Below are 72,089 nucleotides of genomic sequence, written 5' to 3' on the forward strand. Positions count from 1 at the left end.
AGGAGATAGAGAACTTGACAAAAGTAATCTACTTCAAACAGCCTCTTTTCTCTACTTAAGAAGTCTTGATGAAAGTAATGCTAAAACCCTTGGGAGACAATCACATCAAAACCTAGACGGAAATGTGGTGAATAAGAAACCAACGATCAGTTCATTTACTAAGAAATGTTTGTCCTCTGTCACTGTCATTAGTAACTCTTTCTGACACTTAAACCTCTGCCTTGACATTCTTGAAAAAAGGGTCAACAGTATGCTTTCTGTATTGCAAGATGAACAATCCATTTTCAGTAAGTCTATACTGTCACAAAAGATAACTAAATTTGTACTGTAGCGACTTCCGGGTAAGATGGCGGAAGAGTAAGACGCGGAGATCACCTTCCTCCCCACGGATACACCAGAAATACAGCTACACGTGGAACAACTCCTACAGAACACCTACTGAACGCTGGCAGAAGACCCCAGACATCCCAAAAGGCAAGAAACTCCCCACATACCTGGGTAGGGCAAAGCGGAGAGATCCGCACACAGAGGATCGGTGCCGAGCGGCACTCACCAGCCCGAGAGGCTTGTCTGCTCGCCCGCCGGGGCACGCAGCGCTGGAAGCTGAGGCTCGGGCTTCGGTCAGAGCGCAGGGAGAGGACTGGGGCTGGTGGCGAGAACTCAGCCTGAAGGGGGCTAATGTGACACAGCTAGCCGGGAGGGAGTCCAGGAAAACTCTGGAGCTGCCGAAGAGGCAAGAGACTTTTTCTTCCCTCTTGGTTTCCTGGTGCGCGAGGAGAGGGGATTAAGAGCGCTGCTTAAAGGGGCTCCACGGACGGGCGCGAGTCGCGACTGAAAGCGCGGAGCCCATTGACAGGCGTGGGACGCTGGGGCTGCTGCTGCCGCCGCCAAGAAGCCTGTGTGCGAGCGCAGGTCACTGCCCACACCGCCCTTCCGGGAGCCTGTGCAGCCCGCCACTGCCGGGGTCCCGGGATCCAGGGGCGGCTTCCCTGGGAGAACGCACGGCGCGCCTCGGGCTGGTGCAACGTCACGCCGACCTCTGCCGCTGCAGGCTCGCCCCGCACTCCCTGCCCCTCCCTCCCTCCCGGCCTGAGTGAGCCAGAGTCCCCGAAGAGGCTGCTCCTTTAACCCTGTCCTATCTGAGCGAAGAACAGACGCCCTCCGGCGACCTACACGCAGAGGCGGGGCCAAATCCAAAGCTGAGACCTAGGAGCTGTGAGAACAAAGAAGAGAAAGGGAAACCTCTCCCAGCAGCCTCAGAAGCAGCGGATTAAAGCTCCACAATCAACTTGATGTACCCTGCATCTGTGGAATACATGAATAGACAACACATCATCCCAAATTGAGGAGCCCGGAGTCAGTGCTGTGCCTCTGAGGTGGGAGAGCCAACTTCAGGACACTGGTCCACAAGAGACCTCCCAGCTCCACATAATATCAAACGGCGAAAATCTTCCAGAGATCTCCATCTCAACACCAGCACCCAGCTTCACTCAACGACCAGCAGGCTACAGTGCTGGACACCCTAAGCCAAACAACTAGCAAGACAGGAACACAACGCCACCCATTAGCAGAGAGGTGGCCTAAAATCATAAAAAGTCCACAGACACCCCAAAACACACCACCAGACGTGGACCTGCCCACCAGAAAGACAAGATCCAGCCTCATCCACCAGAACACAGGCACTAGTCCCCTCCACCAGGAAGCCTACACAACCCACTAAACCAACCTTAGCCACTGGGGACAGACACCAAAAACAACAGGAACTACGAACCTGCAGCCTGCAAAAAGGAGACCCCAAACACAGTAACATAAGCAAAATGAGAAGACAGAAAAACACACAGCAGGAGAAGGAGCAAGATAAAAACCCACCAGACCTAACAAATGAAGAGGTAATAGGCACTCTACCTGAAAAAGAATTCAGAATAATGATGGTAAAGATGATCCAAGATTCTATTTCCCAGATCCAAAATCTTGGAAATAGAATAGACAAAATGCAAGAAACAGTTAACAAGGACCTAGAAGAACTAAAGATGAATCAAGCATCGATTAAAAACACAATACATGAAATAAAAAATACTCTAGATGGGATCAATAGCAGAATAACTGAGGCAGAAGAACGGATAAGTGAGGTGGAAGATAAAATAGTGGAAATAACTGCTGCAGAGCAAAATAAAGAAAAAAGAATGAAAAGAACAGAGGACAGTCTCAGAGACCTCTGGGACAACATTAAACGCACCAACATTCGAATTATAGGGGTTCCAGAAGAAGAAGAGAAAAAGAAAGGGACTGAGAAAATATTTGAAGAGATTATAGTTGAAAACTTCCCTAATATGGGAAAGGAAATAGTTAATCAAGTCCAGGAGGCACAGAGAGTCCCATACAGAATAAATCCAAGGAGAAATACGCCAAGACACATATTAATCAAACTGTCAAAAATTAAACACAAAGAAATCATATTAAAAGCAGCAAGGCAAAAACAACAAATAACACACAAGGGAATCCCCATCAGGATAACAGCTGATCTCTCAGCAGAAACTCTACAAGCCAGAAGGGAGTGGCAGGACATACTTAAAGTGATGAAGGAGAAAAACCTGCAACCAAGATTACTCTACCCAGCAAGGATCTCATTCAGATTTGATGGAGAAATTAAAACGTTTACAGACAAGCAAAAGCTGAGAGAGTTCAGCACCACCAAACCAGCTTTACAACAAATGCTAAAGGAACTTCTCTAGGCAAGAAACACAACAGAAGTAAAAGACCTACAATAATGAACCCAAAACAATTAAGAAAATGGGAATAGGAACATACATATCGATAATTACCTTAAACGTAAATGGACTAAATGCTCCCACCAAAAGACACAGAGTGGCTGAATGGATACAAAAACAAGACCCATCTATATGCTGTCTACAAGAGACCCACTTCAGACCTAGAGACACATACAGACTGAAAGTAAGGGGATGGAAAAAGATATTCCATGCAAATGGAAACCAAAAGAAAGCTGGAGTAGCAATTCTCATATCAGACAAAATAGACTTTAAAATAAGGACTACTAGAAGAGACAAAGAAGGACACTACATAATGATCAAGGGATCGATCCAAGAAGAAGATATAACAATTGTAAATATTTATGCACCCAACATAGGAGCACCTCAATACATAAGGCAAATACTAACAGCCATAAAAGGAGAAATCGACAGTAACACACTCATAGTAGGGGACTTTAACACGCCACTTTCACCAATGGACAGATCATCCAAAATGAAAATAAATAAGGAAACACAAGCTTTAAATGATACATTAAACAAGATGGACTTAATTGATATTTATAGGACATTCCATCCAAAAACAACAGAATACACATTTTTCTCAAGTGCTCATGGAACATTCTCCAGGATAGATCATATCTTGGGTCACAAATCAAGCCTTGGTAAATTTAAGAAAATTGAAATTGTATCAAGTATCTTTTCCGACCACAATGCTATGAGACTAGATATCAATTACAGGAAAAGAGCTGTAAAAAATACAAACACATGGAGGCTAAACAATACACTACTTAATAACGAAGTGATCACTGAAGAAATCAAAGAGGAAATTAAAAAATACCTAGAAACAAATGACAATGGAGACACGACGACCCAAAACCTATGGGATGCAGCAAAGGCAGTTCTAAGAGGGAAGTTTATAGCAATACAATCCCACCTTAAGAAACAGGAAACATCTCGAATAAACAACCTAACCTTGCACCTAAAGCAATTAGAGAAAGAAGAACAAAAACATCCCAAAGTTAGCAGAAGGAAAGAAATCATAAAAATCAGATCAGAAATAAATGAAAAAGAAATGAAGGAAACGATAGCAAAGATCAATAAAACTAAAAGCTGGTTCTTTGAGAAGATAAACAAAATTGATAAACCATTAGCCAGACTCATCAAGAAAAGAAGGGAGAAGACTCAAATCAATAGAATTAGAAATGAAAAAGGAGAAGTAACAACTGACACTACAGAAATACAAAAGATCATGAGAGATTACTATAAGCAACTCTATGCCAATAAAATGGACAACCTGGAAGAAATGGACAAATTCTTAGAAATGCACAACCTGCCAAGACTGAATCAGGAAGAAATAGAAAATATGAACAGACCAATCACAAGCACTGAAATTGAAACTGTGATAAAAAATCTTCCAACAAACAAAAGCCCAGGACCAGATGGCTTCACAGGCGAATTCTATCAAGCATTTAGAGAAGAGCTAACACCTATCCTTCTGAAACTCTTCCAAAATATAGCAGAGGGAGGAACACTCCCAAACTCATTCTACGAGGCCACCATCACCTTGATACCAAAACCAGGCAAGGATGTCACAAAGAAAGAAAACTACAGGCCAATATCACTGATGAACATAGATGCAAAAATCCTCAACAAAATACTAGCAAACAGAATCCAACAGCACATTAAAAGGATCATACACCATGATCAAGTGGGGTTTATTCCAGGAATGCAAGGATTCTTCAATATACGCAAATCAATCAACGTGATACACCATATTAACAAACTGAAGGAGAAAAACCATATGATCATCTCAATAGATGCAGAGAAAGCTTTCGACAAAATTCAACACCCATTTATGATAAAAACCCTGCAGAAAGTAGGCATAGAGGGAACTTTCCTCAACATAATAAAGGCCATATATGACAAACCCACAGCCAGCATCGTCCTCAATGGTGAAAAACTGAAACCATTTCCACTAAGATCAGGAACTAGACAAGGTTGCCCACTTTCACCACTCTTATTCAACCTAGTTTTGGAAGTTTTAGCCACAGCAATCAGAGAAGAAAAGGAAATAAAAGGAATCCAAATTGGAAAAGAAGAAGTAAAGCTGTCACTGTTTGCAGATGACATGATACTATACATAGAGAATCCTAAAGATGCTACCAGAAAACTACTAGAGTTAATCAATGACTTTGGTAAAGTTGCAGGATACAAAATTAATGCACAGAAATCTCTGGCATTCCTATATACTGATGATGAAAAATCTGAAAGTGAAATCAAGGAAACACTCCCATTTACCATTGCAACAAAAAGAATAAAATATCTTGGAATAAACCTACCTAAGGAGACAAAAGACCTGTATGCAGAAAATTATAAGACACTGATGAAAGAAATTAAAGATGATACAAATAGATGGAGAGATGTACCATGTTCTTGGATTGGAAGAATCAACATTGTGAAAATGACTCTACTACCCAAAGCAATCTACAGATTCAATGCAATCCCTATCAAACTACCACTGGCATTTTTCACAGAACTAGAACAAAAAATTTCACAATTTGTATGGAAACACAAAAGACCCCGAATAGCCAAAACAATCTTGAGAACGAAAAATGGAGCTGGAGGAATCAGGCTCCCTGACTTCAGACTATACTACAAAGCTACAGTAATCAAGACAGTATGGTACTGGCACAAAAACAGAAAGATAGATCAATGGAACAGGATAGAAAGCCCAGAGATAAACCCACGGACATATGGTCACCTTATCTTTGATAAAGGAGGCAGGAATGTACAGTGGAGAAAGGACAGTCTCTTCAATAAGTGGTGCTGGGAAAACTGGATAGGGACATGTAAAAGTATGAGATTAGATCATTCCCTAACACCATACACAAAAATAAGCTCAAAATGGATTAAAGACCTAAATGTAAGGCCAGACACTATCAAACTCTTAGAGGAAAACATAGGCAGAACACTCTATGACATAAATCACAGCAAGATCCTTTTTGACCCACCTCCTAGAGAAATGGAAATAAAGACAAAAATAAACACATGGGACCTAATGAAACTTCAAAGCTTTTGCACAGCAAAGGAAACCATAAACAAGACCAAAAGACAACCCTCAGAATGGGAGAAAATATTTGCAAATGAAGCAACTGACAAAGGATTAATCTCCAAAATTTATAAGCAGCTCATGCAACTCAATAACAAAAAAACAAACAACCCAATCCAAAAATGGGCAGAAGACCTAAATAGACATTTCTCCACAGAAGATATACAGACTGCCAACAAACACATGAAAGGATGCTCAACATCTTTACTCATTAGAGAAATGCAAATCAAAACTACAATGAGATATCATCTCACACCAGTCAGAATGGCCATCATCAAAAAATCTAGAAACAATAAATGCTGGAGAGGGTGTGGAAAAAAGGGAACACTCTTGCACTGCTGGTGGGAATGTGAATTGGTACAGCCGCTATGGAGAACGGTATGGAGGTTCCTTAAAAAACTACAAATAGAACTACCATATGACCCAGCAATCCCACTACTGGGCATATACCCTGAGGAAACCATAATTCAAAAAGAGACATGTACCAAAATGTTCATAGCAGCCCTATTTACAATAGCCCAGAGATGGAAACAACCTAAGTGTCCATCATCGGATGAATGGATAAAGAAGATGTGGCACATATATACAATGGAATATTACTCAGCCATAAAAAGAAATGAAATTGAGCTATTTGTAATGAGGTGGATAGACCTAGAGTCTGTCATACAGAGTGAAGTCAGAAAGAGAAAGACAAATACTGTATGCTAACACATATATATGGAATTTAATAAAAAAAAATGTCATGAAGAACATAGGGGTAAGACAGGAATAAAGACACAGACCTACTAGAGAATGGACTTGAGGATATGGGGAGGGGGAAGGGTAAGCTGTGACAAAGTGAAAGAGCGGCATGGACATATATACACTACCAAACGTGAGGTAGATAGCTAGTGGGAAGCAGCCGTATAGCACAGGGAGATCAGCTCGGTACTTTGTGACCGCCTGGAGGGGTGGGATAGGGAGGGTGGGAGGGAGACGCAAAAGGGAGGGGATATGGAAACATATGTATATGTATAACTGATTAAATTTGTTATAAAGCAAAAAAATAAAATAAAATAAAATTAAAAAAAATAAAAATAAAAAAAAATAAATTTGTACTGTATAAGATTCACAGAATATTAGATAGACAAAGTCCAAGATAAGATCCAACTTGAAGCGAGGCTGGGGGGAGACAAATGGAGCTCATCGTAACAGGACGATGCCACATTAATATTACAAATTGCAATACTGAGTGCTTTTCTAACACTTCAAATTTTTGTCTCCCTGAATTACTTTTAAGGCCAGATTTAGGTTAACTGCTCTGAATACAAATTTTTATGAAATTTTGGAGGGGATTGCAACATAATTTTCAAAAAGTTTTTCCTCATTCATTAACTGAACAAATATCGAGCACCTACAAAGTAGCTGACAATGTTCAGACTGTAGATTCAGAACAAACGTCGCTGCATTCGTGGAATTTACGTTGTAATGGGCATACATTTTGGCATGTTCATCATACTTTTGTACAAGGCCTGCTAAAACTCACACTAAGGCTTCTCCCCTAATATTTAATAGACGTCAAGGTTCAAACTTACTACACCATTTACCAGAGTTCTCTGCCGTGTGGCCTCCTGACTACTGGGACATGTTGAGCTATGGCTGAAACACCGACTTTAATGAAACAAATGATTTTTTTTTCTTTTGAACTTGATGACTGGAAGAATTCACATGACACCTGAGTTGTTTCTGTTTTTGTTTTAATCATTTTATGGAACTTTTCTCGTGTGTGGGCTCTCTGATGGTCTTACCACTCCTATCACTTTTATAGGATTTATCAGCAGCATGGATTCTGTGATGAACTGTTAGACTGGAGCGCCAACTGAAGCTCTTACCACAGGTCTCACACTTGTAAGGCTTCTCCCCTGTGTGCACTCTTTGATGAGACTGTAGCTGTGAAGGCCGACTGAAGACCTTACTGCATCTGTCACATCTGTACGGCTTCTCTCCAGTGTGGACGCTTTGATGAAGCTGAAGACTTGAGGCCTGAATGAAGTGCTTCCCACACTCCCCACACTTATATGGTTTCTCTCCTGTGTGGACCCTCTGATGCACGTCGAGGTTCAGGCTCCACTTGAAGCCCTTCCCACACTCCTCACATTTGTATGGCTTTTCTCCAGTGTGGACTTTTTGATGGGCTTGAAGGTGTGAACTCCGACCAAAGCTCTTCCCACACTCTTCACATTTGAATGGTTTTTCTCTGCTGTGGACTCTCTCATGGGCCAGAAGATTTGAGGCCTGCCTGAAGACTTTCCCACACTCCTCACAATTATACGGTTTCTCTCCGGTGTGGATTCTGCAATGAATTTTAAGATCTGCTCTACGACTGAATCCCTTCCCACACTCTTCACATTTGTATGGCTTCTCACCGGTATGGATCAGCTGGTGGATCTGAAGTCGTGAACTCTGATTGAAGCCCTGCCCACACTCCTCACACTTGTAAGGTTTCTCTACACTGTGGGCCTTCTGATGGATTTGAAGATATGAACTCTGACGGAAGCCCTTCCCACATACCTCACATTTATAGGGCTTCTCCCCTGTGTGGACAACCAGATGAACTTGATAATGGGAGTTCCTCCTGAAGCTCTTCCCACACTCATTACATTTGTATGGTTTCTCTCCTGTATGGACTCTTTGATGTGCCTGAAGGTTTGAACTCAGAGTAAAGCCTTTACCACACACATTACGTATGTATGATTTCTCTCCAGTGTGGACTCCCTGATGGGCCTGAAGACTTGAAGGCCGACTAAAGCCTTTCCCACATTCCTCACATTTGTAGGGTTTTTCTCCTGTGTGGACCCTCTGATGAATGTATAGATTTGAGCTACAAATGAAGCCCTTCCCACACTCCTCACATTTGTACGGTTTCTCTCCCGTATGGACTCTCTGATGGGACTGAAGGTGTGAATTCTGACTGAAGCTCTTATCACATGTGGCACATTTGAATGGTTTCTCCCCAGTGTGGACTCTCTGATGGTCCTGAAAGTGAGAGGCCTGACTGAAGGCCCTCCCACACTCCTCACAATTATAAGGTTTCTCTCCCGTGTGGACTTTACAATGAATAGTTAAGTGCTGACCTACGACTGAAGCCTTTCCCACATTCCCCACATTTGAATGGTTGCTCTACAGTGTGGACTTTCTGAGGAGTCTGCAGCTGTGAGCTCTGACTGAACTCCTTGCCACACTCATCACACTCACTCTGTTTTCCTCCCACGTGAACTCTCTGATGAATATGAAGAACCGAGCTGTAACGGAAGCCTTTTCCACACTCACTGCACGTATGAGACTTCTCTTTTGAGTGCAATTGCTGGTGAAGATCAAAGGTGGAGAGATCGGTGAAGGTTTCTTTACATTCATTACACTGGTAAGGTTTTTGTCCTGTGTGAATCATAGTATTCTGATCCAGTGTTGAAACCCTCGTGCTATCTTTTCTATAATCACTGTAGCCGTAAGATTTTTGACCCTTGTGTACTCCATGAGCATCAAGGTGATGTGAAATCCAACTGATGGTGTCAACATCCTCTTTACACTGACACAGTTTATTTTTCATGGAAATTTGCTGGTGTCTATTCTGATAATTCTGTGACTCAGCCAATGAAGTTTTCCTCCAAGAATCCTGGGCTCTCAAAGTTGCAAACCTTGCATTTCCAGTACTACTGGGATCACCTGCTTTATCATTTAATATACGGTTCTCATCTTCAGAAATTTGAATAGAGTCCTGCCCCAATCTGGCAGGGGGAATCACCTTGTTTGTGGAACTGACACCTAGTTATCATGGAGTCTTGGCATCTGGTTAAGTCATGTGCAATTTGTTGCCAGATTTGCCAGCAGGAAAGCTCTTCACGTGATCCTCTGTCTTGAACGGCCCTCAACTCACTTTGATTGTTTTCTTCTAGAAGGACAGAGAATTCAGAGATGTGGACACGTGAAAGCTTTGTTCAAAGATTCAAGGTTTTACACTTAAGACACAGTATGAGACTTTAATGAGCCTCAGGATGGTTCAGCTTATCTTTCGCATGACAAATGAAGTTCTCTGGTTTATATACTAACAGAAACCAAGAGATGGTCTGTTAAACTCCCAAATACTTAGCATTAATGAAACCCATTTAAAACCAAATGACTACTCTGACATACTATTTAAATCATCTTTCAAAAATTACATGTCATTCCTACCATAACACAGTATCAATAAAGACAAGCATTTTGCTGTGCTCACAGCTTTAACAGTGCCTAGCAGTTAGTCAGGGCTCAAGAAATGCATGCACAGGTGAACTCAGTTTGATTTCTAGGATTCTCTACAATTCTGAATCCCAGGTTAAGTTTGAACCAAGTCAGAGAAGCGAAACAGCTTTTACAAGTCAGGTATCAGATACAGGAAAAGGACTGGAAAGTACAGTTTTGCTTAAGTTGAAAGGCTGCACCCGAGGCGGCAGCACACCAAGGGGGTTAGTGCTGAGGAGGATATGAAAGGGGCAAAAAACCGGGACTGCCCCGGTGGCACAGTGGTTAATAATCTGCCTGCCAGTGCAGGGGACACAGGTTCGAGCCCTGGTCCGGGAAGATCCCACATGCTGCAGAGCAACTAAGCCCGTGAGCCACAACTACTGAGCCCACGTGCCACAACTACTGAAGCCCGCGTTCCTAGAGACCGTGCTCTGAAACAAGAGAAGCCACTGCAATGAGAAGCCTGCGCACCACAACGAAGAGCTGCTCCCACTCACCACAACTAGAGAAAAGCCCATATGCAGCAACGAAGACCCAATGCAACCAACAATTAATTAATTTTAAAAAAGGGTCTAAGAATCAGTGGGGTTAAAAAAAAGCATGAAGACCTATGCATTGGATCCTTCTCAGGCATTTGTGCTGCCTAATATGTTCCTCCACTCCCCCTGCCAAGCAGGAGTCAAAATTTAGAGGCTAGGGAAGAATGCTGTCTCTTTAAAGACAGCATGGAAAATTTCTGGACACAGATACATTGGTCTTTAACAAGAATGAGTTCCAAAGTGAAGAATGGGCTTTATGAGTGAGCTGGGAATAAATTCCATAGCCTGTGATAAGTATTGAGAAGAAACAGACTAGGAACTATTAAAGAATGATCAAGGCACTCAAGGTGACATTATCTAAAATGCCTTCTACAAGATACATACAAATGCACACACACACACACAAAATGTTTGTAGAGCTAACAAAGATCGATTTCTTATTAGTGAGGTGGGCTTTGGAGGAGGCAAATGGGACGCAGCGGGGCAAATCTTTTAAGGGAAAGGCTAACTCACCAGCTGGCTGTTTTCTGAGACCTGTTCTCCCCTGGTATAAGGGATAAGGAAATAGAAATTTCTTTCCTTCTATGGGAGGGTTACCTAAGAAGTAGACATAAGAATCCTCATTCAGAACAGTATTTCCTCCCCCAAATGAATTTGCTCTGCTACTGAGAGCTCAAGGAAAGTCACAGGGAAAGCATTTTACTCAGTTTGGTTATAATTACAGGTTCTATACATATTTTTTGTGCAAGTTGATGAGGGCCAACTTGTACAGAAAGGCAAACACACACATACACACATCATGGGCACCTGAGAAGTTAGAATTAGGCTAGGAATTCATTTGAAGACAAAAAAACATTTAGCAATATCCCTTATTCACTCGGATTTGTTCACCGCCTACTACCTATTTTCATGGAAGGCTAATTTCTCTATCCATTAACTCATTCGTTTATTCAAGAAATATTTAAGAGTTCCTGTCATGTACCAAGACTATGCTAAGCACTGAGGCTAGTGAGCAATAAACATATAACAGACCGAATTCCTCCTGCACTCCTGGATTACCCTCCAGTGGAAGAAAGAGAGGTGAGAAACAGGTGAACAAAATGTACATGAGTGAAACGCTTAGAGACAAAACAAGGCAGGGCAGAGAGAGTAAGAAAGAGAGGACTGTATTTTCCATAGGGTGGTCAGAGGACAGCCACCTCCTCATCTTTAAGGTGACTGACTGAAAGAAGTAGAGGCCTAAAAGATTACAGGTGAAAGAGTATTCCAGGCAGAGAGAAGGACCAGGAAAAGGCTCTGTGGCAGAAGCATCCTTTGCAGGTCTGGAAAAGATAGGGTAAGAGGGAGGAGAGGTGGTGTATTCAGGGAGGTGGTGGAGAACCAACAGCAGCCCACAGAAGGCTCTAGAAGCCACTTTAAGTGGTTTTTATTCTAAGTAAAAGAAGCCACAAGAGAATTTTGAAACAAGAACATAACCTGACTTAAAGTTACAAAAGATCACTTTGCCACCTAAAGAACAAACTGTGGGAGGAGAAGGGTGGCAACAGGTGACCAGTACAAAGACTATGCAATAATCCTGGAAAGAGATTTCCAACTGGGATCAGGTGATGGACAGCACAGGGCTGGTGAGAAGCAAAACAGATAGAGAGCTAACCACAGGAACTCACGGCTGCTTGGTTCTCACCTAAATTTCTATCTGGGTTGCTGAATTCATCAACCAAAGCCTCTCTTCTCTTTCTATATGTTTTGTATCTCGTTTGAAGAATGAGAACATGCAAAGTCACAAGTTAACATGAACGGGCTAGAGCGAAAGTTTACTAGAAATTTGAGTTCCAACTGCATATTCAAGGTATTGAAAGCTGTGTTTTTCAAACTTTGTATCACGACCCACTGAAGAAACAGCATTTATTTCACAACCTAGATACACAGGTAGAAAAGTATACATTACTAAAACGAAGCTTGAATGACCTATATCTAACCAATGTCTCTTTTCATGAAGTCTGTTCCCACTGGCTCTCACACCACTCATGCCATCGCCCAGAGTTTCTGCTGCAATGTGTTGTACTCTTCCTAAGAAACTCTGATATTTTCTATACTATTTTATTTCATTAAAAAATCACACGTAGGGCTCAATAAATTGGCTTTATGATCCACTAATGGCGGGGAGGGAAATCTGAAGAAGAATACACAAGGTACAGCAAGATACTGTCGATTTACAGTTCTTTTACAAAATAATTGAAAAGGACCTGAAACACACTGTTTGGAAAGACCAGAGACATCCTCTCGTGTCCCACAGGAATTGCAAAAGTCTGGTCCCCAAACTCAGGGAACCACCTCAAGAGGCCCAAAGCCTTGAAACACCAAGGTCACAAAGACACTCGCAGAGAAAGGCTGTCCTCACCCACTGAGACCAGGTTCCGGAAGTTTTCCACCATCACATCCTGGTACAGCTTCCTCTGGGCCGAGTCCAGCAGCCCCAGCTCCTCCTCTGTGAAGGCCACGGCCACGTCCTTGAAGGTCACCCCCTCCTACGACAAACAACACCACCTCAATCTTATACCCAGTGGCCAGTGGAAGAGGGGCAGCCCCGAGGAGACGAGGAGGATGGGAAGTTGCTCCGGCTCCTGTGAGGTGTGCAGACTGCCCAGCACCCCCTCCTTCCATCCTGCCAATGCCACACACTGACTTTCCTCAGCCTCACCGGACGTGCAGCTATGAAAGAGAAAGCTTTGTGTATTTACCTGGGGCTCTCAGACAACTCATAAGTAAACTCCCTAGAATTCTAACCACTGGATCCTGAACTAAAAAGCTTTCACTGTTTAATTATTATTGCCAAGTGCCCCAGAAACAGTTACCAATTTAGTCCTGGCAGTATTTGATGGCACCTGCTTTCTCACTGAGGTGGGAACCAGCTGAGAAGGAGTGTTGTATGTGGAAACTAACCAAAAGGCCATGCCAGGTCTCTGAATGAAAACTCTCTCTTTCCCCGTTTCTGTCTTTCGCTTGAATGCAATACTCTGACTCCAGACCCTTGGTTTTCTGGGTGAGTCGGAGTTGGTTCCTCCTTTTTTCACAACCCCGATTCTTTATATTTAAAACAAAGATGAAACCAAGCACCTCTTTATACAATTGTTCTGAGCTGTCTATGCAGTGACAAGTGCTTTAAGTACCACTGGACTTTTTAAGCTAAGGTCATGTATTACTCTGATTAGAAAAAAAATATAAGATGGAAAAAGAAACAAACCAGTAAATAAAATACACAAAGGGTCTGACTCAAGCATGGGGAAGACTGAATCGAACTCTGGTCGTGAGAAAACTTCTAACAATACATGATTTTTTCTGCGTGAAGCAGCAGTTTGATCCTGCTGTGCTCTGCCGTATTTGGATATTCTACCAAAAAACATCCAAGGCACCACATGTAAAACATACCTCTTAAATTCTGAATACCTAAACCTACTATGTTAAGGGCAAAAAGGGGCAATATTCTTCAGAACAGATATTTTGAGAAAAAGGTTAAATCAGGAACACTGTCACTGTAGTCCTCCTAAAACAGGAGAAGTCTTTAAACTAAATGTCTGTGAATAAAGAATAGTTTAAAAAATAGGTGCAGGGCTCCCCTGGTGGCGCAGTGGTTGAGAGTCCGCCTGCCGATGCAGGGGACACGGGTTCGTGCCCCGGTCCGGGAAGATCCCACATGCCGCGGAGCAGCTGGGCCCGTGAGCCATGGTCGCTGAGCCTGCGCGTCTGGAGCCTGTGCCCCGCAATGGGAGAGGCCACAACAGTGAGAGGCCCGCATACCAGGATAAAAAAAAAAATAGGTGCATAAGTTTGCAGGAACATGATAAAGCAATTAAAAGTGAATGTTAGCTAGTATTAAATGAAAAAAACAATTTAAAACTGTATCTATGTTATAAATACAAATACACATCCATGAATACATATGATGAAGAGATTACAGAAATATAAAAGCAGCTAATTTGTAAGCAGGTAAGCAGTAGACTGGAAGATGTCCTTCATTTCCCTTAATTTTTCTTTTACTTGTAAAATAAAAAAATGATGAAATAAAACAAAAATTAAAACCGAAACCAATTAAATTTAACAGGAATTTTAAAAAAAGCACACATGGCACACTCAGGTCCTCATATGCTTAGACTCTCCTTGAAAGAGAAAACCCATATGGAACTATACCCAATATTTCGTAATAACCTATAAGGGAAAAGAATCTGAAAATATATGTATATATATATGTATAACTGAATCACTTTGCTGTACACCTGAAATTAATACATTGTAAATCAACTATACTCCAATCAAAAAAAAAAAAAGAAAAAGAAAAAAAAGAGGAAAACCTGTGTCCAACCTGAGTACAAAAATGGCGTTTTTAACAGCAAGAAAGGCAAGCTCTACTCACCTGGAATGTGCTCATTTTCTCTCTCCTTCTGGGGCAGTGCAGAGTCCTAGCAAGACAGACAGGGAAAGAAGAAGTCAAACTGGAAACTGGTTTAAAGAAAAAGAAGTCACTAACCCACGTGGTGCTCATTGTGAATTACCAAGGCTCCCAGTCCTCGGGGTGGCTACAGCTGATTATGCTTGATGAGCAGAGCCCCACGCAGATACCAGATGCCCCCGTGAACCCCCTCAGTGGCTGTGTGAGGAATGACCTGCCCATCCATACACAGTGGCCCCCTCACAGTGTGCCTGCAGCTTCCACAGGGGTCATTCTTATTCTGGGTATGGTGTAAACAGAGACCATGTAAGTCAGAGTAGGTTTTGGAGTCAATATGCATGGGCTCTGATCAGGCTACGCCATTCACTAGCAGTGTCACCCTGGGCAAATTATTCACATCTCTTCGCCTCAGTTCTGTCCTCTGCCAGTAGGGGAGAACACGGGCATCCACCTCGTGAGATCGTGATAAGGTAGGAAGCTCTGAGAACACCACTGTCAGGGTTTCTTATTTCTTAGCAACTGCGGTAAAGCAGATGATATTTTAGTTAGAAATTATCCTTAGAGATGTGATTTCTACCAACAGAAGACTGTCACACATGTGGAGGTCATACGTTGTTGCCCTGTTATGTGAGAGTCTTTATAGACTTCTGAAAATCTCTGCTTGTCTTCCTAAAGATTTTGTGACTGCAACAATAGTATTTAAATTGACAAGGACAACTTTTTACAAAAGGTATAAAAAATACGTTAAGTTTCTTTTTAAACAGGAAGTACCCTTTTGACAATTATGCACAGAGGTAAAGAGAACTAATAAAAGCCAGGATTCTGCAACAACAGTAAAAAATAGTTTGACAGTCCATACCTAATTCAAATGAAAAAAAGACAGGAATCTGAATTGTAATTATATCATTATAAATATAGGAAAGTTTAAGAAATAAATGGGAGACTTCCCTGGTGGTGCAGTGGATAAGACTCCACATTCCCAATGCAGGGGGCCCGGGTTCGATCTAGTACAAAAGATGGCAATGATTCCACTCCCCAAAGCTTGGGAGAGAGATATCTTCACAACTTCTAACGACCTCCATTTTGACTCTACACTTGCTAGCTGTCTTCTGCTCAATTCAGGATTCTGAAAGGGGCCCTGACAGTTGACAATAATTAGTGGGGGAATAAAATCATTGGACTAAGTAGGCCTTTGGTGAATCCAGCTCACTTTTATCTGTGACATCCAGCAGGGTCAATTTCCTCGGCCTCAGTTTCCAGAAAAGACCCTCTCTTGAGCTTCTCGAATTTTCACGTGCATGTGAATTACTGCGGGATCTTGTTGGAACGCAGCCTCCTGGACCCCCTACGCAGAAATTATAAATCAGAAGGTCTCGAATGGGGCTCAAGGCTGGGCATTTCTATCCAAGTGATGCCAATGCCGCTGGTTTGTGGAACACAATTTGAGTAGCACTGCAGTGTAACTTCAGTCCCACAAAAAACAGCCTCCACTACACAGAAACATACACAAAGAGTAACCAGACAAAAAGGCACTAAAACATTAACAACTGTTATCTTTACATCCTAAAGTTACAGATAATTAAAATTTTTCTTTATGTATATATCTGCATTCTTCCATAATGATTATGCTACTTCTATGATATACATATTATTTGAAATAAAATAAATGACCCAGTTGAGAAAACTATCTTAAAAAACTCATAAAATAGCCTAAACCTTGCTCTCAAGGTCCCCACAATTAAGTCCCAACCTCCTTTCATGATATGATTCTAGCCAGTACCCTATGCTCAAAGAGAATATACCAAAGGGATTAGCAAACTCAGCTGCTGGACTCAAACTGCCTGGGTCCCAACCCCAGCTCTGCCTCCTACCATCTGGGTGAGGATGGGCCAACAGGGTTGTGTTCCCTGCCCCCAGCTCCTCAGCCTTAAAGTAGAGAAAACAGCAGTACCAATTCACAGAGCCACCGCCTGATGGAAATGTGTTCATTTGCATAAAGCTTTTAGAATGGAAATTAGTGACCAAGGCTCAGTTATCATCGTTACCCATGTCTCATACGTTCTACAATTTATAGGAATATCTTAAGTAGAAGAATGCCAAGTCCTACTCACGTGGGGCTCTGTGGCCTCTTCCTCCGTGCAGTGCTTTTTGAGAAGCCAGGGCTGGGGAAGGAAAGGAGACTGTGAAATACCAGGGCTGTGTTTCCATCCCCACTAATTCATACCGCACCCCCTTCCGCCCCCGTACCAGCTACAAGTCCTCTCCTCCCAAAACAGGCCAGGAGTCCAGGACAATTCAGCTTCCTGGGCTCACAGAATCCCGCTGCGAAATGGGTGCCTCCCGAATTAGCGTAGTATTAATACCAACAATGTATCAGGCAGTTGTAGACCTTTTACTTGTGCTATCTCGTTTCTTCTCACAACACTATATTAACAAGGCATTCCTTTTTCCCCCCTTTTACCGAACAGCAACGGAGGCACAGAGGAGTTAAGCAACTCACCCAGTGTGACGCCGTATGAAGCGGTAGGGCTAGCTCATAGGTGGGGGACGGGGTCAGGTTAGGGGTGAAGAAAACCGGGGAGACCCTCAAACCCCAGGAGGCACGACCTGAGCCCACCCCATCCCGGGTACGTTACCAAACGCAAAGAAGCTCCGCCCGCGGGACGTACATCACCACTCCAGGCCCTCAAACCTCCGCTTTTAGCCGCTCCTCCTCTTTCTCCCCAAATGAAAGGTCTGCAAAGGGGAAGCTTGAATGGGTCGTGAAGAGCGGACCTGAAACACCGTCATCAGGCAAAACATGGCTGCTGCGTGTCCTCCTGGGGCGGAAGTGCCTGCGACTAACCCGGAACTCCTGGACCATATTTCCCAGAATTCCGCGGGTAAACCTTTACAGCGAGGCGTTACTGTAGCTGCAGTATATGGGACTACACGAGTTTACGAGCTCTGGACTACATGTCCCAGAATGCAAGGCTGGGTGCGGGGGTGTCTACCGGCAGGAGCTCTGGACTACATGTTTTCACTCTGGTTTTCACTTTCCGGAATCCCTGAGAAGGTCTCAGGCCGTCTTGCCGTTCTACTGTGTAGGCCTCAGAAGAGTGTAGATTCTGTTCATTGAAAGGCGTACAAACTCAGTAGAATTTTGGACGTCTTCAAGAGGCTAAGCGACATAAAAGCATTACCAGCCACGAAGGCTTCCTGGTAAACCCCAAAGAGTTGCACCACTGGAATAAGGGGAGAAGGAAACTGGGCTTTCTTTGGCAGGGACTGAAGCCAAACGCCAAAACACCTCATTCCCTGAAATTGTGTACAACCCGTGCAGAAGCAAGGGAAAATCCTTTCTAGAGACAGACATCAACATCCTAGGTCTCAAGTTATTTCTGTAATTATAAAATTATAAAATCTGTGGCATTGCTATTTGACCAAGTGAACTTTAAGGGGAAGGAAAAAGCATTACTTGACATACGGAGGGACACTTCACAGTCATAAAAGTTTCAAATTCTCAGAAACTAATAACTTCAGCTGATACTTTATAAAGCAAACATTGACAGAACCATGAAGAGAAACATTCAAATTCATAATTGGATCTGGAGATTTGAACACATACATAGAGGGAGATGTTGAGCCTTAAAAGCATATATTAAAGTAGAAAGGGGGGCTTCCCTGGTGGCGCAGTGGTTGAGAGTCCGCCTGCCGATGCAGGGGACACGGGCTCGTGCCCTGGTCCGGGAAGATCCCACATACCACGGAGCGGCTGGGCCCGTGAGCCATGGCCGCTGAGCCTGGGCGTCCGGAGCCTGTGCTCCGCAACGGGAGAGGCCACAACAGTGAGAGGCCCGCGTACAGCAAGGAAAACAAAAACAAAACAAAACAAAACAAATAAAGTAGAAAGGAAGTTGAAAATTGATTTAGAAAACATCCATTTCAGGAAATTAATAAATGAATAATAAAACTGAAGAAGGCAGATGGAAAAATATAAGATCAGATGAATGAAATACAAAATAAAGTAGATCCCACACACACCCACAAAACAGAAATTAAAGAAACAAACAAAACAAACAAAAAAAGATCATCCATAGTATAAACAAAGATTTTTTCAAAAATGTGTTCCAAATTCTTTCAGGAAAATATCCTCCAAGAACTATTCCTGACTTAAGCCAACATAGCACACAGGATTTCTTTCCACTACAAGTAAAGTGAAATCTTGGATATAGCATGATGAAATACGGTAACATGATTAAGTTTTATTTATTCACCTCCTGTTCCCTATGGCACCCTCCACTCCCTTCTCTACCCCGTAAGCTACCATTCTAATTTGTTTGATGTGTTTTCTTTTGGGTGTGTTCTTGTGCAAAATGTGCACTTGTGTATATTTTCAATTCATATAAATAAGATTGTGTCATAAAATTCATTCTGGTGTTTATTTCCTTCATTCAGGAGTATATTTTTAAGATTCACCCATCCAGGCTTCCCTGGTGGCACAGTGGTTGAGAGTCTGCTTGCCGATGCAGGGGACGCGGGTTCATGCCCCAGTCTGGGAAAATCCCACATGCCGTGGAGCGGCTGGGCCCGTGAGCCATGGCTGCTGAGCCTGCACGTCCGGAGCCTGTGCTCCGCAGTGGGAGAGGCCACAACAGCGAGAGGCCCACGTACCGCAGAAAAACAAACAAACAAAAAAAACATTCACCCATCTATCTAATTTGTTTCATAGAGTTCCATTTTCTGCACCCACATTTTACCTGTACTCTTCCAACTGCCATGCCAATGATAATAAAATAAACATCTTCTTACATTTGTTTATAGACGTATCTGAGAATTTCTTTGGAATACATACCCGAGGGAAATTATTTCATAGCAAATATGTATACTTTAATAATATAGCCAGATTGACTTCCTGAACGGCTACACCAGTCCAGATTACCAAAGAGTTGCACGTCAGGTTTTTGTGCAACCACTTACCTTCATTTGGACGACTCATCACCATTTTGCTAGTGTATTAAATGTATAGTAGTATCTTGTTTTAGTTAAATTTCTCTGATTTCTAATAAGTTTGATCTTTTTTTCAAATGCTTGGTAGCTTCATCTATAAGTGTCTACTTAAAACTTTTGCCCCATTTTCTAATGTGGATGCTATCTTTTTCTTCCTCATTTCTATTACATATTCTGATTATTAATACCTTTTCAGTTTTACCAATTACAAGTATCCTTTCCTAATTGGGCACGTGTTTCTAAAATTTTTCTATTGTGCTCTTCATGGAATAGAAATCTTTAATTATAAGATAATAAACCAATAATTTCTTAATATCTGTGCTTCTGAAACTCCTCAGGTGAAAAAATATATTTCTACCTTTTAAAAATTAACTTTCTAGACTTATCTTTCACATGTAGGTCCTTTAAATATTTTGGAGTCTATTTATGTACATTTTCTAACATGGGATCCACTTTTATTTTCCTCCAAGAGAAATTCTTAAAAATAGTGATATTCATGGCTTGAAGATTCAATATTACAAAGATATCAGTAATCCTCAAAATGATCTATAGGCTCAATCAAACCCCAATAAAAACATCAGCATTTTTTCCCTTGGAAATTGATGAGATGTTTACAAATATTATGTGGGAAAGCAAAGAGCTACAAGAAGAGCTGGGGGCTTCCCTGGTGGCGCAGTGGTTGAGAATCTGCCTGCTAATGCAGGGGACACGGGTTTGAGCCCTGGTCTGGGAAGATCCCACATGCCACGGAGCAACTAGGCCCGTGAGCCACGTACTGAGCCTGCGCGTCTGGAGCCTGTGCTCCCCAACAAGAGGCCGTGATAGTGAGGCCCACGCACCACGATGAAGAGTGGCCCCCGCTTGCCACAACTAAAGAAAGCCCTCGCACAGAAACGAAGACCCAACACAGCAAAAATAAGTAAATAAACTCCTACCCCCAACATCTAAAAAAAACATAAAAATAAAAAATAAAAGAAGAGCTGGGACAATCTGAAAGAAGAATGAAAAGAAAGATATTAGTCACATTAAATCTTACTATAAATCTACAATATAAGATAGTCTGGTGTTTGCTCAAGGATAGACAAGATAATAGACATCAAAATCCATGTTGAAACAGACATTATAACAACGTGTAAAAAGAAAACACTGCAGGGAGCTCCCTGGTGGTCTAGTGGTAATGATTTGGCGCTTTCACTGTGGTGACCCTGGTTCAATCCCTGGTCAGGGAACTGAGATCCTGCAAGCCTCGCAGCACGGCCAAAAGAAAAAAGAAAGAAAAGAAAACACTGCAGCAGAGAGGGGAAAGAACTCTTGTTAATACAGTTGATCCTTGAACTAGGGTTCAAGGGGGTTAGGGGTGCCAACCCTCTGCTAAGTTGAAAATCCAAGTATAACTTATAGCCAGTCCTCTGTACGTACATGGTTCCTCCATAATCGGCAATTCTGCATCTGAGGATTGAACCAACCTTGGATCGTGTAGTAGTGCAGTATTTACTATTAAAAAAAAATCCTCGTATAAGTGCACTTGTGTAGTTTAAACCCATGTTGTCCAAGGGTCAACTATTGGTTCTCAGTCAGCTGGATATCCATATGGGAAAAATATTAATCATTACTGCATAGGATATAAAAATATAAATTCCAGAAGATCTGCAGACTTAAATTTGAAAAGTAAACAATGATGCTTTAGGACAGAAACGTAAGATAACAGCCTTTTTGCCTTGGAGTAGGAAGAATTTCTTAAGACCAAAAAAATCACCAACTGTGAAAGAAAAAATTGAAAAATTGGACTATTTCAAAGTTAAGAAACACCGTAAACCCAAACGCAGCACTCTTGGGCCAAAAGTGAGAGAGATTTTAAAAACATCTATGGAATAAAAGACTCAGATGCATCCCTCATGCCCATGCATTCTTCAAGGGTCAACTGTATCTACCAAAGTTGAACATATACCCTATAACCCTTTGGTTCCACCCATAGAAATATCCCTCAAACAAGTGCACAAGGCACATTCTAGATTGCTCACATCACCACTAACTGTGATAGCCAAGAATGGGGAAGTACCCAATACCCACCAATAATGGGATTAATAAATAGATTTTGATATGTTTACATACTGCAATAATATCCACCAATGAAAATGAATCAACGGTATCCACTCCCATCAATATGGATAAATGTCATGGATATTCTGTGGAGCAAATGAAGCCAACACAAAATAGCACCTATTACCTGACTCCATTTATATCAAGTACAAAATAGGCTAAGTGAATCTACACCATTACAAATTAGTGGCTACCATATGGAAAGGAAGGTTACTAGAAAGAGCCAAAAAGGGATGCTTCTAGGGTTTGGGGTTTGTCCTGGTCCTCCAAGAACTAGACGGCAAAGTGCTGAGAAAGACTTTAATGAACAAATATTTCATTAGGGGAAACATCGGAGAGAAAATGGCAGGGAGCTCTGGAAGGCTGGCAGAACTATCAGCGCATAGTGCAAGTCTGACCCTGAGTGAAGATTTGGAAGAAAGATTTGGTAAATCATCCGAGACTGCCTTGTCATCTACGTAAAATCCTTCAAGGCTGTCAGAGTCCTTGAAAAAAGGTCACTGGACAGAGGAATCCTGGTCTCCAAGAAATGGCCTGCCTTAGGATCCCTGCTGTGCTGGCTAGGAGCAATCAGGGGCAAGGCCGGCCTCCAGGCAAACGTGGTGATGGAGTTAAGAGCAGCAGCTGGGACCTTTGGCCAGTTATGCTCCCTGTGGTCATAACTGTGAAACAGGAGACTCTCAACGTGGATGCTTCCTTGTGATAAGATCTGGTTGTTTATTTCTGTCAGAAATAATACTGAAGCAACGTTGCGTCCTTCTCAGTATATCATACCCCAGAGATCTAAAACGTTCGTTTGTTCTGTTATTGATAATGTTCACCTCTTGGCTAAGGTAGTGTTCACCAAATTTATACCTACTGTATTTCTTGTTGTGATCAATACTTTGTGGAGAGATATTTTGGGTTTTGTAGCATCCTGCTCCTTGTAAACTTTCAACCAGTAGTTTTATAATTCATTGATTACTCTCGCCAGAACCTATCATTACTATGATGGTTGTAAATAATGATTTTTACATTACGTCATTCCTTCTATATATTTATGGTTTGGCATTCTATTATGAGAGCCCTTCCTTCCCTCCCTTCCTCTTTTTTTATTCATATTCTGTATGATAATTATTTATTTTATGGTCAAATTGCTCAGATTTACCCAGTGTGAGTCTCTTCAAGCTGGATCTTTTTACACGTCCCACCACTCTTTCCTACTTTCTGGCACAGTAAATTTTCTCCAGGATCATTCTACACTTTTCTTGCTCCAGCCCTGAAATAGAAACGTGGATATACATGCTTATATACATCACATACACATGTGTGTGTTTGTATATCCTCGCACTTCCATATCTACTTCTGTAAATACCTAGCACGTGCACTCACTCCCTCTCTCTCTCTACAGATGGGTGGACGGATGGATGGATGGGTAGACAGATCTGTATAAATAACTTATGGTCAGACTTCCATATCCGTGGTTCCTCTGTATCTGCAATTCTGCAACCATGGGTTCAACCAACCACAGATCATGTAGTACTGTAGTAATTACTATTTTAAAAAAAACCTGCATATAAGTGGACCTGCCCAGTTCAAACCCATACTGTTCAAGGGTCAACTGTAACTTGCTAAATAAAGCCCTTTAACCAACTATATTAAAAATACCACCATTGGTCTGCGTATGGAATGCCATCCAAACCTGCTTTGTCCTTACTGGTTCCACATCCAGAGGGTCCTCTGCTATTATGCTCAGTTCTCTCCTCATGTGCATCTTTTCAACAAGAGAAACTTTTTTTTTTTAAACCTCCACAATGTAGGTATATCCACTTTTGTTTCTAGCTCCAGGATTTTCCCTCTCCCTATTATGGATCTGTAGTTAAAGCACAGCATAAATAATAAAGCTTCAACTGTTGAAACTCATGAATTTTTCTGTGTATGCAAAATAATCTGAGAACTGTTTTGTTTTTGAAATTGGCTTCCAGAGTTCATACCATAATTTTGATCTTATATGCCTTATGACAATATAGAACAATCATATGAGGTCTTAACTGCAAGGGATAATTATTTAATACTTTTTCAAATTCTATTAAAATAATTTCCTGCTTTGGCAATACCCACTATTCAATGAAAAAAAATATAACATGAAGTTATAAAATGGAAAAAGATCACAAAATGCTCCTTGCCTAGGAAAACCACTCTGGAAGAGTATCCCTTTACACACGATCTTATGCATGTACACATACATGTGTGCACATGCACACATACACAAACACTAACAAAGATTTATGGTTGATTATACTATGAAGGCTACAATCTGTGACCTCTCAAAGCCCATATTGTGTATCTCCTGCGATTATGATATGTCATAAATTTTTAAAATAAATTTTTTATTTAATTAATTTATTTTTGGCTGCATTGGGTCTTCGTTGCTGCGTGCGGGCTTTCTCTAGTTGCAGTGAGTGTGGGTTACTCTTCGTTGCGGTGCGCGGGCTTCTCATTGCAGTGGCTTCTCTTGTTGCGGAGCACAGGCTCTAAGCACGTAGGCTTCAGTTGTTGTGGCACACAGCCTCAGTAGTTGTGGCACACGGGCTTAGTTGCTCCACAGCATGTGGGATCTTCTTGGACCAGGGCTCGAACCCGTGTCCCCTGCATTGGCAGGCGAATTCTTAGCCACTGTACCACCAGGGAAGTCCCTGTCATCATTTTACCGGCTTCAGATTAATATAGGAATCTATCAAAACTCAAATTCTTACAGCTGTACACTAATTTCCATTAAAAAATTTAGTGACATCATTGATGTGGTGTTCATCTTTTTGGTATTTTAATCTCATAATCCATAACTTCCAATTCTATGATTTCTAAATCAAAGAGATCTAATATATTCTGATATATATACTCCTTTCCTGAAACCATGCTTTACTGCAACCAATAGGGAAAAGCACATAAATGTCAGTCTTGTCTCAATAGTACACTGGATAATTTTATCAAATTCCTACAAGTTTTCTGGGTATTTGCCTCATGGATGTGGGGGAAGAATATGGCATAGCCCCTACCTGAGAAGTTTAGAAGAAATGCTACAATAATTAGAAGGCAAACATTTCAAAGTCTGGATGAAAATGCAGAGAATTAGAAATCAGTAAGTTCAAGGTCAACTAAAATTTTTTTTTCTAGGGACAAACAATTTTTGTGACACTTTCAAAGTGTTACAGTAAACCCTGCCTTAATATTGACAGACAAAAAATCAATTGTATACTATGCAGTTACTGTTGTTGCAAAGTTAATCATGTTTTTTCACTCTGTACCTTCAGAAAAAAAAATCACAAGGTAGTTCAATTTCTACTGAACACAGTCCTTGGAAAACTAGACGGGGTCTCAAATAACCACCCAACTTGAGAACAGAGGCTGCGGGAGGCAAGGAGCCAGTTGCAATAGGCTAATAGCATATTAATATTGAAGATTGGGGGGCTTCCCTTCCCTGGTGGCGTAGTGGTTAAGAATCTGCCTGCCAATGCAGGGGACACGGGTTTGAGCCCTGGTCCAGGAAGATCCCACATGCTGCACAGCAGCTCCGCCGCATGCCACAACTACTGAAGCCTGCACACCTAGAGCCCGTGCTCCACAAAGAGAAGCCACTGCAATGAGAAGCCCACACACTGCAATGAAAAGTAGCCCCCACTCACTGCAACTAGAGAAAGCCTGCGTGCAGCAATAAAGACCCAAGGCAGCCAAAAATAAATTTAAAAAAATATATATTGCAGATTGGTTTTCTGCAGTGGTTTTCAGTATTTCAACAAAAGTTCATGTCCTGAATTAATTTTATTTTGCAGGTTTCCCCATCTGGATACAACTTTCATATATTATACATTTCCCCCTTTTGGTTTATTTAAAACACAAGTACTGAGCACACCTAAAAGCACTAGTCAATGATAAGGTTGTGTAGATTCAGCAGCCAAGTCCCTGCCCTCATGGAGTGCACATTCTCATGGACATCAATTTTGACTAGCTCATCCTTACACTTTTGTTAAAGCCCAGACCAAACTCTTTTCCTTTCTAAGTGCTATCTCCTAAGTGACATCTGATAAATGTCAAAGTTCTGAATGCAGCCCTTACTGCACCACTCAGAAGGGATCTCTGCTGTGTGCTCTGCTGAACACTAGGATCTCTTTAGCTACTGCTTCAACACCAACTAATTTAAAATACTTTCTCTCCTATGAGACCTGACGCTTGCAAGAATTCACGTTGCACGTGAGTTTTTTGAAAACAACATTTTGTAGAACTTCTATCCTCTGACAGTTCCTTGATGTTCTTACCACTCTCGCTGCTTTCATAAAATGTATCCCCAGAATGCATTTTGTGATGACTTATAAGATTGGAGCGCCAACTGAAGCTTTTACCACACGTCTCACACTGGTAAGGTTTCTCCCCTGTATGAACTCGCCTGTGATACTGAAGCTGTGAACACCGACTAAAGACTTTACCACACACATCATATCTGTAAGGCTTCTCTCCAGTGTGGATGCTCTGATGAAGCTGAAGACTTGAGGCCTGACTGAAGTGCTTACCTCGCTCCCCACACTTATATGGTTTCTCTCCTGTGGGGACCTTCCGATGCATGTCGAGGTTCAGGCTCCACATGAAGCCCTTCCCAGTATCTTGGGCAAGTCACTTGGCCTCTGTATTTATTTGTACTTATCTACACTTATCTGTCACTTGGGGGTTATAATTGTACCTGGTCCATGGGTAAGTTGTACAAAAGATCTGTAAAGTAGTTACAAGAAACTGACACAGAGTAAGCACTCCACAGACATTGGCTATTAGCTACTGGAAATATTTCTCCATGAAACAGATGACTTTATCAGTGGATGACTCGGTGGGAGACAGTGAATCACAGAATCACAGCATGTTGAAAGTGACCTAGTTCACACTCTTATGTGAAAAAAAGAAAAGTGTGCATGGGTAGAAAATGTCTGAAAGTTTACATAACAAATAGTTCATCATGTTAACTTTGAGGATTAGAATAAATCAGGAAAGGAGGAAAGAAAAACTTGAGTGTAATTCAATTTCTCTATCATTTGTGTTTCTACACTGAGACTCTGAATACACTGGAAGTGCAATTTTTTTTACTGTGGCGGGATAAAGGTTTACAAGTTCTCCTGATACATCCATATTATTATTTCAGAATTGCTGTCATTTCTTGCCATCTTCGGATCTACCCCCATTTGAGTCAGTGGGCCATTCTGGACGGAGGAGATAATAGAGCAAAAGTGAAGTGAGAGGAAAGGAGAGAAAAGATTTTCTCTTTTCTCTTCAAAGAGGAAAGGTCTTTGGAATGGGAACAACTCACAACCAAACTTTGGGGAAAGGATGTGATGGAAAACGAGACAAACATCCTACCCCTGTGATGAGAAGGATTCCCTGGGCTGGATGGAGGGAGGTCACAGGTGGCTGGCGAGGAAACCAACTAGCGAGAAACACACACAAGTGCAGAGTAAACACCCTGAGGCCACTCAGCCTGACTCCATGCAAACATATGTCCAGCAGACAGCCCTTCACCTGTGGCTCCCCAGCAAGACAGGTACCTCGGGGGTGCCAAATCATTCTGAGTCCATTATGCCTGGCCATTCATAAACCGCTGTCTAAAGTGTGAGGAATAAACTCTCAATGTGTATGAGGAAATTGGGGAAGGAGATTGGAAGGTTACTTAAATGGAAAAAAAAAAAAAGAGTTCAGGAAGGCAGGATGGTAGAGAGACAAGAAAAAGACCTTAAAAGATAGAAAGGATTTGCCAAAGAAGAGAAAGAAAAAGAAATGATTCCGAATGGGTTAACCTGCAGCTAGGAAGTTAAGGAAGATTATTGATGGGTGAAGACTATGGAATAAAGCGAAAAAAATTTATCCGAAATTGCTGAGAATATGGTAAGCAGCATGATTATCAAATTATGAATTGGCTGCAATGGCATTCTAGGGGGGCACTAGGAAGGGGTAGCAAATGTTCCTGAGATGACAGTAGCAGGTGGAAAGTTGTTTCAGGGGAAGATCAGTCTTGCAGAGTGTGTATCAGAGGAGGGCAAGTGTGAGCAAGCAAGGAAATACTAAGTGTATACGGTTCCTTCACTGAGTGCACCCAGCCCCGTGGTCAGCCTTGAGAACAAGCAGGACTTCAGGTACTGGAGCTACATTTCAGTCATCAAGACTTGAGAAGACACCCTTAACTCAGGTCTTCTCTTCAAACTCCATCTTTCCTTCTTGACCTTCATTTGGCCTCTTCCCTTACCCTCAAGCTGTGGACTGAGGCCACAGAGCAAGATGGATCACTAGTGTCCTCCATCCCCGAGAGACTGTGCTTCACATCAGTGGAGCACCAAAGGCAGGAACCAAGTAACAGACACAAGAGTGTATGAAGAAGAAGAGATTCTGATAAGGCTTTCTGTGACAGTGTGGGCCAAGTCGGCTCTATATGGCTGGTATCACGTGAATTATGAGCAGCCTTAGGGGAGAAGTTCTCAGAAGGCAGGGCCTGGCTCTCTAGAGGCTCTGTGTCCTCAAAGCCCACTCCAAGACTTCAGTTACAGCTTCAGTCTCCAATCTCTCTCCCTCTGCCTACTAACAGTTTTTGAAGTCTTCTTTCCTCCACATTTCTCTTGAGACGTGGAGGAGGAAAATGAGCTTCAGGCAAGCTCAGACTCCCCTGGGATCCCAGCAGGATGCCTATCATTAACCTCCCACCTTCTAGGAAGCTCCTAACATCTACACATTTGGGGGAGTTTTCATTTCAGCTGTGCTTCAAATTGCTGGCTTGAGATGGCATGTTGGAAGGTGGCTAAAGGCAAGGAGCAATCTTTCGGGCAGCCTGGCCCTTCTCGACTGTCAGACATCTTCAGGGATATTCTAGGAAATGTTGTTTGTTCTAGAGAATGGAGGGAAACAATCCAATTGTCCAATAATGCTTGAATGGAAAATAAATGATGCTATATGCATGTGATCAAACAATATCAAACACTCAAATATCAAAGACCTAGATCTGTACGGATTCACGTTTATAAATCTTTAAAGCATAATATTGATTGAAAGAAAATAAGATAAAGAACGCTAGATTGTGATAACAGGTATGTAAGTATTTAAATATTTAAATCAATTCAACATATTGCTTCTATATAGAGAGATGCAAGAAAATAAACTTTATCCAAAGAACACATTATTTACATTTAATATGTTCATTTATCTAGGAGACCCAAAAGAACCCACAGATAAACTAGCAGGAACTAATAAGACGGTTCAACAAGGCACACACATACAAGATCAATAAATTTTAAAAGTCAATCAGGCTCCTCTACACTGGCGATAACAAATTAGAAACTGTAAAAGAAAATAAGAAAAAAAGAAGATCTAAAAATTGTCACAAGAGCCATAAAAATTATTTAGAGCTAAGCATACGTAGAAGGCAATATAACTAACAAACTGAGTACGAACAGATAAACTCCGCCCAACCTAAGGTTAGGAAAAGACTGTTGTTACTTTATGAGAACAGACCCTCTTCTTAAGGAGCAGATCAGTAAGTGAGAGTGAATCAAAGAAACACAGCATTTGAAAAGTCAGCTAGTCCAAGCCTCTTGATCGCACATACAGAAGCTGAAGCCCAGATAGGTTGAGTTACTTGCTAAAGGGCCCAATGTCCTGACTCAAGGACTAGCATTTTTCACTCATTCATAAGACACAATCAAATGCAGTAACTTGGAAAGAGATGGGGAAAAAATGAAGAAATCAATTATATAGTTCCTCATCTTTAAGTACAGAAATAGCCGTGACAAAATTACACGTATTGAGGGAAAATTGAAGTGCAGAGTTTAAAATGTCAATAATCCACAGGGAAACTGGAGACCATTTAAAATATTCATATTAAAGCTCTCTAGAAAAGACATTAAGAGATGTCCAATCAAAATGTGAATTTTATATTAGACATGGTATGATAAAATTTATAATAGACATGGTATGAACCTTTCCCTTTCACGGGAAGGGTTCGGCTGGGAAAAAGGAATTGTTCTTGAAAATGGGGCCTGTGCTATTGCAGACACTGTGCTCAACCTAGGTCCACCGAATGCTCTGATGTCAGCACTGACGTCACAGAATTCCACTGTGCGCCTGGCAACCTTGCAAACATAACAGCCCTGGTGAGCACTAGGCAGTACTGCTGGTTCACTAAGTGGTACAAGTTTTTCAGCCATTTAGGAGACTTGACCATTTTTGTTTGTATTGAATCATTTCAACGGATTGCCCAAGAGCCAAGAAGGGCCAACCTGTAGGGAAGAAGAGGAGTTGGACATCTCTTGAGGCATCTTCTAAGGGAGACTTCTAGTTGGTACAATGGAACGGCGACAAAAGAGGAAACATCTGGAAAATGAAGAGTCCCAGGAAACTGCCGAGAACGGAGGAGGTATGTGGGGGGAAATTTTTCTGGGGCACATGGGTTGCTGCCAAACTGAACCATCTCTAGGAAGCGGGGGACTGAGAACGTGTCACCTGTGAAGCAGGGAGCGAGAGACCTTGTCTCACTGATGCTGCCGTATCCATCCGGAGGGCCCCTGTGGTGTGAGACGGCACAGAACGGCCAGATGCCCCCTGGGAGATGGGAGGTCAGCTCCGCTGCTCTGAGGACTCTCTCCTGGGGCAGCCGGGCCTGGAGCTTTGTCGGACTCACAGCAGGCTGCATCCTGCTTGCACAGACATAGAGGTGCAGCTTTTCTCAGTCCCCGATTTCTCTCTTATGCTCTTGGATCGTTCCCTGGGGTCATGAGGTGGGGGATGTGAAGGATGCAAGGATGCTGAGAGAGACCCATGAGTTGCTTGGCCTCTTTTACCAAAGTGGAAGGAGAAGCCCCATGAGTTGAAGGCCCTGTTGAAATATATCTTGACAAGTGGAATGTACTTTGAAAGAAGATTGTTTGTCTAGGGATGGTGTCATATTGAAAGCAAGGAGGTTTTATTCCTTCAATAGGAAGAATTTCCCAAAGGAGATCAAGGGAAGGGAAGGGTTTTCCAGAGACTGAGACCACGTGAGCGGGGGTGAGAAATGTCCTCAGGGTCCTGTGGGGAGCTCTGAGAGCCACGGGCCACGTGGTGCCTGCGTGCATTAAATGTAGACGAGTAGCTTGCCCTGGGAGTTGGGTGGTCACCCCAGAGCTTCAGCTAGAGGACTCTGTACCAGATTAGAGCCCAGTAGCTCCTACCAGGCCCAGGGCCTTGGAGACTGTAGGATGGGCCCCGGGAATGGAGCTCTAGACAGCAGGCAGATTTCCAGGCAGTGGCTGGGACAGGCTGGGGAAGGCAATGTCTGCCCCTGACCATTCAGAATATTTTGCTCTATGTTCCTGTGTGTGTGTGTGTGTGTGTGTGTGTGTGTGTGTGTGTGTGGTAGTGCAGAGAAGAGCGAGATGAATGGGGGTAGAGTGCTTACCAGATATAAAGTCTGCGTGGTAAAGTTCTTGTCACCCTGCCTGAACCTGGCTGACACTCGGTGTACGTAAGAGTGTATACAGAATTCTTGTTAGGGGTGTTTTATGAGACAGTAACTCATACACCCATGTACACTCTGATACAGCAAAAATATCACACACCCCACATATAACTTCCTTAGTAAACCACACACAGCATATGGAGGTATATACACGAATCCCTCCTATACTACGTTCTCTTACAACCCACCTGTATCACAATCCTCTCCTCCAACACCAAACGCTGGTGATGAGATATGTATATAGACACACACACTATATATATAGGACACACACACACACACACAATATATATACATGTATCTCCTCAACTCTTGCACAAACACAGCTAACTTCAGCCATCTCTAAATACCTCTGTAAGAACCAGTCACGTGTCATACACACCACACTTATAACACATTCTTGAGTAATGCCAGACCCGCTTTGTACAAACCACAGTAAACCACAGTCTCAGTAACCCATGTCAGGATTGCCAGAGAAAATATGGGCTATCCAGTTCAATTTGAATTCCAGATAAACAACAAGTAATTTTTCAGTATCCATATGTCCCACATATTGTATGGGCCATACTTACACTAAAACAAAGTCAGGCCAAATACTGCATGGGAATACTTACACTAAAAAATTATTCTGGGTTTATCTGAAACTGAAATTTAACTGGGTGCCTTGTATTCTTGTTCGCTAAGTCTGGCAACCCTTATATACTTACCACCAGCTGATGTATTATATAGTTATTGTAGTTTTGTTTAGTGTGTGTCTTCCCCTACTAGAATGTGCAGCGTTACCAAAGACTACAACAATGGAAGAGTGCCGGATACACAGGAGTAGCTGCTTACTGAATCTTGGTGAATGAATGAATGAACACGCACCATAAATACAAGCCACACCATGTAATGAGGAAAAGTTACATGTCCCAGAATTCCTGACTTGTGAACAGAAACCATGCACACAAAGGCCACAGACACAGACAGACACGTCTGCACTGTGCTCCCCATGCCAACCCCACACTTACCACAGACTTAACTGATACACATTACTCACTCTTCCCACACACTCACAGTCACCACCGAGGCCTACATGACCAACTAGACAGTGAGAGAATAAGTATTGATTGGAATTAAATCCTGGAGGATCCACTGGGAACCACACTCTCAACTGTGTGTATTCACTGCACCTGACACGTGTCACACACTCAGTAAATATTTGTGGACAGAGGACTGATGAACCCACCCTGAGCCTTTCATTCCGCCCTCAGGAATCTCGAAGTCACAAGAGGATCCCCCTCGGCTTGGATCCACTGTGGTGGCCCAAGGCTGCAGCCCAGGGGCAGGGGAGGTCTCCTCTGCCTCTAAATACTTCTTCCGTACTTCTACTCTGCGCAAGCTCAGCTACGCTGGTAAGGGCGCGGGGCTCCTCAGGTGAGGGGGTGCTTGGCTGTGAGGCAGGAGGCACACAGATCCCAGGGAGGCTGAGAGGAAATCCAGGGTCATCAGAGGTGATGAGGGCTCTGTGGAGGAGCCTGGGCAGGATGGCTGAGCTGTTCCGAGGGCGTGGATGCCAGCTGAGTCTGGGTGCGTGTGTGTGAATACTGCTACTACCATGGTGGGGGAGTCAAGAAGCAGGGGCCGGAAAGGTCTGGGCTTGAGGTGGAGGGAAGAGGGACCAGATTAAGCATCTTCAGAGGAAAATGTAGGCTTTGTCTTTGCCTTTGCTTCCAGAGAAGGACAGAGTTCTGCATCATACACCTCCAGCCTGAGAGCAGGACCATCCAGCTCAGGTGCACACAGCTCACACATACACGCGCCCTCCAGGCACAGCCCTTCTCAGTGCACATCAACCCCAAGCACGTGCTCCACAGTACTCTCCTGCACCACAGCCCCATTCCACAAGGAATGCACCACCGATATTCCCAGACTCACACTCCTCGTCGTACACGCATCCAGCCGCATCCCTCACATACTACAGCCCTCACCACCATACTCCACACCCCTGTATACAAACACCACTCCAGTATCCCCCCCCACGCACATGAAAAGCCCACAGATGACACCAGATACACCACTCTGTCCTACGGCCAACAGACACCAAGCTCACGACATAGCTATGTCCTGCCAATGTCCCTCTCTCGTCTACCACACCTGCTCCCTCAGCTTCCGGCAGGGCCCATGCATGTTATTATGATTTTAATTTCCTTTTTCAGGAATCCGGAGATTTCATCGAGACACTGCCCAGCCTAGACCACCCCTAGCCCAGGATCAGGAAGAAGGAGAGACCGCTTCCCCATCACACTGTGTCTCCTCCTCACCCTCTTCACCCTGTAAGAACTATCTGCACCCAGACAAAGAGGAAAGGGGCATGAAAATATACTACATGCAGGTACAAGTGAACAAGGGTGTCGCTGTCTCCTGGAAGACAAAGAAACCCTTGGAGTTGCCTGAAAAGCAGCTGACGATAGAAGAAGTGACCCTTCCTGAGGATGTGTGCGCAGTAGCCACTGACCCCTCTTCTGATGTGTCCACCGAAAGCCTCCTGTCTGACAGTGAGCCCACTGGGGAGGAGAAAGAGTATGAGGAAAGGGCAGAGCCAGGCAGCCCATCAGGGCCCCCTGCCGTCGAGGAGAGACCCAGCGCCAAGACAGCGGACTGGATGCTGACCATGGAGACCGGCTTCAGGTGCATGGCCTGCTGCCGGGTCTTCCACACCTTGGAGATCCTCCAGCAGCACGTGAAGTTCGGCGTCCTGCAGGGCTTCAGCTGCCGTGTCTTTCATCTCAACATGGCCCAGTGGATGGGCAATGTGGAATCCGAGAGCACCCCTGAGGAGGAGGACGAGGAGGAGGAGGAGGAGAACGAGGAGGAGGAGGAGGAGGAGGAGGAAGAGGAAGAGAAGCAAGAAGAAAAGGAGAATGAGGGAGAGCAGCCCACGGGGGAAGGCCCCAGCCCAAAGAGACCCCGCAGGCAGGGTCTTTTCTCTCCTTTGAGTTCCAAACAGCAACTGAGATTCATGGGACAGAAGATCCTGGAAGACGGTGTGGCCGTCCCTTGGAAGAGGTAAGGCTTGAGGCTGGCAGTCTTCTGAGCCTATGTCACGAGGGCCCAGAGGAGTCTAAGGGAAGGGGCCGCACACATGTGCTGGTTTACCTAATGGCTCTGCAGTTGCATCAAATGGGACACACCCAGCACTAACAAAGGCATTGACCTCTGTTGACGTAAACAAGAAGGTGGAGCCTTTTCCTAGGAGTTTTCTCAGGGTCTGCACGATGGACCTCAACTCTTAGAGGACGTACTGCCAGCAGCTCCTTCTCGGCAGAGAGAGCCAGGAGTGGTCTCAAGAGAGGACAGGGGCCCTTGCAGGACCAGAACTTTGAGGTCTGAGAGCCTTGGGCCTGAGCCGAGATCTCACCCTGACCACTGTACCTAGCCTTCTGTGACAAAGGGGAATATGAAAGAGAGTCACGTGGAAATGAGGTCCCCCGAGATATGGAAATGTTCCAGAACCTTCGTTGCGTGGTAGTTGATCTGGAGCCAAGCTCACTGTGGTGTGTGTGGCTCTGAGCATTAAGGCAATGCTGGAGGGTAACCCTGACCAGCAGAGCTTGGAGTGCTTCTTGTCTCTTCCTGTTCTACCTCATTTGTTTTATCCCTTCCAGGGAGAAGAAAAGACCCTCGGGAGAGTAGCAGACAGAATGCCGTGGTCTGAAGGAGGATGAAGGGACCGGCACTCAGTCTAACATCATATGACAATAGAAGCGTCCTATGCAATAAAGGGCATTTTCCAAACCTTTCCTGGAGCTTTTATTTAATGACATTTTTAATCTATGCATCTATCTGTCATCTACATCTGTATCTTTCAAAGTTTGTGAACAAGCTTTCACATAAGCACTAGAGACGTCCACCAGCATTTTCCAGAAGAGGCCTGCAAATTGCTGGGGACTCCTCACAAATAGGGAACGGCCACAACCCCTGCCACACAGACTCTGCACGTGGCCCTCCTGACGTACTCCCACTCTCTCTCTGAATTTCCCAACGTCTGAGATGAGGGTGCTGGCTGGAGGCAATGATCACGTGCAGGCTGAATCTTCTCCAGATTCTGATTCTCTTCCTGGGCATATGGTCCTCAAGCACAGTTTCCATGTCCCTGGCCACACTGAACTCTCTCCTTCAGTCCTTCCCTCCCTCCCTCTCCTGCCTCCCGGTGCAGAGAATACTTTTTTGCATTTGAGACGACATTTATTTTTTGTTCACAGAATTCTCACCTGTTTTACTGTGGCCTCCGTTGTGAACATTCCAAAGCTGAGAATTTTCTCTTTTTCTCCCTCATTTCTGCTGAGTCTTTACCTTCATAATGCAGTGAGCTCACAGTGCCTAGCTGACTGGATGAGGAAAAAAAATCCAGGGAGCAAAGAGAAATAATAAAAGAATATATCAGTTAATTTTTCATAGTGTTATCCAACTACATATTTTTAAAATTTTGGAATAATATTAGGAATCTTCTCTTTATAAAAAACTGAATTATTGGGCTTCTCTGGTGGAGCAGTAGTTAAGAATATGCCTGCGAATGCAGGGGACATGGGTTCGAGCCCTGGTCTGGGAAGATCCCACGTGCCACGGAGTAACTAAGCCCGCGCGCCACAACTACTGAGCCTGCGCTCTAGAGCCCGTGTGCCACATCAACCGAGCCCACGTGCCACGACTACGGAAGCCTGCGTGCCTAGAGCCCATGCTCCGCAACAAGAGAAGCCACTTCAATGAGAAGCCCGTGCACCACAGCCAAGAGGAGCCCCGGCTCACTGCAACTAGAGAACGCCCGCTAGCAGCAACAAAGACCCAATGCAGCCCAAAATAAATTAATTAATTTAAAAAAATTGAATTAGTTTCAAGGGTACAATGTATAAAAGTACAATAAAAGCCCCCCTTCATAACCCCCCAACCCCACTCTCAAGATGGAATAGATATGCTGTGATACAATTTATAGTCGTAGTACTACTACTCCTCCCACCACATCCGAAATCCTCTGAGCCAGGTGCAGCAGCTTCCTTTCACAATGCTAGGACCCGCCACAAGACACATGATAATCCCTTTGGACATTTCAAGGAGCGGCACCAAGGGAACAGTACCGGGGAAATGCCACTGACAGCTCAGAATATCCATGGCATTTCTAGAGCCTCGGCACTGCTCTCGCTCTGGGAATGAAGGTCCAAAAAGCACATCGGAGAATGTTCATAGTTGTAAACAAGCTCCACCTTTGAAACACAATCTACATAGAACCACATATACAAGCCTGCACAATGGATGAAGCCAAGGTCTCCTCCATGATTTCCCTTCTGACCACCTTATTGTCTCCTCAACCATAAAAGGTGAACTTGAAACTCAGGACCTTGCCTTGTCGCCAGAAACATCCAAGCTTGGATCAGTCTTTCTAAGACCAGATACTTGCTCTCTGAACTATTAGAGACTTGTCACATACACACAGGTAGAACAGGATTATTTCTATCTACCTGGGGACCTGGAGTCTTTCACATTGCTCCTGTTAAAACTCTCACAACAGCAAAACTTTACCTACAAAGGGTTCAAGCTATGACACTCCCAATTTCCACAAACCTCCTCAGCTCTTGTGAGTCACATGCAGCCAATTCCAGGAATTGGAAACATGGTTGTGAGGATGAAACTGACTTTGGGGCTCCCCTTGGATATGGTCTTCCAGACTTACCGAAAGGCCATTAAGAGGAAGGTTTACCCCACCTCAGGGAAACCCGAGGCAGTACTTGCAGTCAAGGGCTGGCCATGGCTTCTGAGCTACATCCAAAAAGAATTTCATACTGTACCTGGATCTGCTGAAGCCATTTCTGACTGTCCGAGAGCCAGCATGTACCGCTCCTCAACTGCCTCCATTGTGGATCATCAGTAGGGCTGTCAGATTTAGTAAATAAAAGTACAGGATACCCAGTTAAACTTGAACTTCACATGAATAATAAGTCATTATTTTTAGTATAAGTAGATCCTATGAACTATTTGGGGCATACTTATCTTCAAAATGTACTCGTTGTTTTTCAAACATTCATATTTAACTAAACAGCCTATATTTTATCTGTCAACCCTACTCAGCAGAAATAATGGAGGCTCATAGAGATCCAGAAGACGCCTCAGCGCCTCCTCAGCTTTTCTTTCTACATCCTGGACAGCGAGCATGAACCTTCCACTCCGTCATTGGCTAGAATGGAGGATATTCTCTGTTTTAGAGCTTTTTCTACTTGTCATTGTTATTATCTTCCTTATTTTAAAGAGATGTTTATTTTTCCCCAAACTTAATAGCTCAATCAAAAGTCTTTCAAAGCTCATTAGACAAGGGAAAAACAACATGGTTCTGAAAAGTGAAGGAAACCGCCTGGTGTTTAGTCAAGAAGTAGTAGGGAGATTGAAAAAGCCAAACTCAATAAGCAGATCTCTCCAAGGGTATTTTCAGAGCTTGATACCCTCCCACACCCAGAAATTATTATTACATCAAGAATGTAGAACTGCTAACCAAATGTAAGGCTCCCATATGATTCTATCAAACTGAGGATGCTTCTGTACTAAGCAGTGAGCACACTTGCTGCCCCAGGGACCTTGGCAGTTGCAACGTAGGGCTCTTCCCTTTGGGATGGAAACAGCAAGTTTTCCTGTGGTCTACACGCTGGCCCCAAAAATACTACACTCCCAATACTTGTCAACTTTAAGTATTTTTCTACATATCTCCATTTTTCTGTTACTATTTGGACTACATCCTAGACTTGACATTACATAAACTGCATTCAAGAAGCTATTTTTAAAAGTTGGTAGGATACCTTAAATCTATGGCTTGCAGTCCCTGGCTTACTTTCATCCAGGTGCATAAGGGTTTTCAAAAGTAGTCAGGTTAGTTACCCGGGATCACAGCCCCACGCTTGTGTCACAGATATAAAAATGGAACATGATATTTAAGGTTTTAGTTGCCAAATCATCAAGCCTCCCAGACAGAGGCAATAGAGCAAAATGATTACAGAGGCATGGATTTTGATTTGCTCCAGTGTCTTGGGCAAGTCACTTGGCCTCTGTATTTATTTGTACTTATCTGCACTTATCTGTCACTTGGGGGTCATAATTGTACCTGGTCCATGGGTACGTTGTACAAATGATCTGTAAAGTAGTTACAAGAAACCGACACAGAGTAAGCACTCCACAGACATTGGCTATTAGCTATTGGAAATATTTCTCCATGAAAAAGATGACTTTTCAGTGGATGACTCGGTGGGAGACAGTGAATCACAGAATCACAGCATGTTGAAAGTGACCTAGTTCACACTCTTATGTGAAAAGAAGAAAAGTGTGCATGGGTAGAAAATGTCTGAAACTTTACCTAACAAATAGTTCATCATGTTAGCATGGAGGATTAGAATAAATCAGGAAAGGAGGAAAGAAAAACTTGAGTGTAATTCCATTTCTCTATCATTTGTGTTTCTACAGTGAGACTCTGAATACACTGGAAGTGCAATTTTTTTTAATGTGGCGGGATAAAGGTTTTCAAGTTTTCCTGATCCATCCGTATTATTATCTCAGAATTGCTGGCAGTTCTTGCCATCTTCGGAACTACACCCATGTGAGTCAGTGGGCCATTCTGGACGGAGGAGATAATAGAGCAGAAGTGAAGTGAGAGGAAAGGAGAGACAAGATTTTCTCTTTTCTCTTCAAAGAGGAAAGGTCTTTGGAATGGGAACAACTCACAACCAAACTTTGGGGAAAGGATGTGATGGAAAATGAGACAAACATCCTAACCCTGTGATGAGAAGGATTCCCTGGGCTGGATGGAGGGAGGTCACAGGTGGCTGGACAAGGAAACCAACTAGGGAGAAACACACACAAGTGCAGGGCAAACACCCTGAGGCCACTCAGCCTGACTCCATGCAAACATGTGTCCAGCAGACAGCCCTTCACCTGTGGTTCCCCAGCAAGACAGGTACCTCGGGGGTGCCAACTCATTCTGAGTCCATTATGCCTGGCCATTCATAAACCGCTGTCTAACGTGTGAGGAATAAACTCTCAATGTTTATGAGGAAACTGGGGAAGGAGATTGAAAGGTTACTTAAACGGAAAAAAAAGAAGTTCAGGAAGGCAGGATGGTAGAGAGACAAGAAAAAGACCTTAAAAGATAGAAAGGATTTGCCAAAGAAGAGAAAGAAAAAGAAATGATTCCGAATGGGTTAACCTGCAGCTAGGAAGTTAAGGAAGATTATTGATGGGTGAAGACTATGGAATAAAGTGAATAAAATTTATCAGAAGTTGCTGAGAATATGGTAAGCAGCATGATTATCAAATTATGAATTGGCTGCAATGGCATTCTAGGGGGACACTAGGAAGGGGAAGCAAATGTTCATGAGATGACAGTGGCAGGTGGAAAGTTGTTTCGGGGAAGATCAGTCTTGCAGAGGGTGTATCAGAGGAGGGCAAGTGTGAGCAAGCAAGGAAATACTAAGTGTATACGGTTCCTTCACTGAGTGCACCCAGCCCCGCGGTCAGCCTTCAGAACAAGCAGGACTTCAGGTACTGGAGCTACGTTTCAGTCATCAGGACTTGAGAAGACACCCTTAACTCAGGTCTTCTCTTCAAACTCCATCTTTCCTTCTTGACCTTCATTTGGCCTCTTCCCTTACCCTCAAGCTGTGGACTGAGGCCACAGAGCAAGATGGGTCACTAGTGTCCTCCATCCCCTGGCGACTGTGGTTCACATCAGTGGAGGACCAAAGGCAATAACCAAGTAACAGACACAAGAGTGTATGAAGAAGAAGAGATTCTGATAAGGCTTTCTGTGACAGTGTGGGCCAAGTCGGCTCTATATGGCTGGTATCACGTGAATTATGAGCAGCCTTAGGGGAGAAGTTCTCAGAAGGCAGAGCCTGGCTCTCTAGAGGCTCTGCGTGCTCACAGCCCACTCCAAGACCTCAGTTACAGCTTCGGCCCCCAATATCTCTCCCTCTGCCTGCTCACGGTTTTTGAAGTCTTCTTTCCTCCACATTTCTCTTGAGAGGTGGAGGAGGAAGATGAGCTTCAGGCCAGCTCAGACTCCCCTGGGATCCCAGCAGGATGCCTATCATGAACCTCCCACCTTCTAGGAAGCTCCTAAGATCCTCACATTTGGGGCAGTTCTCATTTCAGCTGTGCTTCAAATTGCTGGCTGGAGACGGCCTGTTGGAAGGTGGCTAAAAGCAAGTAGCAATCCTTCGGGCAGCCTGGCCCTTCTCGACTGTCAGACATCTTCAGGGATATTCTAGGAAATGTTGTTTGTTCTAGAGAAGGGAGGGAAACAATCCAATTGTCCAATAATGCTTGAATGGAAAATAAATGATGCTATATGCATGTGATCAAATAATATCAAACAGTCAAAAATCAAAGACCTAGATCTATATAGATTCACGTGGATAAATCTTGAAAACATAATATTGATTGAAAGAAAATAAGATAAAGAATGTTAGATTGTGATAACAGGTATGTAAGTATTTAAATATTTAAATCAATTCAACATATTGCTTCTATATAGAGAGATGCAAGAAAATAAACTTTATCCAAAGAACACATTATTTACATTTAATATGCTCATTTATCTAGGAGACACAAAAGAACCCACAGATAAACTAGCAGGAACTAATAAGACGGTTCAACAAGGCACACACATACAAGATCAATAAATTTTAAAAGTCAATCAGGCTCCTCTACACTGGCGATAACAAATTAGAAACTGTAAAAGAAAATAAGAAAAAAAGAAGATCTAAAAATTGTCACAAGAGCCATATAAATTATTTAGAGCTAAGCATACGTAGAAGGCAATATAACTAACAAACTGAGTACGAACAGATAAACTCCGCCCAACCCAAGGTTAGGAAAAGACTGTTGTTACTTTATGAGAACAGACCCTCTTCTTAAGGAGCAGATCAGTAAGTGAGAGTGAATCAAAGAAACACAGCATTTGAAAAGTCAGCTAGTCCAAGCCTCTTGATCACACATACAGAAGCTGAAGCGCAGATAGGTTGAGTTACTTGCTAAAGGGCCCAATGTCCTGACTCAAGGACTAGCATTTTTCACTCAGTCGCAAGACACAATCAATTGCAGTACCTTGGAAAGAGATGGGGAAAAAATGAAGAAATCAATTATATAGTTCCTCATCTTTAAGTACAGAAATAGCCGTGACAAAATTACACGTATTGAGGGAAAATTGAAGTGCAGAGTTTAAAATGTCAATAATCCACAGGGAAACTGGAGACCATTTAAAATATTCATATTAAAGCTCTCTAGAAAAGACATTAAAAGATCTCCAATCAAAATGTGAATTTTATAATAGACATGGTATGATACAATTTATAATAGATATGGTATGAACCTTTCCCTTTCACGGGAAAGCTTCGGCTGGGAAAAAGGAATTGTTCTTGAAAATGGGGCCTGTGCTACTGCAGACACTGTGCTCAACCTAGGTCCACCGAATGCTCTGAAGTCATCACTGAGGTCACAGAATTCCACTGTGCGCCTGGCAACCTTGCAAACATAACAGCCGTGGTGAGCACTAGGCAGTACTGGTGGTTCACCAAGTGGTACAAGTTTTTCAGCCATTTAGGAGACTTGACCATTTTTATTTGTATTGAATCATTTCAACGGATTGCCCAAGAGCCAAGAAGGGCCAACCTGTAGGGAAGAGGAGGAGTTGGACATCTCTTGAGGCATCTTCTAAGGGAGATTTCTAGTTGGTACGATGGAACGGCGACAAAAGAGGAAACATCTGGGAAATGAAGAGTCCCAGGAAACTGCCGAGAAGGGAGGAGGTATGTGGGGGGCAACTTGTCTGAGGCACATGGGTTTCTGCCAAACTGAAGCTTCTCTAGGAAGCGGGGGACTGAGAACGTGTCACCTGTGAAGCAGGGAGCGAGAGACCTTGTCTCACTGATGCTGCCGTATCTATCCGGAGGGTCCCTGTGGTGTGAGACGGCACAGAACGGCCAGATGCCCCCTGGGAGATGGGAGGTCAGCTCCGCTGGTCTGAGGACTCTCTCCTGGGGCAGCCGGGCCTGGAGCTTTGTCGGACTCATAGCAGGCTGCATCCTGCTTGCACAGACCTAGAGGTGCAGCTTTTCTCAGTCCCCGATTTCTCTCTTATTCTCTTGGATCTTTCCCTGGGGTCATGAGGTGGGGGATGTGAAGGATGCAAGGATGCTGAGAGAGACCCATGAGTTGCTTGGCCTCTTTTACCAAAGTGGAAAGAGAAGCCCCATGAGTTGAAGGCCCTGTTGAAAAATATCTTGACAAGTGGAATGCACTTTGAAAGAAGATTGTTTGTCTAGGGATGGTGTCCTATTGAAAGCAAGGAGGTTTTATTCCTTCAACAGGAAGAATTTCCCAAAGGAGATCAAGGGAAGGGAAGGGTTTTCCAGAGACTGAGACCGCGTGAGCGGGGGTAAGAAATTTCCTCAGGGTCCTGCGGGGAGCTCTGAGAGCCACGGGCCACGTGGTGCCTGCGTGCATTAAATGTAGGCGAGTAGCTTGCCCTGGGAGCGGGGTGGTCAACCCAGAGCTCCAGCTAGAGGCCTCTGCCCCAGATTAGAGCCCAGTAGCCCCTACCAGGCCCAGGGCCCTGGAGACTGTAGGATGGGCCCTGGGAATGGAGCTCTAGACAGCAGGCAGATTTCCAGGCAGTGGCTGGGACAGGCTGGGGAAGGCAATGACTGCCCCTGACCATTCAGAATATTTTGCTCTATGTTCCTGTGTGTGTGTGGGTGTGTGAGTGTGTGTGTGTGTCTGTGTCTGTGTGTGTGTGTGTGTGTGTGTGGTAGTGCAGAGAAGAGCGAGATGAATGGGGGTAGAGTGCTTACCAGATATAAAGTCTGCGTGGTAAAATTCTTGTCACCCTGCCTGGACCTGGCTGACACTCGGTGTACGTAAGAGTGTATACAGAATTCTTGTTAGGGGTGTTTTATGAGACAGTAACTCATACACCCATGTACACTCTGATGCAGCAAAAATATCACACACCCCACATATAACTTCCTTAGTAAACCACACACAGCACATGGAGGTATATACACGCATCCCTCCTATACTACGTTCTCATACAACCCACCTGTATCACAATCCTCTCCTCCAACACCAAACGCTGGAGATGAGATATGTATAAAGACACACTCACTATATATATAGGACACACACACACACACACACACACACACACTATATACATGTATCTCCTCAACTCTTGCACAAACACAGCTAACTTCAGCCATCTCTAAATACCTCTATAAGAACCAGTCACGTGTCATACACACCACACTTATAACACATTCTTGAGTAATGCCAGACCCGCTTTGTACAAACCACAGTAAACCACAGTCTCAGTAACCCATGTCAGGATTGCCAGAGAAAATATGGGCTATCCAGTTCAATTTGAATTCCAGATAAACAACAAGTAATTTTTCAGTATCCGTATGTCCCACATATTGTATGGGCCATACTTACACTAAAACTAAGTCAGGCCAAATACTGCATGGGAATACTTACACTAAAAAATTATTCTGGGTTTATCTGAAACTGAAATTTAACTGGGTGCCTTGTATTTTTCTTCGCTTAGTCTGGCAACCCTTATATACTTAGCACCAGCTGATGTATTATATATTTATTGTAGTTTTGTTTAGTGTGTGTCTTCCCCTACTAGAATGTGCAGCGTTACCAAAGACTACAACAATGGAAGAGTGCCGGATACACAGGAGTAGCTGCTTACTGAATCTTGGTGAATGAATGAATGAACACACACCATAAATACAAGCCACACCATGTAATGAGGAAAAGTTACATGTCCCAGAATTCCTGACTTGTGAACAGAAACCATGCACACAAAGGCCACAGACACAGACAGACACGTCTGCACTGTGCTCCCCATGCCAACCCCACACTTACCACAGACTTAACTGATACACATCACTCACTCTTCCCACACACTCACAGTCACCACCGAGGCCTACATGACCAACTAGACAGTGAGAGAATAAGTATTGATTGGAATTAAATCCTGGAGGATCCACTGGGAACCACACTCTCAACTGTGTGTATTCACTGCACCTGACACGTGTCACACACTCAGTAAATATTTGTGGACAGAGGACTGATGAACCCACCCTGAGCCTTTCATTCCGCCCTCAGGAATCTCGAAGTCACAAGAGGATCCCCCTCGGCTTGGATCCACTGTGGTGGCCCAAGGCTGCAGCCCAGGGGCAGGGGAGGTCTCCTCTGCCTCTAAATACTTCTTCCATACTTCTACTCTGCGCAAGCTCAGCTACGCTGGTAAGGGCGCGGGGCTCCTCAGGTGAGGGGGTGCTTGGCTGTGAGGCAGGAGGCACACAGATCCCAGGGAGGCTGAGAGGAAATCCAGGGTCATCAGAGGTGATGAGGGCTCTGTGGAGGAGCCTGGGCAGGATGGCTGAGCTGTTCCGAGGGTGTGGATGCCAGCTGAGTCTGGGTGTGTGTTTGTGAATACTGCTACTACCATGGTGGGGAAGTCAAGGAGCAGGGGCCGGAAAGGTCTGGGCTTGAGGTGGAGGGAATACGGAACAGATTAAGCATCTTCAGAGGAAACTGTAGGCTTTGTCTTTGCCTTTGCTTCCAGAGAAGGACAGAGTTCTGCATCATACACCTCCAGCCTGAGAGCAGGACCATCCAGCTCAGGTGCACACAGCTCACACATACATGCGCCCTCCAGGCACAGCCCTTCTCAGTGCACATCAACCCCAAGCACGTGCTCCACAGTACTCTCCTGCACCACAGCCCCATTCCACAAGGAATGCACCACCGATATTCCCAAACTCACACTCCTCGTCGTACACGCATCCAGCCGCATCCCTCACATACTACAGCCCTCACCACCATACTCCACACCCCTGTATACAGACACCGCTCCAGTATCCCCCCCCACGCACATGAAAAGCCCACAGATGACACCAGATACACCACTCCGTCCTACGGCCAACAGACACCAAGCTCACGACATAGCTATGTCGTGCCAATGTCCCTCTCTCGTCTACCACACCTGCTCCCTCAGCTTCCGGCAGGGCCCATGCATGTTATTATGATTTTAATTTCCTTTTTCAGGAATCCGGAGATTTCATCGAGACACTGCCCAGCCTAGACCACCCCTAGCCCAGGATCAGGAAGAAGGAGAGACCGCTTCCCCATCACACTGTGTCTCCTCCTCACCCTCTTCACCCTGTAAGAACTATCTGCACCCAGACAAAGAGGAAAGGGGCATGAAAATATACTACATGCAGGTACAAGTGAACAAGGGTGTCGCTGTCTCCTGGAAGACAAAGAAACCCTTGGAGTTGCCTGAAAAGCAGCTGAGGATAGAAGAAGTGACCCTTCCTGAGGATGTGTGCGCAGTAGCCACTGACCCCTCTTCTGATGTGTCCACCGAAAGCCTCCTGTCTGACAGTGAGCCCACTGGGGAGGAGAAAGAGTATGAGGAAAGGGCAGAGCCAGGCAGCCCATCAGGGCCCCCTGCCGTCGAGGAGAGACCCAGCGCCAAGACAGCGGACTGGATGCTGACCATGGAGACCGGCTTCAGGTGCTTGGCCTGCTGCCGGGTCTTCCACACCTTGGAGATCCTCCAGCAGCACGTGAAGTTCGGCGTCCTGCAGGGCTTCAGCTGCCGTGTCTTTCATCTCAACATGGCCCAGTGGATGGGCAATGTGGAATCCGAGAGCACCCCTGAGGAGGAGGACGAGGAGGAGGAGGAGGAGAACGAGGAGGAGGAGGAGGAGGAAGAGGAAGAGAAGCAAGAAGAAAAGGAGAATGAGGGAGAGCAGCCCACGGGGGAAGGCCCCAGCCCAAAGAGACCCCGCAGGCAGGGTCTTTTCTCTCCTTTGAGTTCCAAACAGCAACTGAGATTCATGGGACAGAAGATCCTGGAAGACGGTGTGGCCGTCCCTTGGAAGAGGTAAGGCTTGAGGCTGGCAGTCTTCTGAGCCTATGTCACGAGGGCCCAGAGGAGTCTAAGGGAAGGGGCCGCACACATGTGCTGGTTTACCTAATGGCTCTGCAGTTGCATCAAATAGGACACACCCAGCACTACCAAAGGCATTGACCTCTGTTGATGTAAACAAGAAGGTGGAGCCTTTTCCTAGGAGTTTTCTCAGGGTCTGCACGATGGACCTCAACTCTTAGAGGACGTACTGCCAGCAGCTCCTTCTCGGCAGAGAGAGCCAGGAGTGGTCTCAAGAGAGGACAGTGGCCCTTGCAGGACCAGAACTTTGAGGTCTGAGAGGCTTGGGCCTGAGCCGAGATCTCACCCTGACCACTGTACCTAGCCTTCTGTGACAAAGGGGAATATGAAAGAGAGTCACGTGGAAATGAGGTCCCCCGAGATATGGAAATGTTCCAGAACCTTCGTTGCGTGGTAGTTGATCTGGAGCCAAGCTCACTGTGGTGTGTGTGGCTCTGAGCATTAAGGCAATGCTGGAGGGTAACCCTGACCAGCAGAGCTTGGAGTGCTTCTTGTCTCTTCCTGTTCTACCTCATTTGTTTTATCCCTTCCAGGGAGAAGAAAGGACCCTCGGGAGAGTAGCAGACAGAAGTGGTCTGAAGGAGGATGAAGGGACCGGCACTCAGTCTAACATCATATGACAATAGAAGCGTCCTATGCAATAAAGGGCATTTTCCAAACCTTTCCTGGAGCTTTTATTTAATGACATTTTTAATCTATGCATCTATCTGTCATCTACATCTGTATCTTTCAAAGTTTGTGAACAAGCTTTCACATAAGCACTAGAGACGTCCGCCAGCATTTTCCAGAAGAGGCCTGCAAATTGCTGGGGACTCCTCACAAATAGGGAACGGCCACAACCCCTGCCACACAGACTCTGCACGTGGCCCTCCTGACGTACTCCCACTCTCTCTCTGAATTTCCCAACGTCTGAGATGAGGGTGCTGGCTGGAGGCAATGATCACGTGCAGGCTGAATCTTCTCCAGATTCTGATTCTCTTCCTGGGCATATCGTCCTCAAGCACAGTTTCCATGTCCCTGGCCACACTGAACTCTCTCCTTCAGTCCTTCCCTCCCTCCCTCTCCTGCCTCCCGGTGCAGAGAATACTTTTTTGCATTTGAGACGACATTTATTTTTTGTTCACAGAATTCTCACCTGTTTTACTGTGGCCTCCGTTGTGAACATTCCAAAGCTGAGAATTTTCTCTTTTTCTCCCTCATTTCTGCTGAGTCTTTACCTTCCTAATGCAGTGAGCTCACAGTGCCTAGCTGACTGGATGAGGAAAAGAAATCCAGGGAGCAAAGAGAAATAATAAAAGAATATATCAGTTAATTTTTCATAGTGTTATCCAACTACATATTTTTAAAATTTTGGAATAATATTAGGAATCTTCTCTTTATAAAAAACTGAATTATTGGGCTTCTCTGGTGGAGCAGTAGTTAAGAATATGCCTGCGAATGCAGGGGACATGGGTTCGAGCCCTGGTCTGGGAAGATCCCACGTGCCACGGAGTAACTAAGCCCGCGCGCCACAACTACTGAGCCTGCGCTCTAGAGCCCGTGTGCCACATCAACCGAGCCCACGTGCCACGACTACGGAAGCCTGCGTGCCTAGAGCCCATGCTCCGCAACAAGAGAAGCCACTGCAATGAGAAGCCCGTGCACCACAGCCAAGAGGAGCCCCGGCTCACTGCAACTAGAGAACGCCCGCTAGCAGCAACAAAGACCCAATGCAGCCCAAAATAAATTAATTAATTTAAAAAAATTGAATTAGTTTCAAGGGTACAATGTATAAAAGTACAATAAAAGCCCCCCTTCATAACCCCCCAACCCCACTCTCAAGATGGAATAGATATGCTGTGATACAATTTATAGTCGTAGTACTACTACTCCTCCCACCACATCCGAAATCCTCTGAGCCAGGTGCAGCAGCTTCCTTTCACAATGCTAGGACCCGCCACAAGACACATGATAATCCCTTTGGACATTTCAAGGAGCGGCACCAAGGGAACAGTACCGGGGAAATGCCACTGACAGCTCAGAATATCCATGGCATTTCTAGAGCCTCGGCACTGCTCTCGCTCTGGGAATGAAGGTCCAAAAAGCACATCGGAGAATGTTCATAGTTGTAAACAAGCTCCACCTTTGAAACACAATCTACATAGAACCACATATACAAGCCTGCACAATGGATGAAGCCAAGGTCTCCTCCATGATTTCCCTTCTGACCACCTTATTGTCTCCTCAACCATAAAAGGTGAACTTGAAACTCAGGACCTTGCCTTGTCGCCAGAAACATCCAAGCTTGGATCAGTCTTTCTAAGACCAGATACTTGCTCTCTGAACTATTAGAGACTTGTCACATACACACAGGTAGAACAGGATTATTTCTATCTACCTGGGGACCTGGAGTCTTTCACATTGCTCCTGTTAAAACTCTCAGAACACCAAAACTTTACCTACAAAGGGTTCAAGCTATGACACTCCCAATTTCCACAAACCTCCTCAGCTCTTGTGAGTCACATGCAGCCAATTCCAGGAATTGGAAACCTGGTTGTGAGGATGAAACTGACTTTGGGGCTCCCCTTGGATATGGTCTTCCAGACTTACCAAAAGGCCATTAAGAGGAAGGTTTACCCCACCTCAGGGAAACCCGAGGCAGTACTTGCAGTCAAGGGCTGGCCATGGCTTCTGAGCTACATCCAAAAAGAATTTCATACTGTACCTGGATCTGCTGAAGCCATTTCTGACTGTCCGAGAGCCAGCATGTACCGCTCCTCAACTGCCTCCATTGTGGATCATCAGTAGGGCTGTCAGATTTAGTAAATAAAAGTACAGGATACCCAGTTAAACTTGAACTTCACATGAATAATAAGTCATTATTTTTAGTATAAGTAGATCCTATGAACTACTTGGGGCATACTTATCTTCAAACTGTACTCGTTGTTTTTCAAACATTCATATTTAACTAAACAGCCTATATTTTATCTGTCAACCCTACTCAGCAGAAATGATGGAGGCTCATAGAGATCCAGAAGACGCCTCAGCGCCTCCTCAGCTTTTCTTTCTACATCCTGGACAGCGAGCATGAACCTTCCACTCCGTCATTGGCTAGAATGGAGGATATTCTCTGTTTTAGAGCTTTTTCTACTTGTCATTGTTATTATCTTCCTTATTTTAAAGAGATGTTTATTTTTCCCCAAACTTAATAGCTCAATCAAAAGTCTTTCAAAGCTCATTAGACAAGGGAAAAACAACATGGTTCTGAAAAGTGAAGGAAACCGCCTGGTGTTTAGTCAAGAAGTAGTAGGGAGATTGAAAAAGCCAAACTCAATAAGCAGATCTCTCCAAGGGTATTTTCAGAGCTTGATACCCTCCCACACCCAGAAATTATTATTACATCAAGAATGTAGAACTGCTAACCAAATGTAAGGCTCCCATATGATTCTATCAAACTGAGGATGCTTCTGTACTAAGCAGTGAGCACACTTGCTGCCCCAGGGACCTTGGCAGTTGCAACGTAGGGCTCTTCCCTTTGGGATGGAAACAGCAAGTTTTCCTGTGGTCTACACGCTGGCCCCCAAAATACTACAATCCCAATACTTGTCAACTTTAAGTATTTTTCTACATATCTCCATTTTTCTGTTACTATTTGGACTACATCCTAGACTTGACATTACATAAACTGCATTCAAGAAGCTATTTTTAAAAGTTGGTAGGATACCTTAAATCTATGGCTTGCAGTCCCTGGCTTACTTTCATCCAGGTGCATAAGGGTTTTCAAAAGTAGTCAGGTTAGTTACCCGGGATCACAGCCCCACGCTTGTGTCACAGATATAAAAATGGAACATGATATTTAAGGTTTTAGTTGCCAAATCATCAAGCCTCCCAGACAGAGGCAATAGAGCAAAATGATTACAGAGGCATGGATTTTGATTTGCTCCAGTGTCTTGGGCAAGTCACTTGGCCTCTGTATTTATTTGTACTTATCTGCACTTATCTGTCACTTGGGGGTCATAATTGTACCTGGTCCATGGGTACATTGTACAAATGATCTGTAAAGTAGTTACAAGAAACCGACACAGAGTAAGCACTCCACAGACATTGGCTATTAGCTATTGGAAATATTTCTCCATGAAAAAGATGACTTTTCAGTGGATGACTCGGTGGGAGACAGTGAATCACAGAATCACAGCATGTTGAAAGTGACCTAGTTCACACTCTTATGTGAAAAAAAGAAAAGTGTGCATGGGTAGAAAATGTCTGAAACTTTACCTAACAAATAGTTCATCATGTTAGCATGGAGGATTAGAATAAATCAGGAAAGGAGGAAAGAAAAACTTGAGTGTAATTCCATTTCTCTATCATTTGTGTTTCTACACTGAGACTCTGAATACACTGGAAGTGCAATTTTTTTTAATGTGGCGGGATAAAGGTTTTCAAGTTTTCCTGATCCATCCGTATTATTATCTCAGAATTGCTGGCAGTTCTTGCCATCTTCGGAACTACACCCATGTGAGTCAGTGGGCCATTCTGGACGGAGGAGATAATAGAGCAGAAGTGAAGTGAGAGGAAAGGAGAGACAAGATTTTCTCTTTTCTCTTCAAAGAGGAAAGGTCTTTGGAATGGGAACAACTCACAACCAAACTTTGGGGAAAGGATGTGATGGAAAATGAGACAAACATCCTAACCCTGTGATGAGAAGGATTCCCTGGGCTGGATGGAGGGAGGTCACAGGTGGCTGGACAAGGAAACCAACTAGGGAGAAACACACACAAGTGCAGGGCAAACACCCTGAGGCCACTCAGCCTGACTCCATGCAAACATGTGTCCAGCAGCCAGCCCTTCACCTGTGGTTCCCCAGCAAGACAGGTACCTCGGGGGTGCCAACTCATTCTGAGTCCATTATGCCTGGCCATTCATAAACCGCTGTCTAACGTGTGAGGAATAAACTCTCAATGTTTATGAGGAAACTGGGGAAGGAGATTGAAAGGTTACTTAAACGGAAAAAAAAGAAGTTCAGGAAGGCAGGATGGTAGAGAGACAAGAAAAAGACCATAAAAGATAGAAAGGATTTGCCAAAGAAGAGAAAGAAAAAAAATGATTCCGAATGGGTTAACCTGCAGCTAGGAAGTTAAGGAAGATTATTGATGGGTGAAGACTATGGAATAAAGTGAATAAAATTTATCAGAAGTTGCTGAGAATATGGTAAGCAGCATGATTATCAAATTATGAATTGGCTGCAATGGCATTCTAGGGGGACACTAGGAAGGGGAAGCAAATGTTCATGAGATGACAGTGGCAGGTGGAAAGTTGTTTCGGGGAAGATCAGTCTTGCAGAGGGTGTATCAGAGGAGGGCAAGTGTGAGCAAGCAAGGAAATACTAAGTGTATACGGTTCCTTCACTGAGTGCACCCAGCCCCGCGGTCAGCCTTCAGAACAAGCAGGACTTCAGGTACTGGAGCTACGTTTCAGTCATCAGGACTTGAGAAGACACCCTTAACTCAGGTCTTCTCTTCAAACTCCATCTTTCCTTCTTGACCTTCATTTGGCCTCTTCCCTTACCCTCAAGCTGTGGACTGAGGCCACAGAGCAAGATGGGTCACTAGTGTCCTCCATCCCCTGGCGACTGTGGTTCACATCAGTGGAGGACCAAAGGCAATAACCAAGTAACAGACACAAGAGTGTATGAAGAAGAAGAGATTCTGATAAGGCTTTCTGTGACAGTGTGGGCCAAGTCGGCTCTATATGGCTGGTATCACGTGAATTATGAGCAGCCTTAGGGGAGAAGTTCTCAGAAGGCAGAGCCTGGCTCTCTAGAGGCTCTGCGTGCTCACAGCCCACTCCAAGACCTCAGTTACAGCTTCGGCCCCCAATATCTCTCCCTCTGCCTGCTCACAGTTTTTGAAGTCTTCTTTCCTCCACATTTCTCTTGAGAGGTGGAGGAGGAAGATGAGCTTCAGGCCAGCTCAGACTCCCCTGGGATCCCAGCAGGATGCCTATCATGAACCTCCCACCTTCTAGGAAGCTCCTAAGATCTTCACATTTGGGGCAGTTCTCATTTCAGCTGTGCTTCAAATTGCTGGCTGGAGACGGCCTGTTGGAAGGTGGCTAAAAGCAAGTAGCAATCCTTCGGGCAGCATGGCCCTTCTCGACTGTCAGACATCTTCAGGGATATTCTAGGAAATGTTGTTTGTTCTAGAGAAGGGAGGGAAACAATCCAATTGTCCAATAATGCTTGAATGGAAAATAAATGATGCTATATGCATGTGATCAAATAATATCAAACAGTCAAAAATCAAAGACCTAGATCTATATAGATTCACGTGGATAAATCTTGAAAACATAATATTGATTGAAAGAAAATAAGATAAAGAATGTTAGATTGTGATAACAGGTATGTAAGTATTTAAATATTTGAATCAATTCAACATATTGCTTCTATATAGAGAGATGCAAGAAAATAAACTTTATCCAAAGAACACATTATTTACATTTAATATGCTCATTTATCTAGGAGACACAAAAGAACCCACAGATAAACTAGCAGGAACTAATAAGACGGTTCAACAAGGCACACATATACAAGATCAATAAATTTTAAAAGTCAATCAGGCTCCTCTACACTGGCGATAACAAATTAGAAACTGTAAAAGAAAATAAGAAAAAAAGAAGATCTAAAAATTGTCACAAGAGCCATATAAATTATTTAGAGCTAAGCATACGTAGAAGGCAATATAACTAACAAACTGAGTACGAACAGATAAACTCCGCCCAACCCAAGGTTAGGAAAAGACTGTTGTTACTTTATGAGAACAGACCCTCTTCTTAAGGAGCAGATCAGTAAGTGAGAGTGAATCAAAGAAACACAGCATTTGAAAAGTCATCTAGTCCAAGCCCCTTGATCGCACATACAGAAGCTGAAGCCCAGATAGGTTGAGTTACTTGCTAAAGGGCCCAATGTCCTGACTCAAGGACTAGCATTTTTCACTCAGTCGCAAGACACAATCAATTGCAGTACCTTGGAAAGAGATGGGGAAAAAATGAAGAAATCAATTATATAGTTCCTCATCTTTAAGTACAGAAATAGCCGTGACAAAATTACACGTATTGAGGGAAAATTGAAGTGCAGAGTTTAAAATGTCAATAATCCACAGGGAAACTGGAGACCATTTAAAATATTCATATTAAAGCTCTCTAGAAAAGACATTAAAAGATCTCCAATCAAAATGTGAATTTTATAATAGACATGGTATGATACAATTTATAATAGATATGGTATGAACCTTTCCCTTTCACGGGAAAGCTTCGGCTGGGAAAAAGGAATTGTTCTTGAAAATGGGGCCTGTGCTACTGCAGACACTGTGCTCAACCTAGGTCCACCGAATGCTCTGATGTCGTCACTGAGGTCACAGAATTCCACTGTGCGCCTGGCAACCTTGCAAACATAACAGCCGTGGTGAGCACTAGGCAGTACTGGTGGTTCACCAAGTGGTACAAGTTTTTCAGCCATTTAGGAGACTTGACCATTTTTATTTGTATTGAATGATTTCAACGGATTGCCCAAGAGCCAAGAAGGGCCAACCTGTAGGGAAGAGGAGGAGTTGGACATCTCTTGAGGCATCTTCTACGGGAGATTTCTAGTTGGTACAATGGAACGGCGACAAAAGAGGAAACATCTGGGAAATGAAGAGTCCCAGGAAACTGCCGAGAAGGGAGGAGGTATGTGGGGGGCAACTTGTCTGGGGCACATGGGTTTCTGCCAAACTGAAGCTTCTCTAGGAAGCGGGGGACTGAGAACGTGTCACCTGTGAAGCAGGGAGCGAGAGACCTTGTCTCACTGATGCTGCCGTATCTATCCGGAGGGTCCCTGTGGTGTGAGACAGCACAGAACGGCCAGATGCCCCCTGGGAGATGGGAGGTCAGCTCCGCTGCTCTGAGGACTCTCTCCTGGGGCAGCCGGGCCTGGAGCTTTGTCGGACTCATAGCAGGCTGCATCCTGCTTGCACAGACCTAGAGGTGCAGCTTTTCTCAGTCCCCGATTTCTCTCTTATTCTCTTGGATCTTTGCCTGGGGTCATGAGGTGGGGGATGTGAAGGATGCAAGGATGCTGAGAGAGACCCATGAGTTGCTTGGCCTCTTTTACCAAAGTGGAAAGAGAAGCCCCATGAGTTGAAGGCCCTGTTGAAAAATATCTTGACAAGTGGAATGCACTTTGAAAGAAGATTGTTTGTCTAGGGATGGTGTCATATTGAAAGCAAGGAGGTTTTATTCCTTCAACAGGAAGAATTTCCCAAAGGAGATCAAGGGAAGGGAAGGGTTTTCCAGAGACTGAGACCGCGTGAGCGGGGGTGAGAAATGTCCTCAGGGTCCTGCGGGGAGCTCGGAGAGCCACGGGCCACGTGGTGCCTGCGTGCAATAAATGTAGGCGAGTAGCTTGCCCTGGGAGCGGGGTGGTCACCCCAGAGCTCCAGCTAGAGGCCTCTACCCCAGATTAGAGCCCAGTAGCCCCTACCAGGCCCAGGGCCCTGGAGACTGTAGGATGGGCCCTGGGAATGGAGCTCTAGACAGCAGGCAGATTTCCAGGCAGTGGCTGGGACAGGCTGGGGAAGGCAATGACTGCCCCTGACCATTCAGAATATTTTGCTCTATGTTCCTGTGTGTGTGTGGGTGTGTGAGTGTGTGTGTGTGTCTGTGTGTGTGTGTGTGTGTGTGTGTGTGGTAGTGCAGAGAAGAGCGAGATGAATGGGGGTAGAGTGCTTACCAGATATAAAGTCTGCGTAGTAAAGTTCTTGTCACCCTGCCTGGACCTGGCTGACACTCGGTGTACGTAAGAGTGTATACAGAATTCTTGTTAGGGGTGTTTTATGAGACAGTAACTCATACACCCATGTACACTCTGATACAGCAAAAATATCACACACCCCACATATAACTTCCTTAGTAAACCACACACAGCACATGGAGGTATATACACGCATCCCTCCTATACTACGTTCTCATACAACCCACCTGTATCACAATCCTCTCCTCCAACACCAAACGCTGGAGATGAGATATGTATAAAGACACACTCACTATATATATAGGACACACACACACACACACACACACACACACTATATACATGTATCTCCTCAACTCTTGCACAAACACAGCTAACTTCAGCCATCTCTAAATTCCTCTATAAGAACCAGTCACGTGTCATACACACCACACTTATAACATATTCTTGAGTAATGCCAGACCCGCTTTGTACAAACCACAGTAAACCACAGTCTCAGTAACCCATGTCAGGATTGCCAGAGAAAATATGGGCTATCCAGTTCAATTTGAATTCCAGATAAACAACAAGTAATTTTTCAGTATCCGTATGTCCCACATATTGTATGGGCCATACTTACACTAAAACTAAGTCAGGCCAAATACTGCATGGGAATACTTACACTAAAAAATTATTCTGGGTTTATCTGAAACTGAAATTTAACTGGGTGCCTTGTATTTTTCTTCGCTTAGTCTGGCAACCCTTATATACTTACCACCAGCTGATGTATTATATATTTATTGTAGTTTTGTTTAGTGTGTGTCTTCCCCTACTAGAATGTGCAGCGTTACCAAAGACTACAACAATGGAAGAGTGCCGGATACACAGGAGTAGCTGCTTACTGAATCTTGGTGAATGAATGAATGAACACGCACCATAAATACAAGCCACACCATGTAATGAGGAAAAGTTACATGTCCCAGAATTCCTGACTTGTGAACAGAAACCATGCACACAAAGGCCACAGACACAGACAGACACGTCTGCACTGTGCTCCCCATGCCAACCCCACACTTACCACAGACTTAACTGATACACATCACTCACTCTTCCCACACACTCACAGTCACCACCGAGGCCTACATGACCAACTAGACAGTGAGAGAATAAGTATTGATTGGAATTAAATCCTGGAGGATCCACTGGGAACCACACTCTCAACTGTGTGTATTCACTGCACCTGACACGTGTCACACACTCAGTAAATATTTGTGGACAGAGGACTGATGAACCCACCCTGAGCCTTTCATTCCGCCCTCAGGAATCTCGAAGTCACAAGAGGATCCCCCTCGGCTTGGATCCACTGTGGTGGCCCAAGGCTGCAGCCCAGGGGCAGGGGAGGTCTCCTCTGCCTCTAAATACTTCTTCCATACTTCTACTCTGCGCAAGCTCAGCTACGCTGGTAAGGGCGCGGGGCTCCTCAGGTGAGGGGGTGCTTGGCTGTGAGGCAGGAGGCACACAGATCCCAGGGAGGCTGAGAGGAAATCCAGGGTCATCAGAGGTGATGAGGGCTCTGTGGAGGAGCCTGGGCAGGATGGCTGAGCTGTTCCGAGGGCGTGGATGCCAGCTGAGTCTGGGGGTGTGTGTGTGAATACTGCTACCACCATGGTGGGGAAGTCAAGGAGCAGGGGCCGGAAAGGTCTGGGCTTGAGGTGGAGGGAAGAGGGACCAGATTAAGCATCTTCAGAGGAAAATGTAGGCTTTGTCTTTGCCTTTGCTTCCAGAGAAGGACAGAGTTCTGCATCATACACCTCCAGCCTGAGAGCAGGACCACCCAGCTCAGGTGCACACAGCTCACACATACAGGCGCCCTCCAGGCACAGCCCTTCTCAGTGCACATCAACCCCAAGCACGTGCTCCACAGTACTCTCCTGCACCACAGCCCCATTCCACAAGGAATGCACCACCGATATTCCCAAACTCACACTCCTCGTCGTACACGCATCCAGCCGCATCCCTCACATACTACAGCCCTCACCACCATACTCCACACCCCTGTATACAGACACCGCTCCAGTATCCCCCCCCACGCACATGAAAAGCCCACAGATGACACCAGATACACCACTCCGTCCTACGGCCAACAGACACCAAGCTCACGACATAGCTATGTCGTGCCAATGTCCCTCTCTCGTCTACCACACCTGCTCCCTCAGCTTCCGGCAGGGCCCATGCATGTTATTATGATTTTAATTTCCTTTTTCAGGAATCCGGAGATTTCATCGAGACACTGCCCAGCCTAGACCACCCCTAGCCCAGGATCAGGAAGAAGGAGAGACCGCTTCCCCATCACACTGTGTCTCCTCCTCACCCTCTTCACCCTGTAAGAACTATCTGCACCCAGACAAAGAGGAAAGGGGCATGAAAATATACTACATGCAGGTACAAGTGAACAAGGGTGTCGCTGTCTCCTGGAAGACAAAGAAACCCTTGGAGTTGCCTGAAAAGCAGCTGAGGATAGAAGAAGTGACCCTTCCTGAGGATGTGTGCGCAGTAGCCACTGACCCCTCTTCTGATGTGTCCACCGAAAGCCTCCTGTCTGACAGTGAGCCCACTGGGGAGGAGAAAGAGTATGAGGAAAGGGCAGAGCCAGGCAGCCCATCAGGGCCCCCTGCCGTCGAGGAGAGACCCAGCGCCAAGACAGCGGACTGGATGCTGACCATGGAGACCGGCTTCAGGTGCATGGCCTGCTGCCGGGTCTTCCACACCTTGGAGATCCTCCAGCAGCACGTGAAGTTCGGCGTCCTGCAGGGCTTCAGCTGCCGTGTCTTTCATCTCAACATGGCCCAGTGGATGGGCAATGTGGAATCCGAGAGCACCCCTGAGGAGGAGGACGAGGAGGAGGAGGAGGAGAACGAGGAGGAGGAGGAGGAGGAGGAGGAAGAGGAAGAGAAGCAAGAAGAAAAGGAGAATGAGGGAGAGCAGCCCACGGGGGAAGGCCCCAGCCCAAAGAGACCCCGCAGGCAGGGTCTTTTCTCTCCTTTGAGTTCCAAACAGCAACTGAGATTCATGGGACAGAAGATCCTGGAAGACGGTGTGGCCGTCCCTTGGAAGAGGTAAGGCTTGAGGCTGGCAGTCTTCTGAGCCTATGTCACGAGGGCCCAGAGGAGTCTAAGGGAAGGGGCCGCACACATGTGCTGGTTTACCTAATGGCTCTGCAGTTGCATCAAATGGGACACACCCAGCACTAACAAAGGCATTGACCTCTGTTGACGTAAACAAGAAGGTGGAGCCTTTTCCTAGGAGTTTTCTCAGGGTCTGCACGATGGACCTCAACTCTTAGAGGACGTACTGCCAGCAGCTCCTTCTCGGCAGAGAGAGCCAGGAGTGGTCTCAAGAGAGGAAAGGGGCCCTCGCAGGACCAGAACTTTGAGGTCTGAGAGCCTTGGGCCTGAGCCGAGATCTCACCCTGACCACTGTACCTAGCCTTCTGTGACAAAGGGGAATATGAAAGAGAGTCACGTGGAAATGAGGTCCCCCGAGATATGGAAATGTTCCAGAACCTTCGTTGCGTGGTAGTTGATCTGGAGCCAAGCTCACTGTGGTGTGTGTGGCTCTGAGCATTAAGGCAATGCTGGAGGGTAACCCTGACCAGCAGAGCTTGGAGTGCTTCTTGTCTCTTCCTGTTCTACCTCATTTGTTTTATCCCTTCCAGGGAGAAGAAAGGACCCTCGGGAGAGTAGCAGACAGAATGCCGTGGTCTGAAGGAGGATGAAGGGACCGGCACTCAGTCTAACATCATATGACAATGGAAGCGTCCTATGCAATAAAGGGCATTTTCCAAACCTTTCCTGGAGCTTTTATTTAATGACATTTTTCTATCTATGCATCTATCTGTCATCTACATCTGTATCTTTCAAGGTTTGTGAACAAGCTTTCACATAAGCACTAGAGACATCTGCCAGCATTTTCCAGAAGAGGCCTGCAAATTGCTGGGGACTCCTCACAAATAGGGAACGGCCACAACCCCTGCCACACAGACTCTGCGCGTGGCCCTCCTGACGTACTCCCACTCTCTCTCTGAATTTCCCAACGTCTGAGATGAGGGTGCTGGCTGGAGGCAATGATCACGTGCAGGCTGAATCTTCTCCAGATTCTGATTCTCTTCCTGGGCATATCGTCCTCAAGCACAGTTTCCATGTCCCTGGCCACACTGATCTCTCTCCTTCAGTCCTTCCCTCCCTCCCTCTCCTGCCTCCCAGTGCAGAGAATACTTTTTTGCATTTGAAACGACATTTATTTTTTGTTCACAGAATTCTCACCTGTTTTACTGTGGCCTCCGTTGTGAACATTCCAAAGCTGAGAATTTTCTCTTTTTCTCCCTCATTTCTGCTGAGTCTTTACCTTCCTAATGCAGTGAGCTCACAGTGCCTAGCTGACTGGATGAGGAAAAGAAATCCAGGGAGCAAAGAGAAATAATAAAAGAATATATCAGTTAATTTTTCATAGTGTTATCCAACTACATATTTTTAAAATTTTGGAATAATATTAGGAATCTTCTCTTTATAAAAAACTGAATTATTGGGCTTCTCTGGTGGAGCAGTAGTTAAGAATATGCCTGCGAATGCAGGGGACATGGGTTCGAGCCCTTGTCTGGGAAGATCCCACGTGCCACGGAGTAACTAAGCCCACGCGCCACAACTACTGAGCCTGCGCTCTAGAGCCCGTGTGCCACATCAACCGAGCCCACGTGCCACGACTACGGAAGCCTGCGTGCCTAGAGCCCATGCTCCGCAACAAGAGAAGCCACTGCAATGAGAAGCCCGTGCACCACAGCCAAGAGGAGCCCCGGCTCACTGCAACTAGAGGACGCCCGCTAGCAGCAACAAAGACCCAATGCAGCCCCAAATAAATTAATTAATTTTAAAAAATTGAATTAGTTTCAAGGGTACAATGTATAAAAGTACAATAAAAGCCCCCCTTCATAACCCCCCAACCCCACTCTCAAGATGGAATAGATATGCTGTGATACAATTTATAGTCATAGTACTACTACTCCTCCCACCACATCCGAAATCCTCTGAGCCAGGTGCAGCAGCTTCCTTTCACAATGCTAGGACCCGCCACAGGACACATGATAATCCCTTTGGACATTTCAAGGAGCGGCACCAAGGGAACAGTACCGGGGAAATGCCACTGACAGCTCAGAATATCCATGGCATTTCTAGAGCCTCGGCACTGCTCTCGCTCTGGGAATGAAGGTCCAAAAAGCACATCGGAGAATGTTCATAGTTGTAAACTAGCTCCACCTTTGAAACACAATCTACATAGAACCACATATACAAGCCTGCACGATGGATGAAGCCAAGGTCTCCTCCATGATTTCCCTTCTGACCACCTTATTGTCTCCTCAACCATAAAAGGTGAACTTGAAACTCAGGACCTTGCCTTGTCACCAGAAACATCCAAGCTTGGTTCAGTCTTTCTAAGACCAGATACTTGCTCTCTGAACTATTAGAGACTTGTCACATACACACAGGTAGAACAGGATTATTTCTATCTACCTGGGGACGTGGAGTCTTTCACATTGCTCCTGTTAAAACTCTCACAACAGCAAAACTTTACCTACAAAGGGTTCAAGCTATGACACTCCCAATTTCCACAAACCTCCTCAGCTCTTGTGAGTCACATGCAGCCAATTCCAGGAATTGGAAACATGGTTGTGAGGATGAAACTGACTTTGGGGCTCCCCTTGGTTATGGTCTTCCAGACTTACCAAAAGGCCATTAAGAGGAAGGTTTATCCCACCTCAGGGAAACCCGAGGCAGTACTTGCAGTCAAGGGCTGGCCATGGCTTCTGAGCTACATCCAAAAAGAATTTCATACTGTACCTGGATCTGCTGAAGCCATTTCTGACTGTCCGAGAGCCAGCATGTACCGCTCCTCAACTGCCTCCATTGTGGATCATCAGTAGGGCTGTCAGATTTAGTAAATAAAAATACAGGATACCGAGTTAAACTTGAACTTCACATGAATAATAAGTCATTATTTTTAGTATAAGTAGATCCTATGAACTCTTTGGGGCATACTTATCTTCAAAATGTACTCGTTGTTTTTCAAACATTCATATTTAACTAAACAGCCTATATTTTATCTGTCAACCCTACTCAGCAGAAATGATGGAGGCTCATAGAGATCCAGGAGACGCCTCAGCGCCTCCTCAGCTTTTACTTCTACGTCCTGGACAGCGAGCACGCACCTTCCACTCCCAGTCATTGGCTAGAATGGAGGATATTCTCTGCTTTAGAGCTTTTTCTACTTGTCATTGTTATTATCTTCCTTATTTTAAAGAGATGTTTATTTTTCCCCAAACTTAATAGCTCAATCAAAAGTCTTTCAAAGCTCATTAGACAAGGGAAAAACAACATGGTTCTGAAAAGTGAAGGAAACCGCCTGGTGTTTAGTCAAGAAGTAGTAGGGAGATTGAAAAAGCCAAACTTAATAAGCAAATCTCTCCAAGGGTATTTTCAGAGCTTGATACCCTCCCACACCCTGAAAATATTATTACATCAAGAATGTAGAACTGCTAACCAAATGTAAGGCTCCCATATGATTCTATCAAACTGAGGATGCTTCTTTACTAAGCAGTGAGCACACTTGCTGCCCCAGGGACCTTGGCAGTTGCAAGGTAGGGCTCTTCCCTTTGGGATGGAAACAGCAAGTTTTCCTGTGGTCTACACACTGGCCCCCAAAATACTACACTCCCAATACTTGTCAACTTTAAGTATTTTTCTACATATCTCCATTTTTCTGTTACTATTTGGACTACATCCTAGACTTGACACTACATAAATTGCATTCAAGAAGCTATTTTTAAAAGTTGGTAGGAAACCTTAAATCTATAGCTTGCAGTCCCTGGCTTACTTTCATCCAGGTGCATAAGGGTTTTCAAAAGTAGTCAGGTTAGTTACCCCGGATCACAGCCCCATGCTTGTGTCACCGATATAAAAATGGAACATGATATTTAAGGTTTTAGTTGCCAAATCATCAAGCCTCCCAGACAGAGGCAATAGAGCAAAATGATTACAGAGGCATGGATTTTGATTTGCTCCAGTGTCTTGGGCAAGTCACTTGGCCTCTGTATTTATTTGTACTTATCTGCCCTTTTCTGTCACTTGGGGGTCATAATTGTACCTGGTCCATGGCTACGTTGTACAAATGATCTGTAAAGTAGTTACAAGAAACCGACACAGAGTAAGCACTCCACAGACATTGGCTATTAGCTATTGGAAATAGTTCTCCGTGAAACAGATGACTTTATCAGTGGATGACTCGGTGGGAGACAGTGAATCACAGAATCACAGCATGTTGAAAGTGACCTAGTTCACACTCTTATGTGAAAAGAAGAAAAGTGTGCATGGGTAGAAAATGTCTGAAACTTTACCTAACAAATAGTTCATCATGTTAGCATGGAGGATTAGAATAAATCAGGAAAGGAGGAAAGAAAAACTTGAGTGTAATTCCATTTCTCTATCATTTGTGTTTCTACACTGAGACTCTGAATACACTGGAAGTGCAATTTTTTTTTAATGTGGCGGGATAAAGGTTTTCAAGTTTTCCTGATCCATCCGTATTATTATCTCAGAATTGCTGGCAGTTCTTGCCATCTTCGGAACTACACCCATGTGAGTCAGTGGGCCATTCTGGACGGAGGAGATAATAGAGCAGAAGTGAAGTGAGAGGAAAGGAGAGACAAGATTTTCTCTTTTCTCTTCAAAGAGGAAAGGTCTTTGGAATGGGAACAACTCACAACCAAACTTTGGGGAAAGGATGTGATGGAAAATGAGACAAACATCCTACCCCTGTGATGAGAAGGATTCCCTGGGCTGGATGGAGGGAGGTCACAGGTGGCTGGACAAGGAAACCAACTAGGGAGAAACACACACAAGGGCAGGGCAAACACCCTGAGGCCACTCAGCCTGACTCCATGCAAACATGTGTCCAGCAGCCAGCCCTTCACCTGTGGTTCCCCAGCAAGACAGGTACCTCGGGGGTGCCAACTCATTCTGAGTCCGTTATGCCTGGCCATTCATAAACCGCTGTCTAACGTGTGAGGAATAAACTCTCAATGTTTATGAGGAAACTGGGGAAGGAGATTGAAAGGTTACTTAAACGGAAAAAAAAAGAAGTTCAGGAAGGCAGGATGGTAGAGAGACAAGAAAAAGACCTTAAAAGATAGAAAGGATTTGCCAAAGAAGAGAAAGAAAAAGAAATGATTCCGAATGGGTTAACCTGCAGCTAGGAAGTTAAGGAAGATTATTGATGGGTGAAGACTATGGAATAAAGTGAATAAAATTTATCAGAAGTTGCTGAGAATATGGTAAGCAGCATGATTATCAAATTATGAATTGGCTGCAATGGCATTCTAGGGGGACACTAGGAAGGGGAAGCAAATGTTCATGAGATGACAGTGGCAGGTGGAAAGTTGTTTCAGGGGAAGATCAGTCTTGCAGAGGGTGTATCAGAGGAGGGCAAGTGTGAGCAAGCAAGGAAATACTAAGTGTATACGGTTCCTTCACTGAGTGCACCCAGCCCCGCGCTCAGCCTTCAGAACAAGCAGGACTTCAGGTACTGGAGCTACATTTCAGTCATCAAGACTTGAGAAGACACCCTTAACTCAGGTCTTCTCTTCAAAGTCCATCTTTCCTTCTTGACCTTCATTTGGCCTCTTCCCTTACCCTCAAGCTGTGGACTGAGGCCACAGAGCAAGATGGGTCACTAGTGTCCTCCATCCCCTGGCGACTGTGGTTCACATCAGTGGAGTACCAAAGGCAATAACCAAGTAACAGACACAAGAGTGTATGAAGAAGAAGAGATTCTGATAAGGCTTTCTGTGACAGTGTGGGCCAAGTCGGCTCTATATGGCTGGTATCACGTGAATTATGAGCAGCCTTAGGGGAGAAGTTCTCAGAAGGCAGAGCCTGGCTCTCTAGAGGCTCTGCGTGCTCACAGCCCACTCCAAGACCTCAGTTACAGCTTCGGCCCCCAATATCTCTCCCTCTGCCTGCTCACAGTTTTTGAAGTCTTCTTTCCTCCACATTTCTCTTGAGAGGTGGAGGGGGAAGATGAGCTTCAGGCCAGCTCAGACTCCCCTGGGATCCCAGCAGGATGCCTATCATTAACCTCCCACTTTCTAGGAAGCTCCTAAGATCTTCACATTTGGGACAGTTCTCATTTCAGCTGTGCTTCAAATTGCTGGCTGGAGACGGCCTGTTGGAAGGTGGCTAAAAGCAAGTAGCAATCCTTCGGGCAGCCTGGCCCTTCTCAACTGTCAGACATCTTCAGGGATATTCTAGGAAATGTTGTTTGTTCTAGAGAAGGGAGGGAAACAATCCAATTGTCCAATAATGCTTGAATGGAAAATAAATGATGCTATATGCATGTGATCAAATAATATCAAACAGTCAAAAATCAAAGACCTAGATCTATATGGATTCACGTGGATAAATCTTGAAAACATAATATTGATTGAAAGAAAATAAGATAAAGAATGTTAGATTGTGATAACAGGTATGTAAGTATTTAAATATTTAAATCAATTCAACATATTGCTTCTATATAGAGAGATGCAAGAAAATAAACTTTATCCAAAGATCACATTATTTACATTTAATAGGCTCATTTATCTAGGAGACCCAAAAGAACCCACAGATAAACTAGCAGGAACTAATAAGACGGTTCAACAAGGCACACACATACAAGATCAAAAAATTTTAAAAGTCAATCAGGCTCCTCTACACTGGCGATAACAAATTAGAAACTGTAAAAGAAAATAAGAAAAAAAGAAGATCTAAAAATTGTCACAAGAGCCATATAAATTATTTAGAGCTAAGCATACGTAGAAGGCAATATAACTAACAAACTGAGTACGAACAGATAAACTCCGCCCAACCTAAGGTTAGGAAAAGACTGTTGTTACTTTATGAGAACAGACCCTCTTCTTAAGGAGCAGATCAGTAAGTGAGAGTGAATCAAAGAAACACAGCATTTGAAAAGTCAGCTAGTCCAAGCCTCTTGATCACACATACAGAAGCTGAAGCACAGATAGGTTGAGTTACTTGCTAAAGGGCCCAATGTCCTGACTCAAGGACTAGCATTTTTCACTCAGTCGCAAGACATAATCAAATGCAGCACCTTGGAAAGAGATGGGGAAAAAATGAAGACATCAATTATATAGTTCCTCATCTTTAAGTACAGAAATAGCCGTGACAAAATTACACGTATTGAGGGAAAATTGAAGTGCAGAGTTTAAAATGTCAATAATCCACAGGGAAACTGGAGACCATTTAAAATATTCATATTAAAGCTCTCTAGAAAAGACATTAAAAGATCTCCAATCAAAATGTGAATTTTATAATAGACATGGTATGATACAATTTATAATAGATATGGTATGAACCTTTCCCTTTCACGGGAAAGCTTCGGCTGGGAAAAAGGAATTGTTCTTGAAAATGGGGCCTGTGCTACTGCAGACACTGTGCTCAACCTAGGCCCACCGAATGCTCTGATGTCATCACTGAGGTCACAGAATTCCACTGTGCGCCTGGCAACCTTGCAAACATAACAGCCCTGGTGAGCACTAGGCAGTACTGGTGGTTCACCAAGTGGTACAAGTTTTTCAGCCATTTAGGAGACTTGACCATTTTTATTTGTATTGAATCATTTCAACGGATTGCCCAAGAGCCAAGAAGGGCCAACCTGTAGGGAAGAGGAGGAGTTGGACATCTCTTGAGGCATCTTCTAAGGGAGACTTCTAGTTGGTACGATGGAACGGCGACAAAAGAGGAAACATCTGGGAAATGAAGAGTCCCAGGAAACTGCCGAGAAGGGAGGAGGTATGTGGGGGGCAACTTGTCTGGGGCACATGGGTTTCTGCCAAACTGAAGCTTCTCTAGGAAGCGGGGGACTGAGAACGTGTCACCTGTGAAGCAGGGAGCGAGAGACCTTGTCTCACTGATGCTGCCGTATCTATCCGGAGGGTCCCTGTGGTGTGAGACGGCACAGAACGGCCAGATGCCCCCTGGGAGATGGGAGGTCAGCTCCGCTGGTCTGAGGACTCTCTCCTGGGGCAGCCGGGCCTGGAGCTTTGTCGGACTCATAGCAGGCTGCATCCTGCTTGCACAGACCTAGAGGTGCAGCTTTTCTCAGTCCCCAATTTCTCTCTTATTCTCTTGGATCTTTCCCTGCGGTCATGAGGTGGGGGATGTGAAGGATGCAAGGATGCTGAGAGAGACCCATGAGTTGCTTGGCCTCTTTTACCAAAGTGGAAAGAGAAGCCCCATGAGTTGAAGGCCCTGTTGAAAAATATCTTGACAAGTGGAATGCACTTTGAAAGAAGATTGTTTGTCTAGGGATGGTGTCCTATTGAAAGCAAGGAGGTTTTATTCCTTCAACAGGAAGAATTTCCCAAAGGAGATCAAGGGAAGGGAAGGGTTTTCCAGAGACTGAGACCACGTGAGCGGGGGTGAGAAATGTCCTCAGGGTCCTGCGGGGAGCTCTGAGAGCCACGGGCCACGTGGTGCCTGCGTGCATGAAATGTAGGCGAGTAGCTTGCCCTGGGAGAGGGGTGGTCACCCCAGAGCTCCAGCTAGAGGCCTCTGCCCCAGATTAGAGCCCAGTAGCTCCTGCCAGGCCCAGGGCCCTGGAGACTGTACGATGGGCCCTGGGAATGGAGCTCTAGACAGCAGGCAGATTTCCAGGCAGTGGCTGGGACAGGCTGGGGAAGGCAATGACTGACCCTGACCATTCAGAATATTTTGCTCTATGTTCCTGTGTGTGTGTGTGTGTGAGTGTGTGTGTGTGTCTGTGTGTGTGTGTGTGTGTGTGTGTGTGTGTGTGTGGTGATGCAGAGAAGAGCGAGATGAATGGGCGTAGAGTGCTTACCAGATATAAAGTCTGCATGGTAAAATTCTTGTCACCCTGCCTGGACCTGGCTGACACTCGGTGTACATAAGAGTGTATACAGAATTCTTGTTAGGGGTGTTTTATGAGACAGTAACTCATACACCCATGTACACTCTGATGCAGCAAAAATATCACACAGCCCACATATAACTTCCTTAGTAAACCACACACAGCACATGGAGGTATATACACGGATCCCTCCTGTACTACGTTCTCATACAACCCACCTGTATCACAATCCTCTCCTCCAACACCAAACGCTGGAGATGAGATATATATACAGACACACACACTATATATATAGGACACACACACAAACACACAATATATATACATGTATCTCCTCAACTCTTGCACAAACACAGCTAACTTCAGCCATCTCTAAATACCTCTGTAAGAACCAGTCACGTGTCATACACACCACACTTATAACACATTCTTGAGTAATGCCAGACCCGCTTTGTACAAACCACAGTAAACCACAGTCTCAGTAACCCATGTCAGGATTGCCAGAGAAAATATGGGCTATCCAGTTCAATTTGAATTCCAGATAAACAACAAGTAATTTTTCAGTATCCGTATGTCCCACATATTGTATGGGCCATACTTACACTAAAACTAAGTCAGGCCAAATACTGCATGGGAATACTTACACTAAAAAATTATTCTGGGTTTATCTGAAACTGAAATTTAACTGGGTGCCTTGTATTCTTGTTCGCTAAGTCTGGCAACCCTTATATACTTACCACCAGCTGATGTATTATATAGTTATTGTAGTTTTGTTTAGTGTGTGTCTTCCCCTACTAGAATGTGCAGCGTTACCAAAGACTACAACAATGGAAGAGTGCCGGATACACAGGAGTAGCTGCTTACTGAATCTTGGTGAATGAATGAATGAACACGCACCATAACTACAAGCCACACCATGTAATGAGGAAAAGTTACATGTCCCAGAATTCCTGACTTGTGAACAGAAACCATGCACACAAAGGCCACAGACACAGATAGACACGTCTGCACTGTGCTCCCCATGCCAACCCCACACTTACCACAGACTTAACTGATACACATCACTCACTCTTCCCACACACTCACAGTCACCACCGAGGCCTACATGACCAACTAGACAGTGAGAGAATAAGTATTGATTGGAATTAAATCCTGGAGGATCCACTGGGAACCACACTCTCAACTGTGTGTATTCACTGCACCTGACACGTGTCACACACTCAGTAAATATTTGTGGACAGAGGACTGATGAACCCACCCTGAGCCTTTCATTCCGCCCTCAGGAATCTCGAAGTCACAAGAGGATCCCCCTCGGCTTGGATCCACTGTGGTGGCCCAAGGCTGCAGCCCAGGGGCAGGGGAGGTCTCCTCTGCCTCTAAATACTTCTTCCATACTTCTACTCTGCGCAAGCTCAGCTACGCTGGTAAGGGCGCGGGGCTCCTTAGGTGAGGGGGTGCTTGGCTGTGAGGCAGGAGGCACACAGATCCCAGGGAGGCTGAGAGGAAATCCAGGGTCATCAGAGGTGATGAGGGCTCTGTGGAGGAGCCTGGGCAGGATGGCTGAGCTGTTCCGAGGGCGTGGATGCCAGCTGAGTCTGGGGGTGTGTGTGTGAATACTGCTACCACCATGGTGGGGAAGTCAAGGAGCAGGGGCCGGAAAGGTCTGGGCTTGAGGTGGAGGGAAGAGGGACCAGATTAAGCATCTTCAGAGGAAAATGTAGGCTTTGTCTTTGCCTTTGCTTCCAGAGAAGGACAGAGTTCTGCATCATAAACCTCCAGCCTGAGAGCAGGACCATCCAGCTCAGGTGCACACAGCTCACACATACACGCGCCCTCCAGGCACACCCCTTCTCAGTGCACATCAACCCCAAGCACGTGCTCCACAGTACTCTCCTGCACCACAGCCCCATTCCACAAGGAATGCACCACCGATATTCCCAAACTCACACTCCTCGTCGTACACGCATCCAGCCGCATCCCTCACATACTACAGCCCTCACCACCATACTCCACACCCCTGTATACAGACACCGCTCCAGTATCCCCCCCCACGCACAGGAAAAGCCCACAGATGACACCAGATACACCACTCCGTCCTACGGCCAACAGACACCAAGCTCACGACATAGCTATGTCGTGCCAATGTCCCTCTCTCGTCTACCACACCTGCTCCCTCAGCTTCCGGCAGGGCCCATGCATGTTATTATGATTTTAATTTCCTTTTTCAGGAATACGGAGATTTCATCGAGACACTGCCCAGCCTAGACCACCCCTAGCCCAGGATCAGGAAGAAGGAGAGACCGCTTCCCCATCCCACTGTGTCTCCTCCTCACCCTCTTCACCCTGTAAGATCTATCTGCACCCAGACAAAGAGGAAAGGGGCATGAAAATATACTACATGCAGGTACAAGTGAACAAGGGTGTCGCTGTCTCCTGGAAGACAAAGAAACCCTTGGAGTTGCCTGAAAAGCAGCTGAGGATAGAAGAAGTGACCCTTCCTGAGGATGTGTGCGCAGTAGCCACTGACCCCTCTTCTGATGTGTCCACCGAAAGCCTCCTGTCTGACAGTGAGCCCACTGGGGAGGAGAAAGAGTATGAGGAAAGGGCAGAGCCAGGCAGCCTATCAGGGACCCCTGCCGTCGAGGAGAGACCCAGCGCCAAGACAGCGGACTGGATGCTGACCATGGAGACCGGCTTCAGGTGCATGGCCTGCTGCCGGGTCTTCCACACCTTGGAGATCCTCCAGCAGCACGTGAAGTTCGGCGTCCTGCAGGGCTTCAGCTGCCGTGTCTTTCATCTCAACATGGCCCAGTGGATGGGCAATGTGGAATCCGAGAGCACCCCTGAGGAGGAGGACGAGGAGGAGGAGGAGGAGAACGAGGAGGAGGAGGAGGAGGAAGAGGAAGAGAAGCAAGAAGAAAAGGAGAATGAGGGAGAGCAGCCCACGGGGGAAGGCCCCAGCCCAAAGAGACCCCGCAGGCAGGGTCTTTTCTCTCCTTTGAGTTCCAAACAGCAACTGAGATTCATGGGACAGAAGATCCTGGAAGACGGTGTGGCCGTCCCTTGGAAGAGGTAAGGCTTGAGGCTGGCAGTCTTCTGAGCCTATGTCACGAGGGCCCAGAGGAGTCTAAGGGAAGGGGCCGCACACATGTGCTGGTTTACCTAATGGCTCTGCAGTTGCATCAAATGGGACACACCCAGCACTAACAAAGGCATTGACCTCTGTTGACGTAAACAAGAAGGTGGAGCCTTTTCCTAGGAGTTTTCTCAGGGTCTGCACGATGGACCTCAACTCTTAGAGGACGTACTGCCAGCAGCTCCTTCTCGGCAGAGAGAGCCAGGAGTGGTCTCAAGAGAGGACAGGGGCCCTTGCAGGACCAGAACTTTGAGGTCTGAGAGCCTTGGGCCTGAGCCGAGATCTCACCCTGACCACTGTACCTAGCCTTCTGTGACAAAGGGGAATATGAAAGAGAGTCACGTGGAAATGAGGTCCCCCGAGATATGGAAATGTTCCAGAACCTTCGTTGCGTGGTAGTTGATCTGGAGCCAAGCTCACTGTGGTGTGTGTGGCTCTGAGCATTAAGGCAATGCTGGAGGGTAACCCTGACCAGCAGAGCTTGGAGCGCTTCTTGTCTCTTCCTGTTCTACCTCATTTGTTTTATCCCTTCCAGGGAGAAGAAAGGACCCTCGGGAGAGTAGCAGACAGAATGCCATGGTCTGAAGGAGGATGAAGGGACCGGCACTCAGTCTAACATCATATGACAATAGAAGCGTCCTATGCAATAAAGGGCATTTTCCAAACCTTTCCTGGAGCTTTTATTTAATGACATTTTTCTATCTATGCATCTATCTGTCATCTACATCTGTATCTTTCAAGGTTTGTGAACAAGCTTTCACATAAGCACTAGAGACGTCCGCCAGCATTTTCCAGAAGAGGCCTGCAAATTGCTGGGGACTCCTCACAAATAGGGAACGGCCACAACCCCTGCCACACAGACTATGCGCGTGGCCCTCCTGACGTACTCCCACTCTCTCTCTGAATTTCCCAACGTCTGAGATGAGGGTGCTGGCTGGAGGCAATGATCACGTGCAGGCTGAATCTTCTCCAGATTCTGATTCTCTTCCTGGGCATATCGTCCTCAAGCACAGTTTCCATGTCCCTGGCCACACTGATCTCTCTCCTTCAGTCCTTCCCTCCCTCCCTCTCCTGCCTCCCAGTGCAGAGAATACTTTTTTGCATTTGAAACGACATTTATTTTTTGTTCACAGAATTCTCACCTGTTTTACTGTGGCCTCCGTTGTGAACATTCCAAAGCTGAGAATTTTCTCTTTTTCTCGCTCATTTCTGCTGAGTCTTTACCTTCCTAATGCAGTGAGCTCACAGTGCCTAGCTGACTGGATGAGGAAAAAAAATCCAGGGAGCAAAGAGAAATAATAAAAGAATATATCAGTTAATTTTTCATAGTGTTATCCAACTACATATTTTTAAAATTTTGGAATAATATTAGGAATCTTCTCTTTATAAAAAACTGAATTATTGGGCTTCTCTGGTGGAGCAGTAGTTAAGAATATGCCTGCGAATGCAGGGGACATGGGTTCGAGCCCTTGTCTGGGAAGATCCCACGTGC

At 44.8% G+C, this 72,089-nt stretch overlaps 1 protein-coding gene across 1 annotated transcript; it reads right to left on the reverse strand.

Annotated features, from left to right (window-relative positions):
* Positions 1-9,081: 9,081 nt before the first annotated feature.
* On the reverse strand, positions 9,082-23,412 carry LOC309800547 (zinc finger protein 226-like). The gene is made up of 7 exons (XM_082614715.1): positions 23,360-23,412; positions 17,760-17,898; positions 17,235-17,285; positions 16,334-16,468; positions 15,088-15,133; positions 13,078-13,204; positions 9,082-9,805 (listed from the first exon to the last, which is right to left on the reverse strand). The coding sequence occupies exons 5-7, from the start codon at positions 15,100-15,102 to the stop codon at positions 9,612-9,614; spliced, it is 336 nt and encodes a 111-aa protein (XP_082470841.1). The 5' UTR covers positions 15,103-15,133; positions 16,334-16,468; positions 17,235-17,285; positions 17,760-17,898; positions 23,360-23,412; the 3' UTR covers positions 9,082-9,611.
* Positions 23,413-72,089: the final 48,677 nt, after the last annotated feature.

The sequence above is a fragment of the Mesoplodon mirus genome, assembly GCF_964341445.2.
Source record: "Mesoplodon mirus genome assembly, chromosome: 3".
Lineage (NCBI taxonomy): Eukaryota > Metazoa > Chordata > Mammalia > Artiodactyla > Ziphiidae > Mesoplodon > Mesoplodon mirus.

What these genes read in the sequence shown, in the direction of transcription:
- LOC309800547 (XM_082614715.1), bottom strand. An exon ending in CCGGAACCTGGTCTCAGTGG is followed by an intron (nt 9,806 to 13,077) that starts GTGAGGACAGCC and finishes CTGTCCTTCTAG; the next exon opens with AAGAAAACAATCAAAGTGAG.